Source organism: Rhinolophus hipposideros (genome assembly GCF_964194185.1).
Source record: "Rhinolophus hipposideros genome assembly, chromosome: 23".
In the NCBI taxonomy this organism is placed as follows: domain Eukaryota; kingdom Metazoa; phylum Chordata; class Mammalia; order Chiroptera; family Rhinolophidae; genus Rhinolophus; species Rhinolophus hipposideros.
The window spans coordinates 2,233,872-2,305,062 of NC_138069.1; the positions used below are offsets into that span (position 1 = coordinate 2,233,872).

General features: G+C 52.3%; 2 protein-coding genes across 2 annotated transcripts in view; one reads left to right on the forward strand and one right to left on the reverse strand.

The window, feature by feature from the left end:
- Positions 1 to 2,493: 2,493 nt before the first annotated feature.
- On the reverse strand, positions 2,494 to 41,786 carry WNT3A (Wnt family member 3A; the record flags this gene model as incomplete). The annotated part of the gene is made up of 4 exons (XM_081036060.1): positions 2,494 to 2,973; positions 8,676 to 8,941; positions 27,438 to 27,679; positions 41,716 to 41,786. 4 exons carry the CDS (start codon positions 41,784 to 41,786, stop codon positions 2,494 to 2,496), a joined length of 1,059 nt encoding a protein of 352 aa, XP_080892186.1.
- A 23,875-nt stretch (positions 41,787 to 65,661) lies between these two features.
- The window catches only part of WNT9A (Wnt family member 9A), a 24,419-nt gene continuing 18,889 nt past the window's right edge, over positions 65,662 to 71,191 (forward strand). The window contains exon 1 of the mRNA XM_081036284.1: positions 65,662 to 65,904. Within this exon, the coding sequence (XP_080892410.1) occupies positions 65,810 to 65,904 (95 nt within the window). The 5' untranslated portion in view covers positions 65,662 to 65,809. The remainder of the gene's footprint in view (positions 65,905 to 71,191) is intronic.

Here is a 71,191-nt window from a genome sequence, read left to right on the forward strand (position 1 = left end):
TTCTCCCAGCACAGGGCTTGGTCAGGAGTGGATATGCCTGACTGTCCTGCATCTGCAAATCCCTGTCCAGGAACCCCCCACCCGGTATATGCATACCCCCACCCAGGACCTGCCCACTCCGCTCCTGACTGCACAGCCCTTCCAGAAAATGGCCCACGCAGCATGACTGTGCTGGGTCTGAGCTTTAAGAGGGTGGGGGCTGGGCCTTCTGCTCTTTACTTCCCCATCATGCCCCTCACCCTCCATCCGTCCCAGCCTGTCCAACCCCCTCTCCTTTCTTTTGAGGCTGGATATCAGGGCAGGGCTCAGAGGTGATGGTGGGGGCCGTGCAAGGGCAGAGAGCGGTGCAGGAACCATGCATCCAGCTTGGAGAAGCAGAGGTGTGGCCTTCGGAAAGGTTCTGGACCCCAGCTTTTGCACTCTCTGTTTCCAGAAGCCCCACCCAGAACTGCTCTGCATGGGCCCAGTGAGGGTGAATATGGGCAACTTCCAGACCTCAGCCAGTGAGCCTCTGGTTGGGGGAGTGTGTCTTGCCTCCTGGACAGACTGGGCTCCCAGAGCGCTCTGTGGGAGCTCATACAGGGGCCCCCACACAAGGGACACATCCCCAAATCCAGAGGGCACGGCCCTGTCGCCAGCAGAGGAAGGTCTGTGAGTGAAGCATGCCACGGATGTTTGTGGACGTGCCTGGCGGCCGGCTCAGTGGACATCCTGCTGTACCACTGACTTTGGTGGGGGCTCTGCCCACTGGGGCTGCGATGGTGCCCTGCTCACTACATTGCACAGGCTCTGCAGCAGGCAGGCCTCCTCCCCCTTCTCTGCATCCCCACGGGAGCCTCTGCCTGGGTCTAGTCCCCAGTTCCGGATCTCGGCACCACTGGCTGTGTCCTTCTTTCTTTGGTGTGGCCATCCCTCTTATTTCTTCTGGAATTCTGGTCTCTGGAGGCCCCAGGAATCTCCAAGTGACAAACCAACAGCCTCCTCCCAAGGCCCATGGGTGTCGCCCACACCAGAAGCCACCACCGATCCAACCCCCATTCCTTGCCAACCCACCAAGAAATCCAGCACAATCCATAGCGTTTGGTTGTTTCTGCTTTTTTTTTTTTTTTTTTTTTTTTGGTCTTTTACTTCCCCAGTGTTTGAAACTCACAAGCTATAACTAAAATAATTTCTTTCATAGAAAGAAAAAGAAAAAAACAACAACACATCTGTTTGTCTAGCTCCAGTGTATGGTGGATATAGCAGCATTGGAAATAAAATTAAAACCCAAAATGTAAAATTCAAGGCAGAGGAAGATTGATTCCTGTTGGGTGTGCAGCTCATCCCTGCCTCACTTGTCTCCTTCCCCTGCCTGGAAGGTGGGCCCTTGGGGACTGGGGCTGGAGACATTTCCCAGTGGCAGAGGCTAAACCGGTGTGGGCCCTGGCGGAGGGGTCCAGCGGCCGGTCTTTCCTGGGCCAGGTGGATGAGTCAGAAGGTGAGGACTGAGTGCCAGTGAGACGCTCCATGACCTTGGCCACTGTGGCAGGCCTGGCTGTATGTAGCAGGAGGACCCAGGTTATCTGTCCTAACCATGAGGGCTGGGAGGGAAGACCACCCCTCTGGGGGCTGCCGGTCTAATATCTTCAGCATAAGCATGGCTCCTCCCACCAAAACCTCTCACAACTCCACCCCAAATGAGCCTCCAAGGAAGGATGATGGAGCTGGGGTGGTGCAGGCCAGTGGTCCTGGGCAGACTTGGGGTCTGGGCTGTGGAAGAAGAAGGTGGGGGACGTACGGAGGCCAAGAGGGAGGCAGGGCAGGGCTGGGCCTGGAGGAAAGGAGGCTGTGCCCCTCTCCTGTGGATGGGATGGGTGTAGGTGAGAGACCTAAGGAAGATAGGCGGGAGGGCCCAACAGTGGGACGTTCTGTCAGCCACAAAGTAGAGGGCACAGTTGACCAGGCTGAGAGTGGTCCTGGCCACCAGCAGGATCACTCATTGAGAAGAGTGCCTGGTGTCTGATGCCAGTCCTTGGCAGCCAGGGCGGTGCCAGGTCTCAGGGTCCAGCCTTCTCCCCTCCCACCACCAGGCCCCTGCCTCCCCCAGGCGCAGCTGGTTCCTGGGGCTGTGCAGGACAGTAGGCTTTCTCTGTAGGGTTCCTGGTCCGGAGCGCTGGCAGATGCCAGGCTGGGGGGACCGGGTGCCACAGGCCTCCTGGCACCCAAACCTTTCCAGAACGCCAGACTTGGAGGGCGGTCCCCAGGCGTCAGAGGAAGGGGTTGGGGGACAGGATGCCACCCCACGGGGTCTTGGCGGCTGTTGTGTCAGAAGAACTACTCTACACAGAACGGGGGTGGGCGGAACCTTACAGGTGAGCTCGGTTGGAGGAGGTGACTGAATCCCCAGCTTGGGAGCCCCGCCCCCAGAGAGGCTCCCCTCCCCTCCTGGAGCCGCCGGTCCCCCGGAGCCCGCCCCACCCAGGGAGGAGCGCAGCCCCAGCGCCCGGCGCGCCGCTACTTGCAGGTGTGCACGTCGTAGACGCGCGCGCACTCCTGGCAGCTCACGTAGCAGCACCAGTGGAAGACGCAGTGACACTTCTCCCGGCGCCGCTCCGCGCGCGCGTTGTGGCCGCGGCCGCAGCACAGCAGGTCGCAGCCATCGATGCCCGGCGAGCTCACGTTGCAGGTGCGGTCTCGCGTGCCGAAGGAGCCGGTCTCGGGGTTGGGCTCGCAGAAGTTGGGCGAGGCTTCGTAGTAAACCAGGTCTCGCTCCGTGGGCACCTTGAAGTAGGTGTAGCGTGGCCGCAGCGTCTCCACCCAGCCGCGCGACTCGCGGTGCTTCTCCACGACCATCTCCGAGGCGCTGTCGTACTTGTCCTTGAGGAGGTCGCCGACGGCCCGGAAGTCCGGCTGCGACCACCAGCAGGTCTTCACCTCGCAGCTGCCCGACAGCCCGTGGCACTTGCACTTGAGGTGCATGTGGCTGGCGATGGCCTGCGGGGGCGCGGGCACAGGCGCGTCTGTGCAGGCCCCGCGCCCAGGCTCGCCTGGCGAACCCAGCCCGCCCGCCTGCTCCACAAAGCCCTCTCCATGGGGCCGCAGGGCCATCCCCTTCCGTGTGCCTCCCCTGGTCGACCCGAGATCCCTGGGGGCAGGGTCCGGGAGCCACCCTGCTCTCTTCTCGGCTGGGTCTAAGTCTTCTGTATCTATGACAGAGTGAAGGAAGGCCCGGCTATAATCTGTGATGGTGTAAGTGCAGACGTGCTGGAGGAAGGCGGTCATTCTCACCTGGAGAACCCAAGACTGAGGCCCAGAGGAGGTGTATTTGGATTGGTGTCAAGGCTGAGGGCTACCTGAGTGTGGGTAATGGGGGTGGCTTGGGTTGGGCACCTTCAGGGCCCAGGAATTTGGGTGCTTGGACTGCACGGGAGTGGGAAGAAGAGGAGGGAGGCAGTTCAGGGGACAAAGCTGTGGGGGCCTTGGGGGCCTCAGGGCAGACAGTGGGCAGGGCCTGGTCAAGGATGTATGTGCTTCTCCCTGTGGGCATCAGGGAACCATAGGTTCTCTTCCCTTCTCCTCTTCTCTTTCTTGGGGAAGGGGTGGGGTGGGGTGCGTTAATCAGACCTAAGCCTTCCTTGTATGCTATGGTGGGCACCACTATCAGTAAGGCCCTGCCATGTGGCGGATCCAAACTGAGAAGTGCCAAGAGTGCAAATCACACGCTGGGTCACAGTTAAGGCCCCAGATTTCATATAAGAAGAGGACATACAGTATCTCATGCATGATTTTCTTATTGATTGCATTATTGAAATGACAACATGTTGAATACAGTGGTTTAAATAAATTTTAGTATTAAAATGAGTGTCAGCTGTCTTTAAATGTGGCTACTAGAAAATTTATAATATATACGTGGCTCCCATTACACTCCTAGTGGACGGTGCTGGGCTAAGGCTACAGGTGGGCTCAGCATCCAAACCCTGCCTCTACCCTGTCCCCTTTTCCCTGCTGTTTCTTCACCTCTTCTCGTTTGTATTGGCCCTTTCCTTCAGCATCTGTGAGTTGCCCCCAACACCCAATCCATTTCTGTCTAATCTCTATTCTCTTCTCTTCTGTGGCCAAGCTTTGCCAAAGAGGAGCAGCCACTTCCTACCGCTGCCTCCTCAGCCTCTTGTTGTTTTACTTTATCAAAGATACATACATGCATCTACTTCAAAGAGCCCAATGTTTCCTAAGGCTTGTTAAGAAAAACTGGAGTTCTGTTCCCACTCTCACATAGCACTTTCCTGACCACCCAAGGCAGTGTCGTGTGCCTCTCACCAACCTCTAATAGAATGCTTGGGTGCTGCTCCTTGATTTCTCAGGGTTTGGCATTGTCTATGGACCTCTCACCACCCCACCACTCCGATGCACACTTTCTCAACCCTCTTCCTACCCTAAGAACTAGAGCACATTTCCAGTGAAATCAATATTTAGTGCTGATGGTGTTGGGACTGTTACGTGTCATACTCAGTTGAGCCATGTGATGTTATTTTTTCTTTTCCTTTCCTACAAAACGTTTTGTTGTTGCTTTTTTAATATATGTATCATGGATTCAGTCTCAGGCTCTCCCTTAATTGTCTAAATAACTTCTTCAAGACATTCAAACACACCAAGCGTCCTATCTGTTTCATCTTGGAGACATCTTTTTGAGAGGCCTTCTGGTAAATTTTATGAAATGCGCATGTCTGGAAACAAATCTCTTTTACTTGAAAAGTTGACAAGATGGTTTAGCTGGGTATAAAATTCTTGGCTAAATATTTTCCCCTCACAGAATTCTGAAAGCATTGCTTTCTATTCTGGCATTCATGTTGTTCTTGGAAACTCTGATGCCATTTTGACTCCTGATACGTTGTGTGAACCTGACCTTTTCCTGGGAAGTTTGGAGGGCATGTCTGTGCTGTCTGCTTGATGTGGGTCTTCTTTTCTTGTGTCAGTCACTTCCTGGGCTGTGTGGTCTGAAACCTGTGATCGTCACTCCTGGGACTTTCCTGCCTTATTTCTGTGCTGACTTTCTCCTCTTCATGTTCAGCACTGTCTCTCTTGGACAGAACCTCCATATTTTCCATTCTTTCCTATTTTCCTTCGCTTTGTCTTTTTCCCCTCTATTTTGTGGAATGGTGTCTCAACTATTCCAACCTTTCTGCTGAGAGTTTTGCTTCTACTATTCTATTTTTAATTTCTAAGAGCTCTTCCACCCCATGGCACCCCACCTATTTTCTCCGAATGTTCTCTTAAATTAACATCCTGTTCCAATTTCATGTGTGTTCTCTTATCTCTCTGGGGATAGTGTTTGTTTTTTGGCATTTTCATCTCTCTTTCCAATGTCTCTTTCCCATTCATTAAGTGTGGATCTCGTTTCTTTGGTTTGGTCTTTGTGGTTGCTTGAGGCTTCCTTGGGTGTTGAGTGGTCTTTGGGTGTCCACTTATATTTAAAAGTGGGGCACTAAAAATCTTGTTGGAAGCGCCTGTGCCTGGAGTCAACTTGGATCCTTGCTCCAGAGGGACCTGGCTGCATTGTTTCATTGGAAAACTCCCTGGTCAGTATCTTTAAGTCTTTTCTCTTGGGTTCATTGGATTTCGAGGGGGAGAACCTTCCATTCTGCCTTTAGGATGATCAAGCTTCACTGCAGCATTAGGATATTAGGAAGAGAAATACATGCGTAGATAGACTATTTTCACTTGGATGGCCTTACCCTCAGCTGTGCTGGGGCCTCGCAGTCCAGATACCCGTTTTACACTTTTTAGAGAATAAGCCTGCAAACTTCTGGGAAATGAGGGGTGTTCCCTGGATGCAAGGAGTTGGACAAAAGAGCTGGTATGTTAAAAAGGGCTTTTAAAAATTGACTTTTCAACCCATCTTCCTGTTTTCATATTTATCTCTGCTTCTCAAGATACCTGATATTGGTAATTCCTGGGTTGGTTCTCAGATTTTTCTTCTACTGGCTTAAAACTCAGCTTTCTTGGGTCTACTAAGACACTAAGTATTTGTCTATCTGCTCTTTAGCTTTCAAAGTTTTTTTGCATTGTCACCTCTTCTGTTTTGCATGTTCTCAAGAATCTGTTTGTTTTAAAATTCATTCATTGTCATTTTAGTTGGTGTCTAGGAGGATGCAGAAGGGAAACGCTTGTTTTTGCTTTGTCATCTTTAACTGGAAATCCCCATTCATTCTTCAGTTCTACAGTTTCTATGTAATTCTTTCCTGAATCTATTATATTATTTTTCTAATTTCCAGTTCCCTGCTGAAATGTTCAACCTTGCATTTTAACTTTGTGAATGTAAGTGAGCATATTTTTTTCTGATAATCTGTTTCTAATCATTCCAGTATTTGGAGTCTTGTTTTTGTTGTTTTTGCTGATTACCACTCATTCATTGTGTCCTCAGCTCATGTGACAGGTTACCTTTGCTTTGTGTTTGAAAAGTTATTTGAAGAAACAATTTTCAGCCTAGCTTAAGTTATCTTACTCCAAAGAGGATTTGTATGCTTTTTCCACATGTGTGGGTATACCAGCATTTGGCATCATGTTAATCCATTCTCAAGTCTTGAGATTTTTCTAGCCTGCCTATATGTACAAGGGTTGGTCTACTTCTGGTTTTCCTTTGCTCCTTAGGGTCCCAGCCTAAACTGAGGAGTGATTTCCTAGAGAGACCACCCTTGGTGGGCTCCTTAGCTCTGTAAGGCTGCCAGAAGTGAAGCGCAGCATATGCATTTTCTTCCACATTGGCAAATGACCCCTGGACAAAAGTTACCCCAGATACCAGGCTCAGAGTCCTGCTTTCTCCTAGACTTGGGACTGCTAATTCTTCATTCTATAGTTAGTTATTTGACACTTAAAAATCATTTTAAGGAAGTGTACTATACATACAAAAATGTATATAGGTCATTAGCGAAAATATGACAAAATTTCACCAATCACCAGCTCCTTGGAAACTCCCATCATGCTCTCGTCCAGTTGTCCTCCCCTTTTCAGGGCACCGATTCTGACCACATTTCCTTGATGACTAATCATATTGAACACCTTTCCATATACTTATTGGCTATTTCCATATTTTCTTTTGTGCAGTGGCTTTCCATTTTATGGCCAACTTTTCTATTGGGTTATCTGTCTTTTTCCTATTAATTTGTAGCATTCTTTTTATATTATAGCTTCATATATTTTTAGGAGATATATCATCTCCTCCTGTGTGGGTTGCCATTTCAGGTTCATGGTGATATCTTTTTATGAATAGATGTTCTTAGTACAGTCCACATTATTATATTTTTCTTTGGCCTGTTTTAGAAATCTTTGCCTACCCCAAGGTTACAAAGATGTTCTCCTATGTTTTCTTTTAAACTTTTTTTTTAACTTTCCCATTTAGGTTTGTAATTGATTTTATATATGGTGTGAGGTAGGGGTCAATGTTACTTTTTCCATATTGTTATTCAATTGACTGAGCACCATTTATTGAAAAGCTCATTTCCCCCTCTGCACTGCACTATCTTCCCTGTGATTAATCAGGTAACTGTATACAGGTAAACATTCTATACTTTCAACACAGCACTTTTTATGTTTCATCCTGCATTTGTACTTGTCTTCAACAGGAAGATGAGTTTGAATCGCCTTGTTGCCATTGTTGGAAGTTGAATGTCTCTGTTCACTCTTCAGTCCTCTGCAATCCTCTGGTTCCATTGGACAAAGCCAGCGCCATCTTTGTGTTGCTAAATCTACTGGACACCTCTTGGTCCCTACACACGTCACTTCTCATCAGCAGTCAGTCCTCCATCAGTCCCCAGTGACCTTCTGACCCAGTCCTTTTTAACAGGGCTCAGAAAGCCCTTCACAGTTTGGTCCCTGCCAGCTTCTCCATACCCCAAATTCTCTTTCTTCCTCTGTTCTATATATTCTATCCAGACTAACTGACGTGCAGCCTCACCTCTGGGCAGCCCAGAGGCTCCCCTGGTTTCCCCTACCTAGACAACTGCCACCACTCTGCATGTCCCCACTTACCACCCTTGCCAGCAGAAGTCTTTCTTGAGACTCCAGACTGGGTCTGGACCCTCTGTTTCAGGTCACCATGTTTGTGCATTTCCTCATCACAGAACTTCCCACCCTGTGCTACAGCCGCCTGGCTGTCTCTCACCCTGGATGTGCAGGAGCTCCTGCAAGGCAGGCCTTTATCCCATCCCTCCTTCCTTGTCACCCTAACTCCAAAGATGGACTTGCCATTCTGTGGGAATACGCTGTTCAGGTATATACCCTCCACAAGCAACTGGACAGTGCTTTGTTTCAGACAGCCCTGGGCAGGAGGTGAGCAGACCCCTGGCCTGGCTACCACAGATAGCCCTCCCACAGCCTGCCATCCTGTTCCATACCAGGCTACACTCCTTAAGGGACTAGGGCACACACGCTGCTCAGGAAACTTCTATTTCCTGGACACCCACAGGGGTGTGGTCAGAGGGGCCCACCGAAGCACCCCCAGGACACACAGTGCCTTGGTCAAAGTCCCGCAACAGCCCAGAATGCACAGGGCAGTGGTCAGAGGCCCCCAGCCCCGTGCAACTCCCAGAATGTTCAGGGCTGTGGTCGGAGGGCCCCCAGGTGCACCCATAAGACATGCAGAGCCATGCTTGGAGGGACCCCGGGTACATCCCCCAGGACACGCGGGGCCGCGGACGTACCTGGCGCCCGGCCTCATTGTTGTGACGGTTCATAGCGGAGCGGGCATCTGGCCTGTTCTCCCGGGCGTCCGCAAACTCCCTAGACACCATTCCACCGAACTCAATGTCCTCGCTGCAGCCGCCCCACTTCCAGCCTTCTCCGGGGGAGCTCTGGTGGCGGCTGCTGCACCCACAGATGGCGGCAGAGCCTTCGGCACAAGAGCGCGTCACCGCGAAGGCCACGCCCGCCGCAGCAATGGCATGCACGAAGGCGGACTCGCGGGTAGCTGTGGAGAGAGGCCGGCCATGGGCAAGGGGCGGCCTGGGAAGGCGGGGGGCGGGTTGTGTGGGTCAGGGCTGGGGGGAAAGGGATGTGTGTCCCCAGAGGACCAAAGGAAAAGGGAGAGAGTTCCCTAAAGAAATGCCACAGAGGGCCCAAGAAGAGATGCTGGACGTTAATCGCCAAGGGGAAGCACAGGGACGGCTGTAATCAGATCACAGTGAGTGCTGCAAAGAACCGTGAGCACTGCTGGCTGGAGGGAAATCGGGGCCGCCCCTTGGAAAGCGGTTTGGCAGCTTCTAAAAAACACTGACCGCATGACCTGGCCATCACCTCCCAGGTATTTACCTCGGAGGAAGCCCAGTCCACGCAAAGAACAGCAAGCCAGTGTCACGGCAGCTTTATTTGTAACACCCCCTAACTGGCAGCTTCCAGACGTCCATCAACAGGTGAACGGATAAAAAACTGGCATAAGATAAATAAGCCCTGGGATGTAACGTTCGAGGGGTAACCAGTGAACAATACTGTACTGTGCTTCTGAAAGTTGCTGAGACAGGTCTTAAGTGTTATCACCGCACACACGAAAATAGTAACTGTGTGGTAATGGGTGTTAACTAGACTTATTGTGGTGATCAGTTCACAATATGTGCGCCTACCAAATCATTATGTTGTACTCCTGAAACTAACATAACACACATGTCAATTATGTCTTCATAAAAAAATGGTGGCATTTCTATAAAATGGAATTCTATTTAGCAGTAACCGGAAAAAGAGCACAATGCTTCTCACAATAATGATGCTGACTGATAAAAGGTCACCCCAACAGCCAGGTGCAGTCCTCCTGCCCAGACTTCCTGGTCAGAGCAGAGTGTGGCTCCTGGCCACTGTGCTGCCCCCTGTGCTGATACTCTGCCTGCACTTCTTTCCTTTCCTCTGCCCCAGACTCCAAGCACCCTGAGGCCCATCGCTTCCCAGTGCACAGCTCACCCTGTGCTGGCTCCACACGCTTGGGCCTGGGGATGCTGAGGGCTGCCTCATGCCCGCCAGGTAATGGCCTCCAGGCCCCCATTAACCCAGGAGCTGGTACTGGAGCTGCCTGCGCCCATACATGCAGCCTCCTGCTTTCACACATGAGGAAACTGAGTCAGAGGAAATGGCATTAGTTTTGCAGAAAGGCAGTAGGGGAGGGCTGGATCTTGGGAAGAAGAAACCAGTGAGGCAACAGGATCAGACAGAGGTCTGTGCAGGGTTCCAGGGAGGCCCACCTGGACTTCACTGAGTAGGGGAGGCCTAACCTATCCCTGGTAGACAGAAACCTGGAGCAGCCGGTCTCCAAAGATAGGCAGGAAGCACACATGAGGGAAAGCAGGGGCCAGGGATATTCTGCTGGGCTGTCAGGACCAGAGGAAAGCACAGGGCATGCGGGGGGCAGCCTGGCCTTGCAAAGGCCAGACCCCCAGCCCGGCTTTTCCCGATGGGATGAATGCACCCCTCTGGGTGTGTGCCTTTAGATCCTCTCTGCGTGCAGGCTGGGATGGGGCGTGGGGCTGCCCTGGGCCCTGTGTGAGCTCATTGAATGCACTGCCTTCCTCAGCTCACCATTCCACATGCACATATGGAGCACCTGCTGTGTGCCAAGCCCTGCTGGAGAAACAAATGGATGGCTTCATGGAGTTTAACTGCCGCTAGTAGGAATTTTAAAACAGCTAAAAACTCTCTGGGCTTTGGAGCCCAGTACGCCTGGGGCTGAACCCCGGCTTGGCTCTGATAGCTGGTGTGCCCTTAGGTGTCTCTGCTGCCCTCATGTGGGGTCCTGCACCCCACCTTTCCTGTCTTTCCTCAGGCCTTGAGTTGGCAGGAGGGAGAAGAGAGCAGGAGAGATGTGGGAACAGGACTGACCATGGCCCTATTGTGTACTCCCCGCCTCCCTTCTCCAGCTGCTCCAGGGCAGAGGCCCCCAGGCAGGCCTGGACCCTGCTGGGCTCCCAATGGCATGGGAGAGTAATCAGGGAGTGCTGCTGTCTCCTCATCTCACCCTAATGCCCAAGAGGCTCTTGTCCTGGGTGAGGGATGAGCAGGTAGGCTTCACCCTGAAGAGTGAGCAGGGGTTTTGGGCTGCCCCCAGGTTTGAAACTGAGCATGGGTGTCCCAAGGCTCGTTCATGCACACACTCAGACTCACCCACTCAGTTTCATTCATATCCACACACACCTGCCACTGAAAAACGCACATTTTCTCTGATACTAAGAACATATAGATGGAATGTGTTGGAGGAAGTGCCCCTTGCACCGACCTCTGCTGGCTATCTGGTCCCACCCACAGCAAGCATGCCTGCTTTTGGTGACTCTTTCCGTGAATTTAGTACATTTCCTTATAGCCCTGTGTGGGCCCTGGCCACTCTGCGTCCTGCCCGGGCTTGACCAGAGCGGGCCTGCACTCTCACTGCTTTTGGGAAGCTCTGGGCCACACACCCAGACACAAACCTGCAAGGCCTCCCACTGCCAGCTTGGGAATGCCCCACACTGAAGGCTGCTCTAGCCTCCCACATGGGCGGGGCCCATCCTGCCCGTCTGGGGGAGTCTAGCTCTCAGCATCTCCCATGCTGACCAGAATGGGCTCCAGGTTGGGATCCAAACCCCAGTCTCCAGCTTCCTCCCCCCTCAATATGTGCGTACCACACATACACAGACACATGGACACACACACACACAAACATGCATGCATACATACATGCAAAGAGACACACAGACCCATAGGCACTCACATACAGACACACAAACACACATTTGCACATATATATATATATATATATATATACACACACACAGGCCACTGGAGCAGTGCTTTGTCCAACGCCCATCTAGCCCTGCCTGGCCCCTTCTCAAGTTCTTGATGCTGTTTTCTTGCTTGACCCACAAACAGGCCAACTCCTGTTCACGTGCTGTCCTCCCAGCCCTGTTGGTCATGACCTGGCCTCCAGCCACACACAGCTACTGTCCTTCCCTCAGGTTCTTTCCAGCTGCTCCTCAGCTCACACAGCTCATGTCCCCCTCGCCACTCTTTGAGGCACAGGACAAGACCCTGTGGCCATGCATTCAGGACGTGGTCCTCTCTTGGTCCCAGCAGCCTTTTGGCTCCCAGGCACCGAGGAAGCTCCCTCTTAATACTGCTTGGTCTGGAAGCCCCTAAGGAGGGAACTGTGTCCTGTTCACCTTTTGTTTCCAATCCAGACCCAAGGTGGTCCCACAGATGGTTGCTGGGGAGCAAGGGCTGGTCTGAGGAGAAGGCAAGAGCCTTGGGCTGGGGCAGGGCATCCAGCAGTGTCTGAGCCCACCTGGGCAGCTGGGCCCACCATGGGGCCCAACTCTCTGCCCCTCCCCATTCAGCTTGTCCTTGAAAAGATCCAGGACAGCTCCCCTCACCATGCTCTTTCTCAAATATCAGCCAGGCAGCTGCCTCCCCAGGACTCATGAAGCCCCGCCCTATCTTCCTTACATAATACAACCCATCAGTTCACAGGCTTTGTGCTGGCCCAAGGCACCTGAGTGAATAAACGCCAGCATGCGCTCCACCCTCTTTCCCCTCATGCCCCCCACTTAGCAGAGCTCCCTCACTTATTTGTCTTCTCAAGGTCTCAGGTTGCCTCCTCTGCACTTGCAGGCAGCGCCTCTCAGTACCTGACAGCCTCACCTCTCCAGGGCCTGGCCAGGTGCCTTCTCTTCCACCTGTGCTGCTTGGGTTAGGGGCTGTTGTAGGCTCCTTGGGGACCAGCTTTCCTAGCCGCCCCTCGCACCGCAGCTCTGGGGCGCAGAGCTGAGCCAGTCCTGGTATTCTTGGGACTCTCTGCACAAAGCCTGGTGCCTCTCCCACTGTACCCTTCCACTCTCTGCTTGCTGGGGCCCCCAGTGGACCTTCTCAGGGTTTTCAAGGCCTGAATACCCTCCCCCAGCCTTGTGGAGCCTGCCTTCCAGCCCAGGAGGAGCTTGGTTCTGCTCTGCCTCTGCCCCTCTGCCAGCCCCTCCCCACCACCCTCTCCTCTGGAGATAAGGGGAGAGCAAGCAGGGGCCTTGGCCCTGTCCTCAACAAGAGCTTGGGGATCCCTGCTTATCAACCTCAGGCAAACAGCCCAGGGCTGCCAGACACACTTGAGGGGAAGGGTGTGTCAGGTGGAGGGGGGGTTGAACTCATTCCTGCCCAGTTCTGTCACCAGCTAGCTGTGCAACCCTCCATATGTCTGTCTCTCCCCGCCCCCCCGCCCCGTGAGCCTCAACTTCCTCTTTTGCCAGATGAGGAGGGGGGGGGTCTCCTCAGGTAAAGTTCTGACAGCTGAGGACGACGCCATGGAGCGGCCTTCAATTTGCTCATGGAAAAAAGAAGCCTCTGCTTCATGTTTCAGGAAAACGTGATTAAGTTCGTTCTGGCAAAGAAAAGCCACTTTAAAAGTAAAGATGCAGGCCTGAGCAGTTTTCCGAGACACTGATCCAGCACCAAGGAAAACGGTGACTGTGCTGGAGAAACTTGGCAGGCCCACCTCTCAGGAGGGATGGAGGTGACTGTCAGCCGCAATGGGCCAGACAGAAGCCACACACCTCCGGAGATGGTGCTCTGAGGACACCCCATTGCCTTCAAGGCATTCTCATCAAAGGTGCATAGCCTTCATCCACCATTGGGAGATGACAGACAAACGCAGAGACCCGGCCGGCTCCTGCCAGCCTTAAGGGCATGAACAACAAAAGCCGGGATAGTCCTGGACAGAAAAGGGACATCGGAGGAAAGCCGTGTGAAACCTGGGTAACGTCTGGCGCTCAGTTCATGGGGACAAAACGTAGTTTTCACGGATGCACCTGGGTTTGTGCATCGGCCCTGGGAGAGGCCCGAGAAGGGGTCCAGACTCACGCCTGCAATGTTTCTGTAAGTGGACAACTACTTTCAGAGAAAAAGTTCAAATGCACCCCGAGGCCATGTGGAAGGAAGACTGCCCAGAATTCCTAGGTGGTTTTAGCCTAGGGGTCATGGGCAGGCTTCTGGGGGTTCAGAACCTTCTTGAAACCATGAGTAAGAACAACAACACATGTCTGAAAACTGATGCATTTTTCTGGATAGGGAACCGTTGCCTTGATCAGATTTCACAGGGGTTTGAAACAGGAAGGTCATGACTCACTGGCTGGGGTAGCCTCAGTTTACGAAGAAGGGGTGACAGGGCTCACCTGAGGTCGTGGGTAGGGAGGTTTGGAGCCCAGCAGCCACCCCAGTCACAGCAAAGTTCTTATCCACAGACAGTGCCTTCTGTTTACACAACAGAGTGGCTCCAGATAGGGAGGGGAGCCAGCCTGCCTGGGAAGGAACCTCCTTTACCAGCAAAATGCCTTCTTCCCACTGGGCTGTCAAGGGACGAGGAGACACAGGCTACTGGGGGGTGTTTAAGGACCAATGCTACCGGTTTGCTATGTCTATGGGGTGGAGCCTGGATGAATTTCTTGAGCTACCTCAGGCTTGCTCTGTTCAAAACTCTTACTCCCACACTGCGATCAGGCTGGGAAAAGGCAGAAGAGAGGGAATTGTATGACAAAATCATTCTGTAAGACAAGCATCTTCCATCCAAAAAGCCATCTTCCCAGAGACTTGATGTGTCTCATTAGCAATTATTTATTGAGTTCATGCAAAATACCAATGATCTTCCTTCCACCTGTCTCGCATCCATCCTTCCATCCTTCCACGACCTATCCATTCACTCAATCATCCACCATCGATCCATCCACCATCCATCCATCCACCATCCATCCATCCATCCATCCATCTACCCACCATCCATCCACCCACCATCCATCCATCCATCTATCCACCATCCATCCATCCACCATCCATCCATCCATCTATCCACCATCCATCCATTCACCATCCATCCATCCATCCATCCATCCATCCATCCATCCATCCATCCACCATCCATCCATCCACCATCTATTCATCCATCCATCTACCCACCATCCATCCACCCACCATCCATCCATCCACCATCCATCCATCCATCCATCCATCCACCCACCCACCCATCCATCCACCTACCATCTATCTATCTATTATCTATCTATCTATCTATCTATCTATCTATCTATCTATCTATCATCTGTCATCTATCTATTGATCCACGATACATACCTGGATGGATCTTGAGAGTATAATGCTAAGTGAAATAAATCAGACATACATCCATTCATCTATCCATCCAGGACTTGAGATACTATAATGAGCCATACACTAAACTCAGAACTAGGAACTGAGATGAGTAAGATGCAAGGTGTCCATTTTTAAAAACAAAGGTAAGAAATCTACAAGAAAGTGGATTGCTGTTCCATGTGATTAAATTTCTAGCAACCCAGGCTTTCAAAAGTTGCAAGAGCTACCTATCCCAGTGGTGATTAGGCAGAAGCTGGAAGACCCACCGTTAGATGGAGAGAATGTTCGCACTGGGGAAGAGGAGGGTGAACCAGAGGAATCCTTCCATACCTTTAGTAGGGCACTCTACTGTTGCAAGTCAGGTTATTTGCTCTGGACCGTGCAGAGTCATCTGCTTTTGAGAGCTTATAGCTCATGAAAGAGAGAGTAGGGGGAACAAGGACACACAGTAGGCTTGGCAACATGAGCTTTGGGGCAGGCCTGGGATGGGTGGGTGGAGGGTTGATGGATGGTAGAGATATAATAGATGCATGGTGGGTGGTTAGGTAGATGGACAAATGGTTTAGTGGGTGGTGCATAGAGGCAGATGGGTGGGTGGATGGTTGGACAGGTGGATCAAGGGTGGATGGATGGTGAATGGTGGAAGAATGGTAGGTGATGGATGGTGGTTGTATGGTGGATGGATGGATGGATGGTTGATGATGAATGGGTGGATGGATGCGTGCATACATGGATGGATGGATGGATGGATAGATGATAGGTGGATGATGGATGAATGGGGAGAGTCTGGTGTAGGTGAGGGAGATCTGTGTGGTGAGACCTGGGCATCTGGAGGAGGGCAGGAAGAGATGCCCGGTGTGGCCCATCACAACTGAGGCCAGTGCAGCAGCCCTAGGTGCGAGGAGCCAAGTGTCACCTGTGAGATGGGCTTTGCGGTTACTTCGCCTCCTAGAACTTAAAAGGGATCTTTATTCCCTGTTTCCAGGTTTGGATTTCAGGGGCTTGTCAAGCACCCGAGTTCATTTGGGGACTGAAAGAGGACTGCCAAGTGTTGTTATTTTTTTGTGAGAGGGCAAATCATATAAAAAATGACTATCATAATTTCAGAAAAGGACCTTTTAACATATGAAAGGTTATATTTCTGAAGTTCTGTATGTTGAAGAAAGTTCCAAAAAATCATTCCAAGGGCCTGTCTTTCACATTTCACCATGAAGCTGGTCAGTTGGCAATAATTTATTGAGCACCAACTGTGTTCTAAGTGGAGAAGGCCACAACCTCGTCCCTGAGCTGACCTTCCTGCAGGGAGGTCACTTAGGAGGTCCTTTCAACCAGAGTGATAGCAAAGCACAACCTGGAGTTCGCCTAGCCTTGGGCCAGAATCCTTTATCACTGATGAGGGAACTGGCCCAGACAGGAAGAGGGGCACTCTGCTCAGCCCCAGCGACATACAACGTGCAGAGGCTCAGAGTGGGTTAGCCACTGGCCCCAGGCTGCACAGCAAGGAATGCAGAGCTCAGACAGAAGGTCCCAGGAGAGGCTCCTGCAACCCCAGCAAGGGGTCCTGAGACTCCAACAGGCTGTTTCTATGGCTGAAGCTCGAGGAGAAGGAGACCTCACCTGCACTGCTGGGACCACACCCACTGCCATGGTGGGATAGGGGGACGCCCGCCTGTACTCTCCAGGGAGGGAAAGGCTGTGGGGCACTGACACTAGATGAGAAGGTAGGGACAGCCGGAGCTCTGGGACAAGCCCATTGGCCCAAAGAGACACTGGATTGGCCTTTCTGAGGGACAAATGTCACCCCAGGCAGTGGAGGTTCCTAGAAGGAGACTGGCTCAAACATGACCTCTGAACAGTAAGATGGAGCTCCTAGGACATTCTGTCTGTGGGGTACACCAGATGGGCCCCTCAGAAAGCTCTTCAGGGATATGAGCACCTAGGCCATGCATCACCACAGGCCCACCAGTGAGCTGGGGGCATCTATAGTTGTACCTGGTCCCACGTGATTCCTATGTCTCCCTGGGCTAAGCCTCATGTTCCGATACAGCCTCAGATTTGTGAACTCCCTCCTCTGGATGGTGGCCGGGCCCAGAAGGTGTGTAGGAGGGGCGGAGCTCACTGTGTGTGTGTGTGTATGTGAGGGGGGTGTCTCGGACATACCCCCCTAGCCCTGGGTCCGCATGGTGGGCTGCATGGCTCTGTCTTGGTCAGTATGTGAAGCCAGACCCTTTAGTCACCGGCCTCTGGGGCCTGGCTGTTGTCACCTGGTGCCTGGACAGGGACTCAGCCAAAGGCAAGGCAGGGTATGACCTCCCTGGGAGCTGCAGGACCTGCCTTGTCAAAGTCTCCTCCTCGCTGACCTCCTTCCTCACCTGGGTGCAGCCCCCCAGGCTCCTGGTTTCCATCTGTCCTTTGGGCAGTGCTAAACTTCAGGCCTCATGGGGGCCTCTGTGGATCACTCTACCCCTGCCTGTCCATAGAGAATCACTGGTGGGTCACAGAGACAGACAACTGGGATGTCCTCAACCACAGTGCCCCGCCAGCACACACAGAAGGCCCCGGCCTCCCTCTCCAGGCCTCCCACCCTTCCGGTTGTCATGGGGCCATACAGGGCTCTGCCCACCTGGCAGGTGAGGGGCCGAGGGCACTCCTGGAGCCTTCAGTGGTTGGCACCTCTCCCCTCACCAATGCCCTAAGAGGAGGGAGGGACTATGGCCCTGCTGGAAGAGGGCCGGCCTGTGCCCCCTCCTCCCCAACGCCTACCTTCCCTGGCTCCAGAGTAAGCTAGGCGGCCGGGTGGGGGTGGGGGTGTCACGATGGCATCTGGTAATCCTGCATCCCGACGGAGCCACCTGAGAGCGGAATGCGGCTGGCGCCCCACTGTGGCCACGGCCCCTGACACCGCCCTGTCGGCAGCGCGGCCGGCGTCCTGATTACCTGCTGGGGCTAATGAATCTGGCTTTGTGAGCCACTGTCACGCCGCGTTAGGCCCACAATGGCAGGCGATATTTTATATGAATTTCCCCCTCGTCGGCGATTAGGCCATAGCAAGCTGGTCATAGCAACCGCAAGGTATGCGCGGGGACCACTGTTCACACGCCGAACACGGCCCTTGGGCGTGTGAATCCAGCAGCATTTTCACTTCTCTCTGTGCTTAATCTTGTCGTCCTGGCGGGCACATTGTGCTCGGAGCCAGCCCAGCGGGGTGTCGCCTGGCTTCTCTGGCGCCTTCACCTCCTCCCACTGGGGAGAGTTAATGATATACGGGGAGAACCCCCCCACACACACACCAAACACTTTTCCATGGGGGTCAGGGGTCGCAACCTGTACTGGGTACACCGGTTTCCCCAATGGCCTCCTCTCCAACCTCTCCTGAGCCCTGTGCTCAGCCTTCACCTGTACCCGGCCCTCCCACAGAGGCGGCAGACCACCCCATGGATCTTCGCCCAAAAGGGGTTCTGCCAGGAAGAGGACAGGCTCTGCTATCCCCCTCCTGCTCCTCCCCAGCCCAGCCTCCCAAGGAGAACAGGAAAGATTCAGGGGGCTTGTGCCAGGGCCAGCCAAGGGCACAGGCAGGGGGCTAAGAGCTCGGGGACAGGCACCTGCCTGCTGAGAACTTGACTGACCCCGCAGACCTTGCCTGAGGAGCTCATGGGTCCTAGGGAACTGATCAGGAATCTGACAAGACAGGCTTCTGGCCCTGCCTGCACGCAGGACACCGAGCGCATGGATGAACAGAGCACAGTGCCCAGGGTCACGGGACGATGCAGCTGGGGGCTGCTCCTCACCCCGGACAACTCACCCCTAAAGGACCCTTCCGTTGTTCTCAGGGGAAATGCCCCACCCCCTGGGAGCTCAGCTTCCCTCAAAGCCACGTGGCACACACGCCTGGACCCTGGGCCAACCACGTTCAGCTGTGCTCCCCAGGGGCATAACCTGGCTGTCCCTCCTTCAGGGTGTCTGCTGAGGACCTGCCTTCTGTGCTCCCTGGCCTCCCTACCCCTTCACTTTGTGAGGTCAAGACAGGGTGTTGTCCAGCTCTGGGGAAGGCAGGCCCTCCAGGTACCTAGGGGCCTGCCCGGGGCAGGGAACAGATAAGCAACAATCCTGCATCAGCCTCCATGCACTCAAAATTCTTCAAATGCTTTCTGCCCTATGATGCAGGTTAAGTGGCCCTGCTGCCTTCGAAGCAGGAGGGGGGCACTTGTTCCAAGCTGGGGCTCACTTCTGGCCCCCAATTCCACCTTCCGAGCCAGCAGATTCTGGGGGTTCAGCCCCAGGCCAGGCAGGTGGCAAAAAGAGTGCATGTGTGCACGTGCACTGCAAGTAGGAGCTGTGAGCACATGTTCTTCCCGTCCTATCTTCACACACACCACACACACGCGTGCTCACACTCACACACGCTGCCACATACATGCATACATGCCCACACAGGGCTGGGTCCCTCTCCTCAGTTGGCCCGGTGGACGGTGTCAAGCTCGGCCGCCTCAGCAGGAGTGGCCAGGCACCCTGTAGAGCCCGTCACAAAGCCTGGGTGACCTCTGACATGATTAGGGTTGCCCTGAACCTAATCCAATCAGATTGATTAAAGTGAGCACAGCCAGGGGCAGGTGGGGGCCTCCACCATGGCCTCCTGAAGCTGGCTTCTCTCTGGGGCACCTGGCGGGCTCCTTCCTCCTGGCCTTTAGGCCACAATGATGGGGCCATTTCTCAGCCCCATGGTGGACAAGGGGCGGAGGGGGCTTCCTCTGTCCCATTTAGACCAAGTGGTGAGGGGTAGAGGCTGAAGCAATGGTCATCCAATAGAAAAGGGAGGAAGTGGGATATGTGATGAAAGGGAAGAGGGGAGGGACAGGCTGGACAGGGGAGCCAGAAAGAACAAGGGACAGAGACAGGAGCGCAGAGGTGGGGGGAGCGGATGTGGGGGAATAGGCATGGGGGAGACTGGACGTGGGGAGAGTGTACATGGGGGAGAGTGGAGGTGAGTGCACAGGGCGCTGCGTGACTGAGGCCACGCCAGTGTCCTGGAGGCCTGCTGGCATCCTGACTTCCCAGGAGAAGCTTTGGAGGAAGTTAGGGTGTGCAAAGCCGGTGGCTGGTCTGCTCCTCAGGCTGTGCCAGCCCTTACTGATGTCACATGGTCTAAGCCATCCCCAGAAGTCCTGGTCCAGCCCTCATCTTGCCTTAGTTTCCTCACTTGTAACATGGCTCTGGCTCGTCTTATGGGTGTGAGGATTCAATCTGCTGCTTGGTGTAAAACACTGAGCACTCTGCTGGGAAGCACCGCATACATGTTGTAAAGAAAGAGAAAACCCTTTGAGACCAGCTCAGGTGCCACTGTCCATGAGAAGTCCACTCACACGGGGACACCCAGATCTATACCTCTTCTTTCAGTCATCTGCTGAGCACCTACTGTGCATCAGCACGCCTTACTAAGCACCTACTATGTGTGACACACACCTCTGAGCTGTTCCATGCACCTGCTATGGGTGGGGGAAGCACAGCAGACCCCTGAGCACCCGCATGGCCTGGCTCTTTTCTGGGAAAGGGATGGCGTTAGGGGGGTGTGGGTGGAGCCAAGACACACGGAGCCACCTCAGGTAGGACCCATGGGCTGAGAGCTGAAGGATAAGAAGGAGCTGGACAGGATGAGGACTGTAATGCCCGGGACACAAAGACTGCCCATGGCCCAGACTGTGGGGAGCAGTGAGGTGGGTACAGGGGTAGGCAGTTCTGGGTGGGCAGGGAAGGTCTGTGATGGTGCATTTGAAGTACGTCATGGGAGGGATGAGCCTTGGGAGAAGGCATGGCACTGCGGCCCCCCACAGAAGGAAGTGGACCTGGCCAGGGGCAGACCTCAGGGCTTTGTCGACCCTGCTGACTGAGATGCGTGTGGGTCTGAGTGTAGCTGGAGTATTGGAACCAAGGAAGATGGGGCCTGATATATGAACATGTGAGGAAAGAATGGAGCCGATGTCCAGTGAGGATGATGCTGTGGCTTTCCCCAGGGCTCTCCAGGCAAGTCTGCATGTCCCTGGGTTGCATGGAAATGGGCCAGGGCTCTCAGATGGCGTGGGTAGTTCCAAGGCACCCTCGCTATGCTCCTGCCTCCCCTGCCAGGGCCACTCTCTCCCACTCTGCCCATGAGGAGAGTCTTGGTCTCCTGGCAAGCATCTGACCTAGTGTTGGCTATAACAATTGGGCCACAAGTCCCATGTGAATCAAATGTTTCAAACTCCTCATTCTCCACAGAATGAAAGAGAACCCAACTGAGTCACTAGCTGATAGATTTTTAAAACTTTTTGATGATAGATTGCTATGCGATTTTTGGCACATGCAACTCAGAAAAAAATGCAGACTCAAAAGACATATTATATCAAAACTCTCCCATGTTACCTATTCATGTGAGTGGAATCCTCACATGGAGACATGTACAATAAGCTAACATACCAGTGGTGAAGCACTGAAAGATATTCCTCTAAGATCAGGGGGAAATCAGGGTGCCCACTCTGCCCATTGCTCTCCAACATTGTTCTGGAGGCTCTGGCTAGGGCAACTGAGCAAGAAAAAGAAATAAAGAGCCTCCAGACTGAGAGGAAAAGGGAAAACAGTCTCTATTAGTAAATGACAGACCCAAACTTATAATTTTAAGAAATGCCCCCCAAAATCTATCAGAACTGATAAAACTTCTACAAGGTTATAGAGTATGAGATCAATAAAAACCAACTGGGTTTCTTTACACCAGCAATGAACAATCCAAACATGAGATTAAGAAAACAATTCCCAGGGCAGCCCGTTGGCTCAGTTGGCTAGAGTGCAGTGCTCATAACACCCAGGTCGCCAGTTCGATTCCCACATGGGCCAGTGAGCTGCACACTCCACAACTAGATTGAAGGACAACGACTCGGAGCTGATGGGTCCTGGAAAAACACACTGTTCCCCAATATTCCCTAATTAAAAAAAAAAGATCCCAGCTTTTTGCGGAAACTTACCAGCTGATACTACAATTCATATGGGAAGCTAAATGGCCCCAAACAGCCACAACAAGCCTGGAAAAGCAGAACAAAGCTGGAGGACTCACACTTCCCGATTTCAAAACTTACCATGGTAATTAAAATGGCATGGCATGGGCATCAGTAGGCTAGACATGTGGACAAATGAAATAGAACAGAGTCCAGAAATAAATCCACATTTCCCTCCCCGGCTTCCAGGTGGGGTCCAATCCCATGCGAGACAGCTTTCCTCTACCACCGAATGGCAGCATTCCCAGGTAGAACAGGCTTTTGCCTTCTTCCCCAAATCCACTTCCCAATCCTTCTCACCTAGGGGAGTAGAAACCCTAAGCACCTTTATCTGGGCTCTGGAGCCTGGAAGCCAGATGGCACCAGGCCCTGTCTGGGGCCCCCTGGCCGTGGTGCAAATATGAAACATGCCTCCCTGCCCCAAAACACCAAGGTTCAGCATGGGACCCTCATAGGCAACAACTGCACCATATGCATGCTTGCTCATATAAGCACACACACATGCTCGTGCACACACATGCCCACATAGCTATACACTACACAATGTATGCATGCACACTTACACACACATGCACATACAGGCGCCTGCACATACCACACACGTATATGCACATACTAAGCATATACTGGCACATAAACATCACACACGTACAGACACAATACACATGCACACATTGCACACATGCTCAAACAAGGCACATCCATGCACACCCATGCAATACGCACAAATGCATGCACACATTCACCACGCACCCATACATGTACAGCTACATACGCACACACACATGCACATGCATACACACACGCAGATCCACACAAATGTCTTCACACGCCTGATGTACCACATTGCCCTATGGACCTAACTTCTCCCATGCACAGCAGTGGCCATCCCCGTGGGGAGCTGCTGTGTAATTACCCTAACCAGTAGCTCAGAAGTTGGCTGAGTAGCAGTTATTCTCCCATTTTGTAGATGGAGATGCTGACGCTCAAGGCAGTGAGCTGACTTGCTGGTCGAGGTCACATGTATGACCATCCCTGCTCCAGAGAGCATGGGCCCACCTGAGGAGGATGGTCATGACCACCTGACATCGCGGAGTCTTGGGCCCTTGAACAAACACTGTCAGACCCCACCAGCCCTCAATGCCACACTCAGCTGCACTCTCAGGATCCCTCTTCAGCTGGCCCCTGGCCCACACATGCCAGCAGCCCAGGGCCTGGGGCATGTTCCTCCCAGTGATCTCTTGTTCTCCTCCCTTCCTTCCTCTGCATTCTGGAGGCTACTGCACCAGTGTACATCCCATCCTTTATGCTCATCTCCCAAGGCAACCTTCACATGACATCAAACAGTAGGGTTTGTGTCCCCTACCATAGAACCTTTGAAACTGCCTCAACCAACAAATGTAGCACTTCACAGCTGCTGAGATTAGGTCTCAGAAGGCAATACGGTGTGACATCAGCAAAATGGCAGAGTAGAGAGTGCCAAGGGCCTGTTCCTCTGGAGATACATGGAAAAAAACAAGCAAAAACTGTCAGAATCAACATCGTCAGAACCCTGAAAAGGAGCCCAAGGTTTTCAGCAATCAAATAAATGTTGAGTTAAGGAAAGGTGACTCTGACAAGGTAGGAGAGTTTGGGGTATTTTTACTTGGCCCACCAACTTCTCTGGCACAGTGATGTCTTGAGATGGCAGTCTTTATTGTTCCCATGTGGGTAGAATGTTCTGGAAGGAAAGTAGTGGACATTGTTCCCAAAGAATTTGTCTGTTTTAAGCTTTCACCTCCAGCTGATCTCCAGGTTCAGTGCTGACAGAAAGCCAAACTGAAGCAGAGTGTGAGCAGACTAGGTAACATGGAAGGAGTGCACAGCACACAGCCAATCTGCAAAGACCAAAAGGGTATTTTTTTCCTTTTTTTTTACTCCAGGATATTAAGAAAATTTCTGCCAAACCACTAGCTGACCACAAGATAAAGAAACAGATACTTCAGAGACCACATATGACAAAGAATATAGTCATTAAAAATAGTTTTAAAAACTCACTAAACAAACAAGCAACCACAACTCACAGCAAGCACAACAAACCGCAAGGAGGGGGAAAGTATCTGATTTCCTGAGTTACCATATTATAATGTTCAAAATGTATAGATTTCAATCAAAATTATGAGGCATGCAAAGAAATAAGATAATCTAGATGAAATGGAAAAATTCCTAGAAAAACACAACCTATTAAAACTGACTCAAGACGAAATAGAAAATCTGAATAGGTCTTTAGCAAATCCAGAGGTTGAATCAGTAATTTAAAACCTCCCAACAAAATTGGTGAATTGTATCTACCATTTAAAGAAGAATCAACACCAATAATTCTCAAACTCTTCCAAAAAATAAGAGGGACATTTCCCAACACATTCTATGAGCTCAGCATTACTCTGCTACCAAAAACCAGACAAAGACAAGAAAAGAAACTACAGGCCAATATCATTTATAAATACTGATGCAGAAATCCTCAACAAAATCCTTGCAAACCAAATCTTCCAGCAGATTTAAAAGGATTGTACGTCATGGCCAAGGTGGATTTACCTCAAGAATGCAAGTGTGGTTCACTGTAGGAACATCAACCAACATTAACACACCACATTAAGAGAATGAAGGCAATACCACACGATCATTTTAATTGATGAAGAAAAAGCATTTGATATGATCCAACACCCTTTCATGATAAAAACACTCAACAGACTAGGAACAGAAGGGAATTTCCTAAACATGATAAAGGGCATAAATGACAAACCCACATAATACTCAATGGTGAATGACTGAAAGTTTTCCCCCTATGATCAGGAAGAAGACAAGAATGCCAACTCTCACCACTTTTATTCAACAGAGTACTGGAAGTGCTAGCCAGAACAATTAGTCAAGAAAAAGAAATAAAAGGCAAATAAATTGGAAAGGAAGAATAAAACATGTCTCTATTCATAGATGACACGATCTCATATATAGAAAATTCTAAAAAATCCACACACACACACACACACACACACACACACAGACACACACACACACAAACCTCTCAGAACTAATGAATAAATTAAGCAAAGTTGCAGGATATAGGATCGAAAATCAGTTGTATTTCTATATATCAGCAATGAACAATCTGAAATGGAAAAAAAAATTCCATTTACAATAGTATCAAATAAGATAATATACTTAGGAATGCATTAACCAAGGATGTACAAGGCTTGTTCACTGACAACTACAATATACTGCTGAAAAAATTTAAGGAAGAACTAAATAAATGAAAGACACCCTATGATCATGGATTGGAATACTCAATATTGTTAAGATGGCATACTCCCCAAAGTTATCTACAGATTGAATGAAATCCCTATCAAAATCCCAACAGCCTTTTTTGCAGAAGTGGAAAATCTAATCCTAAAGTCCACACGGAATTGGAAGGGACCCCAGATATTCAAAACAATCTTGTAAAAGAAAAACAAAGTTGGAGAACTTACACTTCCCGACTTTAAAATATACTACAAAGCTACAATGATCCACATGGTGTGGTATTGGTAGAAGGATGGACATATAGACCAATGGAGTGGAATTGAGAGTTCAGAAATAAATCCACACACCTGTAGCCAATTGATTTTTGACAAGGGTGTCGAGACCACTCAATGAGGAAAAAATTGTTCAACAGATGGTGATGGAATAACTGGGTTTCCACACACAAAAGAATGAAGTTGGATCCCAACCTCACACTATATGCAAAAATTAACAATATAGCTCAAAGATTAAATGTAAGAGACAAAATTATGCAACTCTTAGAAGTAAACATAGGTGTAAATTTTTGTAACCTTAGTCAATGCTTACTTTGATATGACACCTAAATAGATAAATTGGACTTCATCAAAATATAAAACTTTAATGCATCAAGGACACTGTCACAAAAGTGAAAAGACAACCTACAAAATAGGAAAAAAATATTTGCAAATCATATATCTGATTGTCTAGTGTCCAGAATATATGAAAAACTCTAACGACTCAACAGCAAAAAGACAATCCAATTAAAAACTGGGCAAAGAACTTGAATAGACATTTTTCCAAAGAATATATACAGATATCTAACACCCCCTAAAAAGATGCTCAACATCATTAGCCATCAGGGAATTGCAAATAAAAACTACAGTGACATATCATTTTGCATCTACTGGGATGGCTAAAGAAAACAGATAGAGAATAACATGTGCTGACGAGGATGTGGAAAAAACTGGAACTCTCGTGCATTGCTGGTGGGAATATAAAAGGTTCAGCTGCTGTGGAAAACAGTTTGGTGGTTTCTCAAAAATTTAAACGTAGAATTATCCTGAGACCAAACAATTCTACTCATCTACCTGAAGACAGGTATTCAAATAGATACTTGTACAAAAATGTTCATAACAGCACTATTTACAATGGCCAAAAGTGGAAATAACTCTAACTTCCGTCAGTGATAAATGGATAACAAAATGTGGTCTATCCATACAGTGGAATATTATTCAGCCATTAAAAGGAGTGAAATGCTGGAACATGCTACAGTGTGGATGAATCTTGGAAACATTCTGCTAAGTGAAAAGAGTCTTCTCCACCTCCTTCTCTCCCCACTTGCCCAGGGGCCCAGCTACTATGTCGTAAGGGAGCCCAGGCCATGTGCAGAGGCTACTTGCAGGTACTGCCGCTGACAGCAGTGTCAACTGCCACATGGGTGAGAATGGGACCAGCTGAGGGGCAGGGACCAAGCCTGCCAGTGGGTGCTGCACTCTGATCAGTTGGGATGTACGACACATCATCATTGTTTAAACCATGACGTTTTGTGAAAATTTGCTCTTCACCAAAAGTTAACCAACATCCATCCCTCCTCATCTTCCTTCCTTCCCCAAGTAACCCCTGGCTTCAGGGCCCTAGATAGCTTTTGCCTCTTGTGCCTCTTGGCCCCAACCCTCTTTCTTTGTGTGTGTGTGTGTGTGTGTGTGTGTGTACGCGTGTGTGTTTACATTTCCTCTCCAAGACCGCCTGCAGTGTTCCCGTGGGGACTATGCAATTTCCTTTTGGGAAGGGAAGCAGGAGGAATATGCATGATCCTATGTCCTTCCCAAACCCCAGGAGCCCTCTCAGAGCTAGTACCCATGGGAAGGACCCACATCAGAGATGCTAACGTCATGAGGTCTGTGCAGCATTGCCCACCTGCCCAGGGACAGGTGAGACAACAGGGCAGAGTGGGGCAGCTGGCTTGGGCCTGCTGCAGCCACAGGCTGCCATCTCCACCGGTAGGCGTACCTTTGTCCAGCACGGGGCCGAAGATGGCCAGGCTGTTGTTGATGGTGGTGCAGTTCCACCGTCGACCACGGAACTGGTGCTGGCACTCTTGGATGCTGATCCTGACGCCCTCCGCCACGCTAGGCATGATCTCCACGTAGTTTCGGCAGAAGCGCAGCTGCTTGGGTACAAGGCCCGGGATGCTGGCGCAGAGAATGGGCTGCATGCCCAGGGATGAGTACTGGGGTCCGATGGCCAGGGACCTGGGGGAGGAGGGCAAGGCCTGCTTAGTGGGAGAGCTGCCCTGCCAGCCTGTGAAACAGAAGTAGGAGCTGGGCCTGCTCTCAGAGGGAGCACACGGGTCCCTTTCCTTTGGGGCACTTGTGTATTCCAGGGCAAGATGTGCTTCCACCCTGGAGATTTAGCGCAAAACACCAAGATATGCCTGCTGAGTGTTGGAAAGTAAATCAAAGAAGGACAGTGGCCTCCTGCTGCCCAGAGTAGGGGTTGATGAGCTGGGGCTGAAGCTGGACGGGCGTAGCAGTGGCTAAATCACCCAGGACACACCTGCTGTGCCAGTCCAACAGAAACAAAAACACATGCAGCCTGGAAGCACCCACGTGTGCAGCTGACATGTGGGTAATGTAGAAGCGGACAGAGGAGCGGCTGCAGAGAGGCCTGCCATGTGGGTGACCTGGGTTCCTCTGAGACCAAAGCTGGCCACATGGTGGATAGGGACAGAAACCAGGGTGGCGGTTCCCTCATGCACACGGGGTGGGAGGTGGGGGCGGGTTATAGGCTGACCGAAGGTGGCACACAGAATGTTTCTCAGGCTGCAGAACAGTTCCCACTCACCTTAGGTGTCTAAGGATTTAAATTAAGTAAAATGACATAAAAAGAGAGAAATTTTGGTTTCTCAGTCACACCAGCCACATGTGGCCCGAGGCTACCATGGTATTGGGTGAAATATGGGACACTTCAGTCCCTGTGGAAGGTTCCACAGGACCTCTGTGGGCTAGGGAGACCGAGGTGCTCTGTGTTTGATGGGGGTGTTGATTCCACGTGTTTGTGTGTCAAACTGATTGAATTATGTCCGTTTTACTGTACATAATTGCACCTCAATTTCAAAAACCACAAGGTCCTCTTGGCAGGAGGAGCAAGAAAGAGCTTCTTCCATCTGGCAGGTGATGCACGGTCCTGCCGCCCTGGACACACCCACCTCCACAGTGGGTGTCCCATCGTCCTGTGTCCTCTGGACGCACCCACCTCCACAGTGGGTGTCCCATCGTCCTGTGTCCTGTGGACGCACGCACCTCCACAGTGGGTGTCCCATCGTCCTGTGTCCTCTGGACGCACGCACCTCCACAGTGGGTGTCCCATCGTCCTGTGTCCTGTGGACGCACGCACCTCCACAGTGGGTGTCCCATCGTCCTGTGTCCTCTGGACGCACGCACCTCCACAGTGGGTGTCCCATCGTCCTGTGTCCTCTGGACGCACCCACCTCCACAGTGGGTGTCCCATCGTCCTGTGTCCTGTGGACGCACGCACCTCCACAGTGGGTGTCCCATCGTCCTGTGTCCTCTGGACGCACGCACCTCCACAGTGGGTGTCCCATCGTCCTGTGTCCTCTGGACGCACGCACCTCCACAGTGGGTGTCCCATTGTCCTGTGTCCTCTGGACGCATGCACCTCCACAGTGGGTGTCCCATCGTCCTGTGTCCTGTGGACGCACGCACCTCCACAGTGGGTGTCCCATCATCCTGTGTCCTGTGGACGCACGCACCTCCACAGTGGGTGCCCCATCGTCCTGCTGCCTTTGTATGTATCCATCTCCATAGTGGTGCTCTGCAGTCCTGCTGCCCATGGATTTCTTGCTGCCATGGTGTGTCCATCTCTGCAATGGTTGGTGGTTCTTGTAGGCAGAGCTCTGCCTGATTGCTCTGCATCTCAGCACCTGCCCTGCATGGACAGCTCTGAGTGGGGACCACAGGGACTGTCTTTACCACCTCTCAGGGACCCCTTGTACCAATCTGGTGCTTGGCTTCCAGATGGACGAGCATGGGCCAAGTGGATGGATGGCAGGATGAGCTGAGGTCAGCTGCCTCTGCCCTCAGTGGTGAGGCCTCCAGGCTGAGAAGTTGGGCCTGGCCTGGTGCCACAGCACAGGGTGGGGGGAGAACACAGGAGGTAGTGGGGCAGTGGGGAGAGACTGGCCTTCGCTAAGCTGTACGCCCTCTGCCACTCTTGGCCACTTGGACACAGAGAACCATAAAGAGAGATCAAAATGCCTGCACCCTGGTTCTCCTTCAGAACCTCACCACCTCCACCTCCGGTCCAGCCCAATCCAGCAGGTTTTGAAGCCACCCACTAGATTGCCTTGTTCTGGCCCCAGGGACTGACATGTGTGTTGTATGTGGACAGCTATGCCTGCCCAGGATGAGGTCACCGTCTGTTTCCTCAGTGACCCTGATTGTCCTCGTTCTGACTCTGTCCTGCAAGAGCCCCCATCAGGTGCTGGAGGCTCTGCACCAAGGGCTAGGGACCTGGAACCACAGCACCAAGGTGGGGAGACATCCTCTATCGTGAGTGGAGGGATGCAGGGGCAGAGGCCCTGGGAACCTCGTAGCTGGCAGATGGCCCGCCAGGAAGCGGAGTTGGGGGGAGAAGCAACTGTGGCTCCAGCTCCTTTTCAGTTCCCACAGTGCCTCCCATGGGGAAGCCTACCTCTCACCAGAAACAAAATTCACTCCAGAGTTGGTTTCTCTTCACTGGTTGAACATGCTTGTTGACTTGGAGACTCGGACAAAAAAAGAGGATTTCGTCTCTCTGCCTTCATGTTTCAAGGTGCTGGCCACCTGCCAGATGTAAGGCCAAGACGCACTCTTGAGTGTGTGTGGGGGGGTACAGGAGGGATGAGGTGTCCACCCCAGAACCTCACAGCCCTCACAGAGAGCACAGAGCCTGTGCCATCTAAGCCCTGCCCTGCCTCCTTCACGCCCCAGGCCACTGCTCTAGGGAAATCAGAGCAGGACTCCCAAGTTCACAGCTTCTGCCTAGTTCATCCCTGGGGTGCTGAGTCAGCTCCCATCCGCCTCCTCTCAGCCCTCCTCGGGGCAGGCCCAGGCTCGTCACTTCCCTGAGTGAGGCCAGGGTGCTGGCGGCCACCAGCCCAGATGCCGCTCCAGCTGTTCCACCCTCCACCAAGCCTGACTGGATCTTTCTACCACTCCTTTAGTTCTTTGAATTGCTTCCAGAAAGGTTTTTCTGTCCAAGAGCCAGGTGGCCAAGAGGGCCTGAGCAATGCAGACCCTACCAGAGGAGAGCCAAGAGCTGGGGAGCTCCCTTCTCATGAGGGTGGGGCTGGTGATGAGCGGGGGAGGGGCAGAGAAGAGCCAAAGGGGCTTATCGGGCCACCACATTTTGGCTGGGCTTGGAAGAATAAATTGGGTCATCAAAAAAAATCATATAAAAAATCCAAACATGTTCACTAACCTTATGTGATGATCATTTAGCAATTTCTCCATGTACCAAATTCATTACATTGTACATCTGAACCTCACACAATGTCATGTGTCACCTATATTTCAATAAAGCACCCACAGTGCACACTGGAAAAACACCCACATTGCATAAGCACTGCCCCCCACACCCAAGACCCAGATTTCTAACCTAGGAGAGGGTAGCAATCCCCAGTCAATCAATACTTGGAAAACTATGGTCTGTAACTCCCTCCTCCCCCAGCCTTCCAGGAGGAGCAGGGTCTCTAGGCTGGGGTTGAGGGCCGGACGGTAGGGTAGGGAGCAGCTTCCACCTGCAGCAGCGGCTGCGAGGAGCTCAGTCTCCTGGGACGACCATGTACCAGCCTGTCTGAGGGTCGCCCAAGGACTGGAGGTAGTACCAAGTAGGACAGGTTCATAAGGACGTCCACGGAGACTGGTGAAGTCAGCCACATGTAGCTGGTGGCACTGCACAGGGTGGGCTCTCTGACAAATGTGCCAGTTAGGCAAGATGTGAGCTGAGGGGAGTGGGCACGGCATGGGGACAGGTGGACGGAACTCTCTCTGAACCAAGAGGAGAAGAAACACAAGGAGACAGCAGACTGACGTACACTTACGGCCACAGCACAAGCTTGGGACAGCTGTGAAGGTGCCTCTTTACTGAGCCAACACCTGGGCTGAGAGCATGAGGGCGGTTTGTAATCTCTGCTCCGACTGTCATCTGAGATGAAAGTATCTGCTTTCTCCTGGTGACAGAAACCGTTAATGCTGCTGCAGTTTGCTGCCTTGTTCACAAGTGAAGGCGAGCCCGACTGCAGTCAGTGGTGGGTGCAGAGAGATGTTACCTCCTCACAGGGGCTGGCACGGAGGCTGCTCGGAGTGTCTGCGGGCGGCCGCATGCTGTGGGGGGCAGTGCGTGGGGCCCCCACCTCACCTCCCACCAAGCCCAAACTCTGATATGGCCACCAGAGTTGCCACCCTGCTGCCCAGACTGTGACGAATGGCAGATCGCCTTGATATCAGCAGGACCTGTGGTGGATGGCAGACGTCAGTCAGGGGCCCCACCCCCAGTTCTTCTAACCACATGTGTGCTTTCACAGCACAGCCTCCAGCTGGGAGTGAAGTCAGAGCCCCGCCGGAGCTGTTTCGGCTCCGTGATGGAGGGGCCACATCCCCAGACCAGAAAGTGGCCTCTAGGAGCTGAGAACCACTGGACCCACAGCTGCAAGTACGTGGGCCACCACAAGGCCCTGAGTCTGACAGCTGGGTGAGGTTGGGAGCATGTTGTTCTCCACACTGGTCAACACTTTGATTTTAGCCTCACAAGAGCAAGGAAGCCAGACAAGCCACCCAGACCCTGACCTGGAGAGTGTGCGCTGGTGAATGGGCGCTGTGGAAGCATGGAGCCTGGTCGCTTGTTACGTGGTGCAGACTGGCGTACTCCTGCTTCCCGCCCTGCTAACGTGGTGCTTCTCTCTCAGACCCGAAGGGACAGGCCATCATGGGCTGACAGGCCTACCATGTGCAGCTCAAAGCTTTGAGCCACTGCTGCCTTCATGGGCCAGTCACCAAGACCTTTAGACAGCTCTTCCCACTCCCCCTACCCCGGGCCTGCACCCCCAATATCACCTCTGTCACATACTGGTGCCTCTCTCTCTTTCTCTCTCTCGGATGGTTATTTTTTCCTTCTTTATCCCTGGTTTTGCTCAGGCCTTTGCCTGCTGTTAACCACTGCCCAACCCCTTATCTGTTCCACTTGCCCTGTCACTGTCAACTGTGTGGCCTTGGGCTCAGCCCAGCCCACTATTTGTCTCCTTTCAACCCACAAAACCTGGAGTGGTGGCACCGAGGGACCTCCGGAACCAGGAAATCATGGCTTAGAGGAAGACACCAACCAACAGACAGCCGCTTTTTCTCTGTGTCCTCACAGAACAGACAGAGAGTGAGTTCCTGTCACTTCCTCATCATAAGGACACTGGTCCCACTCTGGGGGTCTGTCGTCAGGACCTCTAATCACCTCCCAAAGCCCCACTTTCTAACACAGTCCCATTAGGGGTCAGAGCTTCAAAATATGAATTTGAGGGACATGGACACAAATTACATGATGAGTAAGATATACATCAAATCAATAAACAAAGCCCAGCAACCACCACTAACCCCATACATCTCATTCCCATCATGGAACCGTCATCAAGAGGGGACTGGTGTGGTGGCCACAGCCTGTCCGGCAAACTTCGCCTACAGCTGAGAGACCCTTTGTGCTTCGGTTTCCCAGCTGGCATGCCAGATGGCTGGGTGAGAGCTGGGTTCTCCCTGGGGTGGCTCTGCGCTTGGCAGCGTGTACACCACGGGATTTGTCAGAAACTTGAGTTCCTGGGGGCCCTGGACATGCTGAGTCAGAAACACACACTGGGAACGGGGTTCCGATTCTGGGTCACTGAAGCTGCATCTGGCTCTGAGTCCTGGGGCTGCAAAGCCTTCCTCTTGGCAAGGAGAACCCCAAGGAGTCTTCCAGAGCCTTCCATGCTGCCTTTGAGAATGCGGGTTCAGTTAGATCTGGAGAGGCGGCATCTGATTCAGGTCAGGAGCATGACTGGGTATGAACCCCGGCCCCCAAGGCCTAGTCTTTCTCCACAGGAGGGCCATGAACTTCCCTCCACCCTAGCATCCTGGCAATGAGCAATGAGCAGAGGTGTCAACAGGCGGAGGGAGCTCCAGGAGTGAACATTCCAGAAGCAGTATGGCAGGAAGGAAGATGGAGATGTCCAGCTGAGTGCTGACAGCCTGCTCCTCCGCTTGGAGGAGACAGGCCGGGGTCTCTATGCAGCGCTGCCAAGAGGTTTTCAGAGAGGGTCACAGCGTGGGCCTGGCCTCATCAACCCTCCAAGTCTGCACTGAGCTCTTGTCTCGGGTCTAGGCATCACGTTAATATTCCAACCTTCCCTTCGCCCCTCACACGCAGCACAGGTGTGCAAACGGGTCCAGACAAGGACGGGAGGGGCCTGACTCACATGATAGGTGGTGGTATCCAGGTGAATGCTGGTGGTGGCACCCAAATCTGTCACCCCTTTTAACCCAGGTCTCAGTGAGGTCCTGACCCCGCCTCAGGGACACCATGCATGCCGTCCTGCTCACAGCCATCGTCACTGCAGGACACTCCAGTCGGTAGCCACCTCGGGGGTTAGTCAGCCCTGCCTTGATGGCTCCCAGGATTGTGGTCCTGGGGGCTGGGAAGCACAGGGGCATGAGGCCAAGAGGCTGCATGATTCATGCGGGAATGGTGCCTGCACTTCCCTTCCTGCTGCCAGCCCTCAGTGTAGGATGGCATCCCAGCAGGCACTCTTATCTCCAACTTCAGCCACCACCCAGAAGAGGGGCTAGAATTTTAACTGCCCAGCTGGACATCATACCCCAATGTCCCCACAGGCCTCTCAAAATCAGAATGTCCCACACTGAATGCTCCCTCGGGTGTGGCATTCCTTCCCCCCACCCAGAGCCCTGAGCCTTTATCTGGGGTCCCAGCTCAGAGGAGACCTTCCCTGCAGAGCTGTCCACATCGCACAAGGGGCCAACAGTCAGATCACAACACGTCCACACCACGGGCTCGAGTATCTGCTAGCACCATTACTGAGAAGGCCCCAGAGGTGCGGAAAATGCTTACTGCACACAAACTGCTTTGTGCAGTCTGTTACCACGAAAAACGTGTGAGTGAAATGAAAAGAACTCACAATATTAAGTCAGAGAAATGACAGACTTGTCTGTTTTTGGTGTGGGGGAGGGGCATCACCTCCAGCCCAGAACATACCATGTGCAAAGTGGCCCCTAGGCTGGGTTCCAGCCTGTGGCTGGAGCCACGTGAACCACGCCTGCCGCATGCACCCGTGGTTTTCCTCCCCCCTCCCTCCTTCACTCCTGATGAGGACAACGCTGCTGAAAGTCCGGGCGCCTCGCCAGATGGCCTTGCTTAGGATAGAAGCAGCACTGGCTGTGACACGCAGGGGAGCAGACCGCCTGGAACCCAGCCTGGCGGATGGACTTCACCACGTGGATTTGACCATAATTTGGCTGACGGGCCAAGGCACTGAAGAAGCTCTGGGCAGAGGATGGATTCCCAGTTAGCGAGGCCGGCCCTGTGCACTGTCCGGGCTGGTTTGGATGGGTGGCAGGCTCTCAGGTTTCTTGAATACTGATTTGTTTTTATTTTGCAGCAAAATTCAACAAATATGGGCTGGGCCTGGAGGGCAAGACATGGACACCAGCTCTGCCGTCATTCACTGGTTTAACTGTTTCTGTCTTTCTACTCCTGGGCCTCAGTTTCCCTGTCTATCCCAGGAGGCAGTGGGCCACATTCTATCCGAGGGTCCCAGAGGGAGGTGACCAGCGGGGAGGTGGGTCAATTGCACCTTGGCAGCCTGGGGCACATTCTACCCCACGTCATCAGCCCACCTCTTCCGGGAAGCACCCTGTGCCCCAGCCCTGCTGGCTACCGTCTCTTTGTGCCAAAGCTTGCCACTTCCTGACACATGTCCTCCCATGTCTGGACCGTGAGGTGCCTCTCTTAGAGGGCAAGGCCATGTCTTCTCTTGTCCTTTGAGGGCACAGAGTGGGCACAGAGCTCTGCCCAGGCCCCGGGGGAACAAAGAGGTCCAATGGGGCCTCTGCTGCCTACCCTGCAGGGTCTCTGCCACAGTGGGTCCTGCTTTGTCTTGGGACTCTCTCTCGGTGACACACGAAGCCTCCAGAGCACCTGTCCCATTGGGATCTCTGTCTTCTACCATCAGGGCCTCTTCACGGGCAGAACAAGGACCCTGTCCTGACACCTGAGTTGGTGTGTGTGGGCTGGTCGCCTTGCAAGTGGATCATTGCCCAGCTTGACGGGCAGGTTCTGTCCCTCTGGGTGGAGCTGTCCAGGAGACTCCCCACAGGTGCTGACCTGCCCCAAGACCCTCCAGGTTCTGCCCACCTAGGGGACCCGAGGAAGGGTCGTGTGTCTCCTCTTCCTCTTGCTCTCTTGCACCTGAATGACCCCTCCCTGGGAGATAGAACACTTACCCAGGCAGGGCCTGTGGGTCCCAGGACCCACCCTTCCCTGCCCAGCCGCATGGCCCTGCCTGCAGCCCTCCCAGCACCCCCCACCCCACTGGGCCAGCCGGGATTACTGACACATACTTTGAGCAAGTCTCAGCAGGCGGGCAGAGGCTCCCATGCCCGCGGCCAAGCATTTGCCCGCTTCCCTGGGCGGCAGCGGCACGTTTCGTCGGGGAAGGAATGTAGAAGCGCCAAAGCGTGAAACACCTCCAGGGTGTCACCTGGGGAGGCCAGGCGGGAGACTGAGGCAGCTCTGCCTGGTGCATCATGGGCACCCAGCTCCAGAGCCGGGAACTCAACAAGGGGGCTGTAAAAACATTCAGCTGTGTTCTCATGTCCCCCACTGCTTAGGCCACTTCATATGCCTTCTGTTTTTTATAGGAAAGATTCCATTGGTTCATTCGTTCATTCATTCATTTGTTCATTCAACAAAATCTTACCAGCAACTTCAGGGAATGAAGGGCCAAAAAGGGAAGAAGAATGGATCCCCTCATGGGATTTCACAGCTAGTGATGTATGGACTGGCCTGTGACAATTCCATGAGAGGACGGACGGGTTGAACTGGGAGCAGGCAGCCCGGCCAGGGTCTTGTTCCCCATGACCTGCGACCTGCTGAGCTCTGTGCCCAGCCCAGCACGGGTGCACCAGGCAGGGTTGTGGTTGCTGTCTATGCCAGGCGTCTCCCCAGGCCCACCGAGTATAGTGCCTGTCTGACACCAACCGTTGAGCAAACACCCCGACGTGCTGACTGTGCCTGGGGGAGTTCAGGGGACTTACTGGGAGGACTGTGAGCTGCAGAGGTGACCATGGGGGGAGTGCTCGTGAACCCCAGATGTCCGTGGGCCCCCATGGCAGCCGGCTGTCTCTTCCTTAGCCTGTGTTTCCACCCCTCCAGGGAAGGGCAGCCCACCACCTTGCAAGCACCAGTGCTCCTCTGAGATCAGGGAGCCTGCTCTACCCTGAGCCAAAATCCACCTCCAGGCTGCCAACAGCCTCTGACTACCTCTCAGACCCAGCACATCAGTGGGGGCTCCTGTCACTTCTCAGTCCTCCAACTGCACTCTCTTAAAGGGGGCAAATACAAGGTCTTGAATTTACTTCATAAATCCCAGTGCAGTGCTGGGTCACAAAGCAAAGGGGCGGTGGTTCCAGGGCCGGCTGCTGGCTGTGGGGACTTTGGGCTAGAGGCAGACATAGGTGCTTTTCACACTCGCTAGAGAGCAACCTACATTTGAGGTTTTTCTTGTTTTGTTTAGTTTTGAATTTCCAATCCATTATAAAACATATAAAAATGCTGCAGTGCTGGCACTGCCGGGATTTCCCCACACACGTATTTTCAATTTCTGTTCTTATTTCTTCCTGGACAACTGTGGATGGGCTCTGCCCTATGGACCACACTCTACATGTAACTGATACTTGCACGGACAGGTGTCACATCCCGGCCCTGTTTTCTGTCCTGGGCCACACCTGCAGGATGGTGGCAGGGCCACTCCGGGACCAGGCGCTTCCAGTCCTGCAGGCTGGAGACTTGCATGGGGGACCCACTGTGGAGAGTGCGATTTACAACCCCTCTGAGACTGCACCTTCTCCGGTATGCAGACCTCCTGTCCCTTCCGCTCCCCCCACAAAGTATTCTAGCAGGTTTATGCACATAAAACAGAAAATCACTTTATGAAAATTGATAACAAGCCCAGCAAAATGGAGGACAGCCGCTGGGAGAAGCTGCTGCTCCAAGCCCCACACAGAGGCCGGAGTGTTCAGGTGGCCAAGCCAAAGGGGCGGAGGTGACAGTGAGACACGGTGGGCTGCCAAGGGGTCAAGGCGAGGGAGGGTGACTTGGTGGCTGAAACCAGGGTTCTGGCCATAGAGATTTTGACCTGTGGCCATCTGGCACTGCCCCTCGGCAAAAGAATGTCCGTTGGTGGTTCTGTGGGAGAACGCTGTTCCCAGTACCCTGAGATCCTACAACACTGGGTGGGGGGTCAGTAGGTATTTGGATCTCTCTAGTTGTAAAGGCTAGCTACCACCATCACCAGCCTCAGGCGGGCAGAGAGAGACACAGAAAGACAGAGACAGAGAGAGAAAGGGACAGTCAGGAACACAGAGAGAGACAGAAAGAAACAAAGACACACATAGAGACAGACAGAGAGACAGGGACAGAGATATGCTAGCTACTGCCATCACCAGGCCCATAGTGGCAGAGAGAGAAAGACAGACAGACAGAGACACAGGACAGAGGGAGAAAGAATTGGAGAGAGGCAGGGGCAGAGCTACCCTGGGGCAGGGCTACCCTGGGGAAGGCACACAGAGATGTAGCTGCCTGTCTGAGAAGCCTCAGAGCCTTGCTCAGCCCTCCTCCTCCTCCTCCTTGCCCAAATTGAGGCTGTGGGTCCGGGCAGCGCCTCCAGAACTCTCTTTCCCCTGCCTCGGAACTCAACAAACATTCACCCCACAAACAGTGAGGCCCACTGAGGGAGACCTGTGTCCTCCTCCCTTCCCCCACTTCCCCAGGACCGAGAAGACCTTGTGTGCCAGGAGCCTGTGTGGCCCGCATGAGGGAGGGCCATCATAGAGGTGGTTCCTTCTGGAAAGGGGGCAGGTGATGGTCTTCCTTAGGGGCAGGAAGGAAAGGGAGGGCTGGGCACGTGCTCTTAGCTGGTGTCTGCATGCCCAGGAGTGCATGTGTGTGGGGGGCTGGGCAGGGTCTGGGGAGGAGGGTGAGGAGGTTGGGAGAGGAGGGAGAGGCAGGGAGCACATCCTAGCCGCTGAGTTAGCCCAGGGGGGGAGAAATCTGGCCTCAGCTTCACAACGCACTGCTCTACCAGCTGGAGTGACATCTGCTCCAAGGCACAGCCTCTGTGCTAGGGAGCCTGTGGCCAGCAGGGACTGGTGAGGGGCCAGGAAGCTAGAAGGCAGTCCTGACTGGGAAAGGGGGGCCAGGTTCTCCATGCAGGTGAAGGCAGGGTAGTAACTCTGGGCAGTGTGAAAGCAGGTTAGGCCACGGGTGGGGTGCGGTTGGGGGTGGGTACAAGATGCCATCAGCCCAGACATGGGAAGTGGGAGGAAGGTGCCCAAAGCACAGCAAGGGATGCCGTGCCCACGGAAGGGGGGCTGCTCTCCAGGGGTCTGTGCTCCCCAGGGCCCCTTTACTCTGATGCCTGTCCTGTGTTCACAGGAGCCCTCTGCTCAACTCTGATTTCATAGGAATGCAGCCTGGTGAGGAGTGTGAAGGGAAGCACTGGCCATGGGGTCAGGTGCCCAGGCCCCATCCCTTCTCTGGGTCCCCACTTTCCTCTGTCACACAGGAATACATGCTCCTGGAGGTCTCCACAGCTCTTAAGATGATCTCTACTTTTGGACCTCAGGTATCGGTATTGTGGGTGAAGGACACCCCTAGACGGTACTGGGGAGATGGTGGCCCTTCAAATTACCACAGGGCCAGCACCAACTCCTCCTCTCTGGCTACCCTCCCACCAAGAGCCACATCAACTTCAAAAGCCTAATTACTCCTGATTTGGGCTGTTTCCTCAGGTGAGGAAGTCCCCAGTCACTTTCACTTTCATATGTGAGGTGCTGGGGTGAGGGGGGTGGAAAGGGATGGGGCAGTGGGGAGGGAGGATGAAACAGAACAGCCAATTAGGGAGGCTGAGCATGAAGGTGAGAAGTTATGAAGGGAGGGTCCATCAGATCCTGTGGGGGGGGCAGGAGAAAGGAGGAGCCACCTGTGAAAGCTGTGCCAGGTGGGGCGTGAAGATAGAGGCCTTCCCTGCTATTAAACCCTGTGTCTTTCTCTGAGCCCTCCTGTCTGTTCTGCCTGTGTACCCTGTGGGGAGATGGCTTCCCTCCTTGTCTAGCGGGCCTGGGGACAGAGAGGGTGCAGAAGGGGGAATCTCTGGTTCCCAAGGAGCCCTGAGGTTGTATCCAGACACTTCTCAGGAAACTGAATCACTGAGTGTGCGAGCAAAGTGGGGTTCCATGGCACCCCTACCTTCTGGGACCCTAGACACTTGCTTGGAGGAGACCCAGAGTTGGAGAGAAGCCTCCCCACACACTTGGGTGGGTGCTGAGCGGCTGTGCAGTTAGAGAACCCCTCCTCTCACCTGGAGAAGGCGGGATCAGGGTCCACTCAGACGAAACACATACGGCCCAGGTGAAAAGAGTGGCACATGTGTACTGTAGGGAGCAAGGCCAGGGACCTTGTGGGCCAACAGGACAAAGCCCTCACTGCGTGGGGTCGCCAGGAGGCTGGTGACAGAGCTCTTCTTTATGGGAGGAGCACGGGGGCGAAGGCGCTTCCTCCTGCGCCCAGGAATGCGGCGGCGGTTCTAATTAGAAGCCTGCCCGGGAGCTGGCGGCCGTGGGGCCCTCTGGACGCGCTCCCCGGCTCCCCCGCGTCCGGCTGGGCTGGCGTCAGTGTCCCTGCGTCCGAAGCACGCCCGCCGCAGCCGGCCCTCGGAGGGCGACGGCGGCTACAGGTGCCTCGCGGGTGCTGGGCGCACGGGGATCCCCGAAGCTTGTCCTGGCCTCGGTGTAGCCTCTCCCAGGCCTCAGGACCCGCCCGGGCCCCCTCCCGTCCCGCCCAGCCGGGCTGCGCCTGGACCCGCGTCCGCACCCCGGGCGCCCCCACTCCTGAACCATCTCGAGGAGAAAAATTATTATCGGATTAGATGTACTTCGGCTCGCTGGTTCTCCCCCTTCCCCTCGGCGTAATTATTATAATTCCAGGCAAGCCGTCGGAGAGGATTCCTGGGAGTGTGCGCGCGCGCGCGCGTGTGGGGAGGCTTCTCTCCAACTGTGGGTCTCCTCCAGCGGCGCGCCCCGGCCCCTCGGCGCCCGCTTTCACCACAGTGGGGCTGGGGGGACCCTGACCCGTGGGGGCTCTGCCTAATCAGATGCCCCGAGCGAGAGTAACTCTGCATCTCCTGCCCCCATATGCACAGTAGACTCTCGGGACCCTTCCCCCGGTTTGTCGGCGCTTCCATCGCCAGGTTTAGGCCGGTCTCACGGGAATGTGCCGTGTGTGGGGCGGAGGACAGAGCGCCCCAGCCCTCTCAGAGGTGGGTTCCGGGGCCTCTCATTCAGGAAACCCCAAACTTGATGCCCTCTCCCTTTGTACCTCTCAGCAGCCCCTCCTTGTCATTGAGGTCCAGGCAGAAGCTCTCCGCGTGGGCTCCTCGGGACACCCTCGCCGGGACAGCGGCGGGAGGCGCGGAGGGCCGAGCGCTGGCCCCAGTGAGCCCGCCGCTCCCGGCCGGTCCCCGCTGTCTTTACGTAACTGCGCTGCCCCGAGCTGTTCGGTCTTGTCTCACGACTTTGTTTTAAGGTGTGTGTGAGTGTGTGTGTGTGTGTGTGGTGTGCGTAAGGCACCGTGCTGAAGGAAAGCCTCTGGCGAATCTCCCTTTCCCAGCTGCCCTCCCGGCTTCTCTTGGATCCCGGCTGCCCAGACGTTCGTGCCATCGGTTCAGACCCTCTTCCCGCCTCGCCCCAGTCCACTGCTCGCCCCGTCCGGCGCGTGGGACCCCCATGAGTACGAGGACCAATGCCTCCGGAAGCTCCGCCACCGAGGCCCAGCCCCGGCCCGAACAGGTCGCAAGTGGCCACCAAGAGAACAGCCCGCCCGAAGCCCGCGGAGTCGGAGGTGCAGGGCGCGGGCTCCCGGCCACCGCGGGACCTGCCCGAGGGGACGGCGGCGAACGCGGGGACGCCTCACTCACCACCAGATCGGGTAGCTGCCCAGTGCCTGCTTCAGGCCGTAGAGGAATAAGAAGTACCCGAGCGGGGCCATCGCCGGGCGGGAGAGCGCGGGCACCGCGCGGGCCAGGCCCTGGGAGCTGGCGGGCGGCGGCGCTAGGCCCTCCTGCGGCCTCGGGGTGCGCGGGGTGCGCGGGTGTGCGCCGGGGCGCGGACTCCGAGGGCGGCGCTGCGCCAGGTGGGCCGGCGACCGGGCGGCGGGCCGGGGCCCGGGGCGGCGCGGGACGGCGGGGGCGGGGCACCGCCGCAGGGGGCGCCCGCCGGGGCCGGGGCCGGGGCCGGGGCCGGGGCCGGGGCGGGGCGGGCGGGGCCGGGGGCGGGCGGAGCTCTGGCCCCTCCCGCGACCGCGGCGTGTGCGGGGTGCGCTGTCGGTTAGCCGGGACCTCCCAGCGGCTGTCCGGACTCTGCTGGCGTGGTCGACAGGCATCCCCTCCGAGCCCCCGGGCTGCACCTTGCGTTTGAAGCCCCGCGCACCCTGTGCTCCTGGTGGGAGGCGCTGCCCGCACTCGCTCCTGCTTCTGCTCTGTCCCTTTCCTCATGGTGGCCTGGCTGCCGCTTTTGTCCGTCTTCTTGCCGAGGGCTTGAGGTGGGGTTCGTTGCTCCGAAGCCGGCCCTTGGAGCCGCGCCTTGCTGGCCCGCAGGGATCCTGGCTGCCTGCGCTGCTCGACCGACGGAGATCAGCGGGGCTGGGGAAGGCCTGCCTCGGGGACAGCAGCTGGGTGGGCGTCCAGGGTGCAGAGGCATGTCTGACAGTTAGGATTGGGAAACGGGTGGTGACGCTGCCGCTGTCTCCCCGCACCACAGCAGGGAAGAGGACGCTCAATCCCCCAGTGTCGCAGGGAGATGGCACAGCACAGAGCTGCACCTTAGCTCTGGTACCTCAAACCACCAGGGCTGCCAGGGCTGCCAGCCTCTTCACTCAGGAGGGATTTCTGACCACTTCGGTAAGCCTTATGGTTCAGCTAATGCGGGGACGGAAGACCAGAGAGGGAAAGTGACTTATCCAAGATCACAGGGAGTGGCTCCCCAGCTCCAGCTCGCTGTCCACAGTGAGGCTCTGTCTGCAGATTCATCTGTAGCCCGGGGATACACAGGGTCTTTCGATCTGGGAGGGCAGACCCTCCACTTTGCCCTAGCCCCACATGGTAATAACAGGTGAGAGGCCTTTCCCCTCTCAGCATCCACGGGAGAGACTGGTCAGTCTCAAAGACGCTGTGAGAAGAGTGGAGCAGGACTTCGTGTCATCGTTTGGGGACTGGGAGGAGCAGAGCTGTGGCTGGAAATCCTAAGTCCCAGCTCTTCCATGATGTCTCTTCATGTGACCACTGTTCTCCACAGCCCCTGAGCTGTGCCGCAATGCAGTGTGGCCTGTTAAGTGTGGGGGCCCCATGGAGAGTGCAGGGGGGGGCCTGGCATTCCTCCAGGTTTAGCACTGGATGGAGAGGCAGGCCTTACCTCACAGCACACTGCTGCATCGTCTGCAAAGGGAGTCCGGGGGCCTGTGGACGCTGGTCCCAAGGATCCCTTGGTGACTGCGCCTTCACGAAGACTGGGCCCTCTGCCTCCGAGTGCAGGGTCCTCTTTCCTGTCGTGGAGCAGGGCCATTGTGTTTTAGGGAAAGCTCTCTTTCCTTCACTGGCCTTGGGATCCAGTTATGTCTACGCATGCCCACCCCTTCACCCCTCCTCTGAGTCACTGCACGCCCCCCACCCGCAGAGGGAAGGAGGGACAGATTCTGGAATGAGGTGGGTGGGCGGGCAGGAGCTGGCTCGTCCTCCTCTGGACTTCCCCTGTCTCTAAGAGAAAACCCCACCAAATTATCACGTTACAGGGGGCCTGGGCTGTGGGCATGGGGTGGGGGCTGCACAGCAGCGGCAGGCTCCTGCCCCTGCCTCCCAGCTGCACTGCCCTGCACTGCCCGCCTGGGATTAGAGCTGTGATGGGGGAGCCCCCAGAGGCTGCCGGGCCAGCACACAGATGGGTAGCTGTTCTGCTGGGTCAGGAGCATGTGGGTCTTGACTTCTCAGCTGTCCTACCTGCCACTCACCTTCCAGGCCCTTGTCGGCTCCCCCTGCTGCTTGCTTCTCCTTCCTTAGCCTTGTCCTCTGCCGTGCTAGATGGTGGGGAGGGAAGAGAGTGAAAGGTGAGCCCGTCCACTCCCAGATGTGGGCTCCCTTTTGTGGAGAGTTCCCCTGAAGACAAGCGTCATAGCACGCCTCCCAGAGAGCTGCAGCCTGGGCTTGCTCTTCCTTCACCCCATTTTCTGTCTCCCGAAAGCCCAGGAAGGGGAGGCCACCTGAGGGCTGATGTGGAGAAGGAGACAGGTGCAGGGGAGGGAGTTTTCCACTGCAATTGGATGGTGAGATTTCTTCCTGCTCCCTGACTTTCAGCTGGAAATTCTGCACGCTAACTGGAGGAGAGAGTCCCTGCGCCCCATGCCATGTCAACTTGTGCCCCTGCTGGCGTGTCCCAGATCACTGCAGTGAGGCTCCCTTCCTTACCCCTGGAGCTGAGATCCTTCCTGGCAGCGCCCTCTGCTGTCACACGGAGGGAGTTCCTCTGACCCACCCAGGGGCTCAGGTCTGATTCCACAACATTCCGGGTTTATGGATGATCCTGAAGATCTTTTTTTACTCCACTATGGACTGCCAGAGTCGCCCGGGGGCCACTTTCTTTCTAGAATAGGCCCCGAGGGGAAAGAAGATTTCGTCCAAGGGACTCTGGGGGGCCCCTGCTGCGGGGGTGGGGTAGGCAATGGAGGTGAGGTCCTGATGTGGAGGAAGACCAGATGCAGGGCAGTTTCCCTTCTGAGGTAGTGAGTTCCCCTGTCTGCGGTGGCCTTTGAATCCTGCCTGACAGGTACCAGGGAGAATTTTGTAATGGTCCTTCCCGTACCGAGGAGGGGAAAGCCAAGCTTTCAGACACTATCTGCTTAATCATTCTCTTCTTTCTTTCCCGAAAGAAGTTGGGGAGTCGGGACGGGATCTGGACAGCCAGGGGCTGGAGGCAGGGAGCCCATCGCTATGCCCTCAGAGGGGCCAGGAGCAGACAGGATGGGGGTCTCAGATCAGAAGCAGAGGCATTCTTTCTGCCCCTTCTGGAAGCTTCCCTCACCCGTTGTGTGTGTGTGTGTGTGTGTGTGTCTCACTCCAGGCACCTGCTCTTCAGAGGTAGGGTCCTTGCACTCAGAGGCAGAGGGCCCAGACTTTCTGTTGATGCTATCATCTTTCCAGAGCGCCCCAGGCCAAAAGAAATACCTGACAGTTTCGTTTAGCAAGTAATTAGGTCTAAACAACGTAATAATTAGTAGCTCTTTGAAAAAAAATTCACGTAAGTTCAAAGAAAAGATTACAATTTTTATTTCATTCTTACATAACTTTAGTTGCTTACCATTGGGAAGCTGTGCTTGTGGCCAGTGAGGACACTTCCCTTTCTGTTCCCCATGGATTTTCACTGGTACTTGCTTTTTATCACAACATCAGCTAGAAAGCCAGCTTCACAAAGATATGATAACTTCCAAAGGAATGCGGCCCATCCCAGCTGAAATGGAGCTACCTGGAGCCAGGAGGTGTTTTTCCTGCAGATGACGATATTGCTGTGACTCCCTGGAGTATGCAGTGTCCTGGGAAGCTGCTGCAGTGTCCCAGGGTGCCTTGGCACACAGTTTGGAAACCATGGCTCTCACATGAGCAGCTGGCAGTGGCCACCAGATGCATGGTCCGTCTCAGCTTCTCCGCCTTCCCAGCTCTCCCCTAACCTCAGACACAGCTCTCGGTGCGTCCTGCTACCCATCTAGTCTGCCTGTATGTCCTTGGCCTTCCCGTTTGTCCACATCCTTTCTTCTTAGTTTGTGGGTATGTATGTGTTCTCCTCTCCAGCCCAGAGCCCTGGCCAAATTTTCGGCTCTCCAGAAGTTTCTCCTTTTAAAGGAAAGCTGTCAAATCAGATGACTTCACCAAGCCCTTTGAGACTGTGACAACAGCACGTGCTCTGGGTCTCAGGCTCTGTCCAGTGCTGTGGGTCCCGGTCTCACCCAGAGCCCTTGGAAGGGTCTGTATCCATGTTCCAGGTGGGCAAGGAGGCTCCTGACGTCCGCAGAGGGAAGTGAAGCAGGATAGGGTCTCGATGTCTGTGACTTATGTGTTTCCCACGAGAGTCAGGCCCTCTAAAATCTGAATACTAGAAGTAGGATTCAAGAGTTCTGAGGCCCATGTGGTGGACGACTCTGTACCTAGAAAAAAGCCAGGGCCCTGATGGAGCGGCAGGGGTGAAGGAGGGTGCACTTGTCTTCCTGAGCTGCTCCGTAGATGGAGGGTGAGGTGCTCTCTATCCCTGAGAACCACCCATCTGTCTCAAGATATCATCCCATATCGGGTATCCCTCTCCTTGTCACCACTTCTAACTCCCCCTGAAAAAGGCATTTTGATTTTGATAGGAGGCTCTGACTAGACCCCATGAAAGCGACTGGAACCTTACATCAGTTTCTCCATGTATGAGAAAGTGGGTTCAGGGCAAGTGGCAGAGTGAGGGACAAATGGGTGAGACCTCTGTCTCTGGACCCCACCCCCCAGGATTCCTGCCCGCCTTTCAGGATGTCAACTCAGGGTCCCAACACACATAGCCTTTGCCTCTGGATGTCATGTGGGAGGCTGTCACTCATGACTTCTGGAGCAAATGCCCCCAGAACCAGACTCCTGTGAGAGTCCCAGGTTCGCTGCCCTAGCCCATGTGGCTTTCTGTCAGCACAACCTCCCATCCCCCACTGCAGGAAGTGCAGCCATCAGACCTCGGCATCTATGATTCTCAAAGCAGGTTTGAGTGGGTCTTAGAAGCATAAGAAAACAGAATTTGGGGATAAAATTCAACATCGTGGAGTTCCAGAATGCTAGACTCTCATCACAGTGGTTAGGACTGTAGATTAGCTGTCTGGAGTCTTGGCTTCCTAGGAACATGGAATCCTGGTTCCGAGGCCCTGCCCACTTATGACATTACCCAGTCTTTCTGTGTAATGTGCTGTTTTGCTGTGAAAGCCACATGGGGCCATTTGAGTTTGGTAGTTGCCTGCATTCCACTTCTGGGCCAACACCGCCACCACGTGGAAATGCTGAGTGACATGGTGGCATGGAAGGACTCCTGGGGTTACATTGAGGTCTCTCACCTGTAACAGTGCCCACCTGGGCTCAGCTGTGGATAGAGGGAGCCTCAGCCTTCCTGTGGCCCCTCCTCTTGGTAACGGGATGACCACAGTCCCGGTGGGTCTGTGTTAGGTTTGGTAGATGATCCACTGGATCCTGAGACCACTCGAGACACGCTTTTACCATCCTCAGGGCATGAGTCAGAGCTGAGGCCCAGAAGGGCCCAGAGTGAGATTCATGGGGCCAGCATTCAGAGGGTTAGGGTTAGAGTCTGGGTTGCTCCCAGGCAGCGTCCCTCTGCCATCTTGTCACCCAGGCTTACAGTCTGACTCCCCTCCCCTTTGGGGCACCACACCCCCAGTGTCACCACTAGAGCCTCCCTCAGCAATGGTGGGGGACACATGTGTCCATCAGCCTCCACCTCCCCAGGTTGAGGGAGGCTGTGGTGTTGCTTCCCCACACCAATAAGTTGGGCTCTGTGGGCCAGGAGGTGTGGAACATGATCCTGGGAGGGTGTGATCAGGGCAGGGCAGAGGCCTGAGGCTGTCCAGGTCTCCACTGGCCATTCCCTTCCCCTTTTTCTGTTCTCTGGCTCCAGTGATATTTGACGATGTGTTTCCTTTGAGGCCATCAGCCCCTTGGTGGGCCATGTCCTTTCCTACATGCTTGCAGGGCCTCCCCATCTCCCCACACCTCCACAGCTCAGCCTGGCATACTGCCAGCAACTTCTTTCACTTCCTTTGATAATTCCAGTGCATCTCTTTCCTTTTGTTTCAGTAGGTTCCCTCTCCTCTCATGTCAACCAGGGAAATTGAGGCCATCAGCTTCCCATTTATAATCTACTGTGGGGCCTCCATCTCTCCTGCCTCACAGGATGAAATTTCTACTAGCCCAGTCGGTTCAAAAGATTCAGCAAAGCATATGTTCCCATTCTCTCCAGGTTCAGTGACCATCCATCTCTCTTCTAAATCTTCCACCTGCCCCTAGACCAGCTTCTTCCTGTTAGTCAGAAAGCTAGATGCTATTTCAAATGGTATTTTTTCTTTCAATTTCCATTTCCATCATTTGTTGCTGGTATGTAGAAATACCACTGATTTTAGTACATTGATCTTGTAGTCTTCTCAAACTCACTTGTTTGTTCTAGTAGTACTTTTTCATAGATTCTACAGCATTTTTCTCACACAAGTGTGTCATCTGTGACTAAAGACAGTTTTACCTCTTCCTTTCAAAGCTGGATAACTTTCATTTGTTTTTCTTTCCTTATTGCTTTGGTTAGAAACTCCACGACAATGCTGAATGAAAATGATGAGAGTGGACATCTTTGTTTCATTCTTGATATTGGGGAACAGGCATATAGTGTTCTATTTAAGCATGATGTTTGTGATAGGTTTCACATAAATGTCTTTTATCAGGTTGAGGAAGTTCCATGATATTTCTAGTCTGCTGAGAGTTTTTATCCAAATTTCAGAATTTTTCAAGTGATTTTTCTGTATCTATTGAGACAATTATTTGGTTTTTATTTTTTAGTCAATTAGTGTACTTAATTATATTAAGTGATGTTCAAATAGCAAACCAATCTTGCATTCCTGGGATAAATCCCACTTAGTTATAATGTATTGTCCTCTTTATACATTGTTGAATTGGATATGATAAAACTTAGTTAAGAATTTTTGCATCTATTTTCATGGGGGATATTGGACAGGTATTTTCTTTTCTTATAATGTCTTTGATTTTCGCATCACATTAATTCTGGCCTCATGGACTACTCAAGTGTTCCCAACTCTTTAATTTTTTAGAAGAGTTTGTGAAGAATTGTTATTTCTTTCCTGAAATAATTCACAAATGAAGCCATCTGGGCCTAAAGTTTTCTTAGGAAGAAAAATTTCTAAAGGAATGTTTGTAATTACACATTCAATTTGTTTAATAGTTGTAGAGCTATTTTAGTTATTTACTCCTTATTGAATGACCTTTGGTATTTATGTCTTTCAAGGAATTTGCTCATTTCATAAAAGTTGTTGAGTTTATTGGCATGTAGATGTTAATAATATTCCATTTTATTTTTAGTGTCTGTAGAATCTGTACCGATATCACCTTTCAAATTCTTGATATTATTAATTTATTCTCTCTCTTTCTTGATTAGTCTGGCTAGTGCGATATTTGCAAAGATCCCATAGCTTGAGCCTGTTCTTGATCTCATCCTGAGTTCCTGTGGATTTTGGACTTGCTTAGCCTCCACAAACTCATAAGGCAACTCCTCATAATAAATTTGTGTCCTAAATTCAGGGACTCCAATTACAAGTATATTATGCTGCTTGAAGTTTGCCCCCACCTCACTGTTCACTGTTCATATTTTCAGTCTTTTATTCTATGTTGTGTCTTCAAGTTCACTGACCTTCTGCCATGTCTAATCTGCCATCAATCTCATCCAGTGTGTGTGTCATCTCAAATATTGTAGACTTAATCTTTAGAAGTGTGCTTACCTTAATATATTCCTTGTCCCTACACACTTGCTCAGTCTTTTCTTTAACTTCTTGAACATGTGAACATCTTGAACCACATGTTGAACATCCCTACCAACACTGTGTTGCTGTGCCTGTCTACTAATTTTATCATCTGTGTCTATTTCTATTGCTTGATTGATTTTCCTTCACACTATAGGTCGTATTTGTCTGTTTACTTGCATGACTGGTAATTTTCGATTGAATGCCAGACATTGTAAACTTTGCTGAATACTTTTGTATTCTTATAAACATTCTTCAGCTTTATTCTGGAATATAGTTAAGTTACTTGAAAACAGTTTGGTTCTTCTGAGGCTTTCTTTTATGCTTCATTTGGCAGAACCTGAGCAGCATTTAGTCTAGGGCTATTATGTACATGTACAATCTATTATTATGTACATGTTGATCCATATCTCTATGTTTGTTCCCTGTTCATGCAGCCTATGGTAAGTCTGCCAACTTTGTCTTTCTTAAACCGTCTGGGCTATTTTAAGCCCTGTCCTGTTTCATATAAATTTTAGCATCTATTTGTCCATTTTCCCAAAAAAAGCCTATTGAAAATTCATTTGTGAATTTAATTTTTTAAATAAACATACAGCAAAATTAACTTTTAAAATGTACGGTTCCATGAATTTTAACATATGGGTTTAACACATGGTGAAATCACCACCATAGTCAGGATCCATAATAGTTTCGTCACCCAAAACACTCTCTCACGCTCTGCTTTTGTGATCACACTCTCCCCTCCCAAGACCCTGGTGACCACTGCTCTGTTCTCTATCTCTATAATGTTATCATTTTGAGAATGTCACATGAAAGGACTTGTATGGTATGTAACTCTTGAGATCGGTTTCTTTCACTCAGCATAATATCTTTCAGCTTGATCCATATTACTAAATTTATCAATAGCTCATTCACTTTTTTGCCGAAGAGTATTTCACCATATGGGGACACAATGCTTGGTTTTCCTGTTCTCTTGTTGAAGGACATTGCGTCCTTCTGGTGTTTGGTGATCATGAATAGAGCTGCTGAAAACATTAATGTACACTCTTTTGTGTGAACAAAAGTTTTATTTCTCCTAGGAATCAATATCCAGGAGTAGGATTACTGGGTCACATGTAGGTGTATATTTAACTTTATAAGGAGCCACCAAACTGTTTTCAGAGTGGCCACACTATTCTGCATCCCCACCAGCAACACAGAAGTTCCAGTTGCTTCACATTCTTGTTAGCACTTTGCATTTCATTGTCAGACTTTTTGTTTCAGCTGCTTTAACAGATGTGTAGTGACAGCTCATTGCAGTTTTTACGCTAACATTGGTGAGCACCTTTTCATGGACCAATGTGCCATCTTTGTATTCTCTTTGGTGATGTGTCTGCTCAGGTCTCTTAAACATTAAAAAAAAAACAAAAAAAATTTTTTTTTAAATAACCATGGATCCACAAAAAATAGTGCATAAGGTTTTGTGTGCCCTTCACTCACTTTCCCTCCATGGTTACATTTTACATACTTATATCACAATATCGAAAGCAGGGAGTCTGCATTGGTCCACTGTATGTATGGTGTTCTTTGTTTCGTCTACCGCTCATCACATGTAGATTCCTGGAACCACTGCCGCAATCAGGCACCACTAATCTGTTCCATCTTTATAATTTTGTCATTTCAGGAAGGTTCTACACATAGACTAATGCAGCACCTGACCTGTTGAGACTGGCTATTTCACCAGCATAATGCCCTGAGGTCCATTTAAGTTGCTATGTGTGTCAATAGTTATTTCTTATTGGTAAGCATTACATTGAATGTGTGTACTAAAGTTTGTCTAACCATTCACCTGCTGAAGGATATTTTGGTTGTTTGCAGTTTTGGGCTATTGCAAATAAGGTAGACTATTTACAATGAATGTAATGATTGATATGTTGTGGCTTATGTCTACCATGTTATCTTCTGTCTTCTGTTCATTCCCTCTGCTTCTGCTTTCTTTTTCTGGAATTCCCTTTTGGTGTACCTAGTACACTTTTGAGTGGATCTCTTTGTTTCACTTTTCACTGGTGCTTTAAGTATATAACATCCCAGTCTGCTGATATGGACATTTTACCAGTTGGAGTGCAGTGTGGAAACCTCAAATTGCTCATTTACAATAGAATCATCCTAAACATTTCCCATTCATATTTTGAGCACTATACCAAACAATGTTGTAAATTTTGCTTAAACCATCAAACACAATTTGGAAAACTCAAGAGGAGGAGAAAATTCTATTGTATCTACCCATAGTTTTACTTTTTCTTGTTTCTTTTTTTTTTTTTTATTTTTTATTTTATTTTCTTCAGAATTGTTGGGTCATATGGTAGTTCTGTTTTTTTTTTTTTTTTTTTTTTTTTTTTTTTTTTAATTGGGGAAGGGGAACAGGACTTTATTCGGGAACAGAGTGTACTTCCAGGAGTTTTTTCCAAGTCAAGTTGTTGTCCTTTCAGTCTTAGTAGTGGAGGGCGCAGCTCAGCTCCAGGTCCAGTTGCCGTTTCTAGTTGTAGGGGGCGCAGCCCACCATCCCCTGCAGAAGTCGAACCAGCAACCTTGTGGCTGAGAGGACACGCTCCAACCAACTGAGCCATCCGGGAGCTCAGCGGCAGCTCAACTCAGGGTGCCGTGTTCAATTTTAGTTGAGGAATTGAACTGGCAACCTTGTGGTTGAGAGCCCACTGGCCCATGTGGGAATCGAACCGGCAGCCTTCGGAGTTAGGAGCACGGAGCTCCAACCGCCTGAGCCACCGGGCCGGCCCTTTTTCTTGTTTCTTAATGTTCCATGATTTTTCCTTTCTGTTCCATGACTTCCTTCAACCATCCTTTCACGTTATCTCCATTTTTTCCTTTCTCTGAGAATGTCTTTATTTCCTCTTCGGTATTGGAGGATTTTGTTGCTAAATATAGAATTCTGGGTTGACAGTTGTTTTTCTTCAGCACTTGAAAAATGTCGTTCCAGTTCCTTCTGGCATCCATGGTTTTTGATGTGAAATTGGTTAAATTTCTAATTGTTTTTCTCTTAGTGGGAAATTGTCACTTTTCTCCTGCTGCTTTCAAGATTTTTTCTTTGTGTTGGTGTTCAGAGTTTGACTGTGATGTGTCTTGAAGTGCCTTCTTTGGGTTGATCTTGCTTGGGGTTAGCTCAGCTCCTCAAATCTGTAAATTTATGTATTTTACAAACTTTGAGAAATTTTTAGCCATTATTTCTTCCAGCACTTTCTCACCTGGCCCTCTTTCTCCTCTCTTTCCAGGATCCCAAATGACAAATGATCTTTGGTTATATAGTCCCCCAACTCCCCTGGGCTCAGCTCATTTTTTTCAGTCTATTTTCTCTGTTGTTCAGACTGGGTAAGTTTTATTATTTTGTCTTCAAGTTCACTGATTGTTTTCTCCATCCTCTCTGTTCTGCTCCCAAGTCCATCCATTAGTTTCTTTCAGTCACATTTTTCAGTTCTAAAATTTCCACTTGGTTCTTTTTTATATTTTTTATTTCTTGGCTAAGAATTTCTTTCTTTTTTATTTCAAGTACATTTGTAATTGCTTGTTGAAGCATTTTAATGATGGTTTCTTTAAATTCTTTGTTGGGTAAGTTCAGCGTCTGTCTCATCTTGGTGTCAGTATTTGTCTCTGTCACGCAGGTGAGGGTTTCCTGGTTCTTGGAAGCATGTGTGCAGGGTATTACATTGCGTCTGTTTTAGCAGGCCTCCTCTGACACCAGCCCACGGAGGGGGAAGTGCTACCTCACTGCAGCCAGTCAGGGGATTTGGCCTCTGCCCACACCGCAGGGAAAGGTGGGGGCTCTTAACCTCTGGACACTGATATCCTTCTCAGTTTCCCATTGGGGACCTTTTCTCACACCACCCATGTGAGTGGAAAAGGGCTCGCTGTTACATCTAGGTAAGGAGTTTGAGGCTCTCGCCTTGACAGCAGGGTGTGGCAAGCCCGTTTCTCCCACTGTGTCTTGCAGGGGTTGTTTAATTACTGTCTAAAATGTCTTGTCTGGTTAGGGGCCCTTTCTTGGTCCTTTAGCTGGAGAGAGGCAGATTGTCTTGAGGCTTCTTTGGTTTGCACCCTTGTTATCTCTGTGCTTCTGGGTTCTCCAGTGTCCAGGCTGGGATCTTTGGGCAGAAGGAACAAAGGATTCTCACGGCTGCATCTTTCCTCAGATTCCCAGGCCCTGGCAGCCTGACTTCTCTCCACCTCTCAAGTCTTCTTGTTTCACTTGGTTCTTTTGGAACCGATTTCCTGTTCAGGTTTTGTGTTATCTCTTTAAGGGATGTGTCATGCTCTTTCTACTTCAGATGGCGCAGGAAGCTGGGGCTTGCTTGCAGACACAGCAGAGTCGTCAGGCCTGGACTGGACCATCTGTCCTACCCTGTACCCCCAATCCTGCATGGGCCCCAATTTCATCTCCACTCCCTTCCTCCCTGGACTAGGGACACCCTGACAGCCTCATTTCACCTTCATCACCTCTGTAAAGATCCGTCTGCAAATACAGCCAGGCTCCAACATATGAATTGGGGGAGCACAATTTAGCCCAAAGCAGCCTCCCTGGACTCTGGCTGTCTCCTCAATCGGGGGTGGGGGTCTGCTGGACTCCACCTGTACTACAGTCAGGGAACCCAGGCTCACCTTTCCTCCCTTTGGGATCACTGCCCTGCACTGCCTGCTGTCCAACATCTGAAAACCATTTCATAAACTTTATGTATTTTCTCAGTTGTTTGCGAGGGATGGTAAATCTGGTCCCTGTTACTTAATCTTGGCTGGAGCAGAAGTCTCCCCAGTCTCCCCATGCAGTTAGCCTGCCCCCGCCCCGCCTTTCCACCTCATGCTCCCATAAGCCATGCTTGTCCCAGGGCTGTGCCTGGAGAACCCGCCCTCCTTTTGGCTGCAGCTTCTCCGCTCAGCCAAATCAGTGACCTCCTGCCCATCTGTTTTCTTTCTTTCAAAAATTTGTTGTAATCTCTCATCAGTTTCTCCAGGTCATTTTGTTCCATGGGTCTTGTACCTTTTTATTCATTTATTATCATTTTAGTGAGGTCTCGGCAGGAAAAAGAAATCAATATATGGGCTCAACATGCATCTTTAATCGGAAAATTTCTCGTGTCTTTAGATAGCTAAATTTTCCTGGAAACATTATTTGAAAATAGATCTCCTCTGGGCGACATTTACAATGCTTGTAATTTTGTACTATTACGAATAATGCTTTGATCATTATCCTTATCCTCAATGCTTGTGCTTTTCTGTTACTTTTCTAGCGTAAATGCTTAGAGACTGGGTCGAAGTTTTGATGGGGTTAGTGAGTTCTATTGCCATATGGCAGACAAAAAAAACGTGCATTTTACCCTGCCCCCTTAGCGTTTTCTTCCTATGCTAATGAAGGGCTTTCTCATCCTGAAATCAACAGAAACTTCTGTATTTTATTTTCATTATTTATTTATTTTTTAAAGATTTTATTGGGGAAGGGGAACAGGATTTTATTGGGGAACAGTTTGTACTTCCAGGACTTTTATTTTTCAAGTCAAGTTGTTGTCCTTTCACTCTTAGTTGTGGAGGGCGCAGCTCAGCTCCAGGTCCAGTTGCCCTTGCTAGTTGCAGGAGGTGCTGCCCACCATCCCTCGCGGGACTCGTGGAGTTGAATGGGCAACCTTGTGGTTGAGAGCCCCCTGGCCCATGTGGGAATCGAACCGGCAGCCTTCAAAGTTAGGAGCATAGAGCTCTAACCGTCTGAGCCATTGGGCCGGCCCCTATTTTCATTATCTTAAAGTCCCTTTAATCCCTCTGAAAATTGTTTATGGCAAAGCCAGGGGTGTGTGACTTTTTCAAATACTTTTGTCATTCTCTTTGAACTGGTTTTCAATCAGCATGTCCCTGCTGCACATTTACACCGCTTTCTGCCTTACACTGGGCACAGGCCTGGACCCAGCACTTGGGAGAGACACAGACAGGAATGGGACTCGCTTCTGGGGCTGGTTCAGGAGGATGGCTGTTGTGTCCTGCCAGTCCTGCTGTGACACTAGCAGCAGTCCTCATTGACATGAGAACAGCACTTGACCTGCCACTCAGCTAACACAGCTCAGGAAACTTCGCACCAGTGGTCAGGTTTGAGCAGGGACACAGACTGCTTGGAGAGGTGTCACGTTTGTGGTAGAGACCTGACCTCGTGCAGGTTTGAGGCAGGGCACACAGTCTCCCAGAAGCCGTCTGTTTAGAAGTCTATGCAGGCAAGGGGAACCAGATGTGGATGGGGTATCTTTGCAAGTGTGCTGCGGCCCTCTTTACTGCAGTCAGCACACCATGGCCGGCTGGAGGCTTCAGCAGGAGTTGGGGGGGTGCTTCACCCACTGCAAGGGGCCACACAGCCTGGTGCCCACCCCTCTGGGGTCCAGGCTGCTGAGTCTGCAGGAGTTAGTCATGGGAAAAGCAGGTCTGCCCTGGGAGGCAGGGATTTGTATTTCAGCTCCCAAAGGCAACTGCTCAGCATCCCTGTCCTTCGGCTGCTGGTGTCCGGACCCCTGATGTGCTTACAGCTACCCTCCTTCCCCAGCCGCAGATGAGCCTGCTAACATTGGGGTTTCTCCTGTCAGTGTCAATCCTGGGGAATATGCTGACCACCTGGGGAGGCTCAGCATGGCCTGCATGTCCACATCTCCTCTCAGGAACAGGAGCAGGTGCACCTGACTGAACATGGTGACCTCAGGGTCAGAGCTTCACAGGCCGAAGGGGAGAGTGAAGAGCCTGGATTCAGGATCTGTGCCCCCAGGCCCACCAGGAAGCATGTAGCCACCAGACTCCAGCCATGGGGAGGAGGTTTCAGGGGCGGGCATCAGCCTAGCTCCTAAGTGAGAATAGCGCCCCTTCCATCTGCACTCCAGGTGGGAACAGCCTGTCAGTCTGAGCACTGCACACTTTCTCTGCCAGCCCTGTGGCGAGCATTGGTCAGCGCCCACTGATCAGGGGCATATCCTGAGGGGCATTGTGCCTATCAGCTGTGGATAAACCAAGGAAGAAGAGGCCATTCAGAACTCTGGTTTGGAGTAGGTTATACATATGAAATCCTTCCTCAAATCAGGTGTCAATGTCAAATTAGAGGATAGAATATTTCTGCTTTGATTAAAAAATACTAATTTGAAAAATGTATTTTTTGTTTTGTTTTGTTTTCCTTGAGACTCTTTGACCCATGGGTTATTGAGAAGTGTGTTGTTTAGTTTCCAAGTGTTTGTAGAATTTCCAGGTGCCTTCCTGACCTTGATTTCTAGTGTAATTCCACTGTGGTCAGAGAACACATGCTGGTGATTTCATTACTTTTACATCTGTTGAGGTTTATTTCATGCCCTGAAGTTTGGTCTATGTTCCATGGCCATTTGAAAAGAAGGCATATTCTGCTGCTGTTGGGTGGATATCAGTCAGACCTTTTAGGTTGTTGAATTCCTCAATATCCTTGTTGTTTTTCTGTCTAGTAGTTCTGTCCCTTGCCAACCAAGGGTACTGACATCCCTAACAATTGTGGGTATGTCTACATCTCCTTTCATCTCTATGTTTTTGTTTTATGGATGTTGTTTGGTGTGCACACATTTGTAAATTACAATTAAAATACAACATATCAAATATGTAGGATGCAGCTAAAGCAGTGCTGAGAGGGAAATTTATAACCCTGACTGCTCACATTAGACAAGAGGACAGTTTTTGAGTCAACATTCTAAGTTCCTGCCTCAAAAAACTAGAAAAAGAGGAGCAAAATAAAACCAAAGCAAGAAGGAAGTAAATAATAAGAGCAGAAATCAATGAAACTGAAAAAAAATAGAGAAATCAGTGAAACAAAAACCTGCCTCTTCAAAAAAATCAATGATGTTTATAAATCTTTAGTAAGACTAAAGAAAATACAAAGAGAGAAGACATAAGTAACCAATATCAGGATGAAATAGGGGGACATCACTACAGACCCGAGGACATTATAACAATAATAAGGTAATGCTATGAACAACTTTTTGCTCATAAATTCAACAACTTAGAAGAAATGGACTAATTCTTCACAAATTAGAGTACCAAAACTCAACCAAGATGAAATAACCTGAATAGTCCAATAATCATTTTTAAAATTGATGTAAATAAGAAGCTCGCTAAAAAGCAAATCTCGTTCATTGCAGCTTTGTTTACAGTGGCCAAGACATGGAAACAACCAAAATGTCCTTCGATAGATGAATGGATAAAGAAGTTGTGGTATATATACACAATGGAATACTATTTGGCGGTAAGAAAAGATGATATAGGAACTTTTGTGACAACATGGATGGATCTTGAGAGTATAATGCTAAGTGAAATAAGTCAGACAGAAAAAGCAGAGAACCCTATGATTTCACTGATATGTGGTATATAAACCAAAAACAACAAAAGAACAAGACAAACAAATAAGAAACAAAAACTCATAGACACAGACAATAGTTTAGTGGTTACCAGAGGGTAAGGGGGGTGGGGGTGGGAGATGAGGGTAAGGGGGATCAAATATATGGTGATGGAAGGAGAACTGACTCTGGGTGGTGAACACACAGTGGGATTTATAGATGATGTAATACAGAATTGTACCTGAAATCTATGTAATTTTACTAACAAATGCCACCCCAATAAATCAAAAACAAAACAAAACAAAACAAAAACACACAGTAGCTCAAAGTGCAACCAGAAAAAAAAGAAAATCTCCATAAATACATAGAGACCTCTACCAAACATTAAAAGATGAAATAACACCAATTTTATATAATTTCTTCTAGGAAATAGAGATGGGGATAGATTGCAACTCATTTTAGGAAGCTAGTATTGCCCTGCCTAACACCAAACAAGGCAGATAGTGAAAAGAAAAAAACTACAGACTAATAACCTTAATGAACATAGAAGCAAAAATCCACAGGAAAGTATTAGCAAATTGACTCTGACAATGCATAAAAAGAACTGTATACCATGACCAAGTGGGGTTCATTCTAGGTATGTATGTCTGGGTCAACATTTGAAGTCAATCAATTTAATCCATCACATCAACAAGCTAAAGAAGAAAAACCATAGGATTGTATTAATTGATACAGAAAAAGCATTTGAAAAAATCCAACAACCATCCATGACAAAACTCTCAGCAAATAAGAATAGAGGGGAAATACCTCTACTAACCTACAGCTCATTTCGTATTTTCCCCCAAGAGTGAGAACAAGGCATGGGTGTCTGCTCTCTCCACTTCTATTCAACATTGTGCTAGAAGTCTAGTCAGTGTAATAAAACAGGAAAAGGAATAAAAGACATACAGAATAGGAAAGGAAGACATAAAATGGTTCCTATTGGCATCTGACATGATTATGTATGTAGGAAATCCCAATGAATCTAAAAAAACCAAAACCAAAAACAAAAAAGCCCCCAATCTTTCTAGAACTAAGTGAGTTCTTTAGGTTGCAGGACACTAGAACACACAAAAATGAACCACATTTTTACACACTCACAGTGAGCAGGTGGGAATTGGGGTGTAACACAGAACACTAATTATAATCACTCCAAAGAAAATGAGAGCATTACAAACTGAACACAATTTGTGTAAAATCTGCATGCTGAGATTACAAATGCTGATACAAAAAATCAAATAAAGAGACGCATTTGGTGTTTATGGATTGGAAGACTCAATTCTCCCCACATTGGTCTACAGGTCTAACATGATTCCTATCACAATCTCAGCAAGGCTTCTTGTACGCACAGACAAGTTTATTCTCAAGTTTATGTGGAAAGTCACAGGCCCTGGAATAGCTAAACAGTCTTGAAAAAGAAGAAAGTGGAAGAATCTCCCTACCGAAATGCCCATCGGTAGATGACTGGATTAAGAAGCTGTGGTACATTTATACAATGGAGTATTACGCAGCCATAAAGAAGAAAGAAATCTTACCATTTGCAACAACATGGATGGACCTAGGGAACATTATGTTAAGTGAAATAAGTCAGATAGAGAAAGACAAATACCATATGATCTCACTTATATGCAGAATCTAAAGAAAAGAATAAGTGAATGAACTAATCAGAAACAGTTTTGGAGACAGAGAGGAAAAACTGAGGGTTGCCAGATGGGCGGGGGGGTGGGGATAAGGGGGAAGATGAGGGGATTAGAAAACAGTCGGTAACCATAAGATGGCCACGGGTTTTGAAAATTAATTTGGGGAACGTAATCAATAATGTAAAGATTTTGTAGGGTACCCGATGGGCACGTTCCCCATTTGGGAGACCACCTCAGGGATGATGTAGATGCCTGATCACTGCACTGTACACCTGAAGCTGAACAATAATGAATGCCAACTATAATTATATATATGTGTGTGTATATATGTATGTATATACTTACAAGAAGTGGAGTACAGCCTTAGGCATAGAGACAGTGGAAATGTAATGGCTCGGTACGATGTCAGAGGAATGGTGGATGGGGGACGGGGGTTGACACAGTGTGAGGGATATAAAAGATAAACGTCTAAGTATTACTTTGTCTTGTGCACCTGAAACTAATAAAAAAAAAAAAAGGAATCTCCCTACCTGACATTAAGGCTGCTCTATACCTACAGAAATCCAGACAGCGTGGTATCCAGAGGACAGACACACACAGTGATGAACAGAAAACAGAGACCCACAAACAGCCCCACACGGATATGCACAACTGAACAGACGTGCAAGAACAACTTGGTCGAGGAAGGAGCCATTTCAACAAACGGAGCTGAAACGGACGTCCACAGGGGAAGAAACCTCGACCTAAACCTCACACCTTATGTGGAAATTAATTCAAAATGGATCAGGGACTTAACTCGAAAATGTAAAACTACAAAACTTTTATTTAAAAATAGGAGAAAAAATTCAGAATCTTGGGCTAGGTGAAGAGTTTGGACAAAACACCAAAAGCATGACTGTAAAAGGAAATATTGATAAACCTCATCAAAATTAAAGAGTATTGCTCTGCAAAAGCCCATATAAAGGGGGTGACAAGAAAAGTCACAGACTGGGAGGAAATATTTTCTCTGGTATCTGACAAAAGAATCATACCCTCAATATATAAAGAACTTTCAAAACTCAATATAAAAAAAACAGTTCAAGTAGAAAATGAGCAAAAGATGAACAATTTCACCAAAGAGGAGATGGCAAATAAAAACAATTAATATTCAACATCACTAGACATCAGGGAAATGCAAATTAAAACCACAGTGAGATACCACACTCTGCCCTATCAAAATGGCTAATGAAAACAACGAGAACCCCAAGTACTGGCAAGGATGTGAGAAACAGCTGGTGGGAATGAATGGCCAGCCCCCTTTGGAAAAGTTTGGCAGTTTCTTACAAAACTAAACATGCAACCACCACATGACCCAGGCATTGCCCTCCTGGGCGTTAATCCCAGAGAAACAAAACCTATGTTCACACAAAACCTGTACACAAATGCTTAGAGCAGTTTTGTTTGCAGCAGCTCTAACTGGACGCAGTCCAGATGTCTTTCAATGGGTGAGTAAACAGACTGTGGGACATCCATACAGTGCATTCCTATGCAGCAATAAACAGGAACCTGGGTGAATCTCCAGGGGAATATGCTCAGTGCAAAAGCCAATGCCAGGAGGTTACAGACTGTATGATTCCACATATAGAGCACTCTTGAATACACAAATGACAGGTAGAGAACAGATTCGTGAGTGCCATGTGGTGGGGGGAGCAGCATGAAGGATCCTGTGGTGGTGGACACATGAACCTCCAAGTGAGACAAAAGTGCACAGCACACACACACACACACACACACACACACAGTGCATGAAGCAAAGTCAATGGCTTTGTCAATGTCAGTTTTCTGGAATATTGTCCCAGAATTTTGCAAGATGCTCCAACTTGCAAAGTTGGAAGACTGCTCCAACTTGCAAAGGGGAAGTTGGGCGAAGAGTACAAGGGTCCTCTTATTTTTTACAACTGCATACGAACCTAGTTCTCTTAAGACAATGTTTTTAAATTTTTGAAACATTTAAAAAAATGATTATACATCCAAATCTCCCACATGCATCTTACAGAGGACAAGGTGGTGTAAACACATGGTGTCCCACCATGAAGAAGAAGCTCCACGTCTTCCCCCAGATAAGTTCTGTGCTGGGCGCTGCTCAGAGGGTGTGTGTGTGCTGGCCAGGATGCTGGGCCAGGACGCTGGACGAGGATGCTGGGCTGGCTGCTGGCCAGGACGCTGGACCAGGATGCTGGCCAGGACGCTGGATGAGGATGCTGCACTGGCTGCTGGGCCCTTCCCTCGCTGACCTGCAGGGGGCAGCCTGGCCATGCAAGGAGAGGGCCGTGGTGAAGGCCCTGCTGGGCGCAGCTTCCCCGTCCCAGCTGTGTGAGCACCAGTGTTTTCTTCCCCCGCCCCTCCCACACACACACATGCACACACGCACGCGCGTTCCACAGCCCATGAGCTCATTCTGCCCACGACTGGCAGGCTGGGTGGGATCATTTCTCCTTGAGCTCTTTGTCCAGCTCAGTTTCAAATGACTCATGAGTGGCTTTTGCTGTCTCCCCCAGGGAGACCCCCTGCCTGGCCCCATAAACCTTCCCAATTAGGCAATGTTTCCTGATAAGCGGTGCTCACCCTCTCTCCCAGACCACCCGAGAGAACTGCTCCCCATCCCGGGCAGCAGCTGGGCAACATGGCTTCTCCAGTCAGCTGGGTCTCCTCTCCTGTCTCCTCCTTCCTCCTTCTCTCTCCTCTCTGTCACTGGTCCCAGGGAGGAGGGGACTAAGAAGGTCTATGAATGGGCAGTTGAGACCTCACCACCGCATCTAAATGGGGCCTTAAAGATGGCAAGTTGGCCTGACCTCATCCAGCCTGGGGTCATGGTGGACATCCTGAGTTTGCAGAAGTTTGTTGTTCGGTGAGGCCTTGGCAGCTCCCTCTGCATGGCAGGGTGCCCCCTTCCCTGCGTAGCCATGCTTAGGACCCCTTGCTGTGCCAACCCTGGCGGTTCATAGGGCCAGGGTCTCATGAAGCTGGACATCTGCAAAAGTGCCGGGTTCACTGAACATTCATGACCTGCTCCTGGACTGGGCTCTGCTTCAGAACACACACCCATCACCTGCACCCACGCAGCCCTTTTGGGGCTATGCCTATTGTCCCCTGGAGAGTACTGCTGTTCAAACCCTTGTTAGGAAACGGTGTGGGGCGGAGACAAACCCGGCCTAACCTGGACCTCTCCTCATTCTCCTCACTTTGCACAGGGCAGCTGCAGTCCAGGGACAAGTGAGAGCTTGTCCTGCCCCTGACTCCAGATGTCCTCTCCTGGCTAGCTAGCCTGTACCACGCAGGCCATGGAGGATGAAGGAAGCCCCAAGCTCAGCTTCTCCAACACAGGGCCACGTTGCCATCAGCCAGAGCTGATAAGAGAACTGGGTAAGAGAGGTCTGCCCCTCCAGCTGTACCCAAGGCCAGCAAGATTATTGATAAGGTGACTTAGCTGAGAAAGCAGGAGGCCAGGCTCAGGCATTTGCCCCCCTAGTTTTCCCAGTGCCCTTTGGCAGTTCTCTGGGTCTCAGTTTACCATCCAGGTCAACTAAGCAGGTACTGGTCTGTCAATGGCTGTTCACATGAATTCACTTTCCTTCTCCAGTCTGGGCAAACATGGAGCAGCTGGATTGATGTGGGACAGTCATGGGAGGTGTTACAGGTGACCAGAGTTAGCACAGGTGGACTGGGCCAGGTGTGAGGGAGGCAGGAGCTGCAGGCAAAGAGGTGGGAACACCCAGGAACCCTCTGGAGAGGGCTGGGCTCCACAGGTGCCTTCAAGGCCACCTTGGCCCTCCCTGCAATTTAGGAAGACACCCCCCTCCCGTCCCGCCTGTGGCAGAGTCTAGTGGCCATAGAGGAGACAGGAATGCAGGCAGTGGCAGGGTAAGGCAGCTAGGTCTGACAGGGACTCAAGGCCTGGCTGCCTCACCCTGCCTGGAAGGGGAGCCCTGTGTCCCAGGTCCAGCTGGGGTGGGGGCAGCTGATGGTACAACCTCCATCTGCTGCTGTCTCCCCAGGAGCAGGGGGCAGGGGTTGGGGCGGGCCCTCCCAGAACTCAGGTGTATCTCCAACATCCCAACATGACCTGCACTGGCACTGCTCCCCCACCCCCAAATGTGGCCCAGCAAAGCCTGGTCCTTCTATAGGCCTTGTTCCCATTCCCCACACTGAAGGGGCCTCTCAGAATCCCCATCCTGCTGATATCTGGGGCTTCAAACAGGATGCAGTGGGACTGCTCAGGGCTGGCTGGGCTGACAGCACGTGGCAGCCTTCCCCTTCCGGAGTCCACACAACGCACTCGTATTCCCAACTTCCTTGTGCCAGCTGGGTCTCAGGCTGGGGCGTCAGGTGGCTGCCTCCTTCTCCAGACTCACTGGGCTGCCAACAAGAACCCTCTGCTCCCCGAGGAAGAGAGCTCTATAATGCCTGCAGTGCCTTCCAGACACACATTTACAATCTCACACTTCCTTTTTCTTGGATGCAATCTCAGTGCCTTTAAACATGTCATCACTCTGCGCCCCCCACTCCATGTCTCACCCTTCTCGGGTGTGGGGGCCAAGCCTTCAGGTGGAGGCACTGGGGACTGCGCCCATTGTGGTCGGGTGGGCAGGGTGCCCCGGGCCTGCAGACTTGATGCTCTCTCTCTGCCGTGCCAGCCCTGTTGGTAAAGTGACCAAGTGGGCAAGGGAGAGCCCCCTCCCATAGTAGGGTCCCCCAAGTGGGGAATGATATGAAGCTTTCACACCCACGAAGAGGCAGAGCCATAGCAGGGCTTCCACAACATGACATCCTAACTGAGAAAAAACCAGAGCTCCCTGGAGGTGGATGGTTCTCAGATGGGGAAACTGAGGCCCAGGGAGAAAGAGATTTGTGCAGGCCCCGGTTTCTCCCTGCTCACCCCTGTCCCAGCTCCCTGGGAGGACCAGGTATGCTCACCTGAATAGCTTTCCCAGAGAGGCAGGAGATGAATGGTGTCCTGCTCCAGGGCCATTGAAGGGCTGCACTTTCCGTCCCCCGGCTTTGTCTCTGAGCGCTGTCCAGAGGCAGGTCACTGAGTGGTAGGTTCTCAGAGCCCAGGCCAGAAAGCAGCTCCTCCATGTTCAGACACTGACAGGGAGCTGCACTCTGCCCTGCTGGCACAGTCTCCAGGCCCCTCACAGAAGGCCTAGCCTGCCCACAGGGCCTTCGGTGTCATCTGAAGGCCGCCAACATTGTGTGGGCATCTCGCCCAGCCTAGCCGGACTCAGAGCCATGCTCTCCTCCCTTGCATATCTGCTGACAGGGAGAAATCCTGGTCCATGGGGCTTGTAAAGTTTCTCCCTGGTGACATACCCCATCCCATATCAGCTAATTTGTGTATTTGTTTTAACTTGGGTTTTGGGGTCTCTGACATTGCTTTGCTTCAGAAGTGGCTCCGACTCCTCTCTTTTGTGCCTCTACCCACTCCAGGCCTCCTCATTCCCTGGAGCCCCCTTTCTACAGTCTCTGCTTAGAGGCTCCAAGAAGGGAATCATCAGAGAATCAGTGCTAGCTGTGACCTCAGCCTCTAGCTCATCTCTTTTGATTTAAGAATGGGGACACAGAGGTCCCAAAAGCTGGACCGCCTCTGCCTGGTCCTGAGCTGGCCAGGAGGCCTCATTCCCAGGCCAGCAGAACAGGGAACAGCACCCCTGCCCCCCAACCCCAACCCTCGCTTCCTGAGCGGCCAGGCTACGCCAAGGGCGCGGGTATCACCTGCAATCCCGGTTCCCTTTCCTCCAAACCCCCCGGGGAACAGACGCGCGCGCGATCCATCTCGGGCTGACACCGGGTCCCCAGCGGCACCACTCCCGGGCGTCCGGGCTTCGAACTCCGTCCCGGGCCCACTCCGACCCACTCCGCCACCGCCACAGCCCCCACCCCAGCTCCCCTCTCAGCTCCCGCCTCAGCTCCCCCGACGCTCCCACCCACCGCTCCTACACCGCCGGCCGCCCTGCGACTTCCCCCGCCATCTCATCCCGGGCCGCCCATGCTCCGCCCCGGCCCCGCCCTCACGGCCAGCCGGGGCGCGTCCCCTCCCCCGGCCCGCTGCGCGCTCCCGCCCCTCCCACCGGTCCCCGAGGTTCCACCGCCTCTCGCGCGCTTCCCCTCCCCACGCGCCGGACGCGCCCCGAGGCCCGCGGGGCCGGGCGGCGGCGCGGCGGGCGTGCTGGCTCGGGTTTCGGCCCGCCCCCGGCGCCGGCGTGACCCCTCCCCGGGCGAGGCGGGCCGGGCCCAGCTGGCGGCCCCGCCCCCGGCCTGGCGCTCCGGGCGCTATAAGAGGGCGGTGGCCGCGGGGCGCCCTGCGCGGGGCCAGGAGCGCGATGGTCAGCCGCCGAGGCGCGGCAAGATGCTGGATGGGCCCCTGCTGGCGCGCTGGCTGGCCGCGGCCTTCGCGCTGACGCTGCTGCTCGCTGCGCTGCGCCCCTCGGCCGCCTACTTCGGGTAGGTGCCTGGTGGCCCGGCGGGCGGGCGGGCCCGGGACTAAGCGGCGCGGGGGCGGGGGAGACCAGGTACGCGGGCCGGTTGCGTGGGGCAGGGCTGGCTGGGACCGCAGGGTTGCCTGGATCTGTTTGTTTGCGGTGCGCGCGCCGCTCGGTCCGTGAGCACTGGGAGAGGGCCCCGCGTACCCGACGGGCTGGCGTGGGACTGCGGTCCTGCGTGACTCCGGAGTCGTCGCTGCTGCCGAGACCGCAGCCGAGCGCTGGGCTTCCTGGAGCTCGGGGACCAAGCTCTGGTCCTGTGTCCCTTAGGCCGCCGAATTCTTGCCAAACGGCTGGAGCCTCCCGGCTCCTGCCCACCCCCCCTTGCAGTTTCCCCCTCCTTTCTCTTCTCGAGAAGTTAATTTAACAACAACAAAAAAATACGTACAAAATCCAGATGTTCCTTTCACTGAGCCCCAAAGGAAAAAAAAAAAAAAACCAACTTCAAGTTGGAGGAATTTATTTTTCTTGCGCTTTGCTTCTGACGTTCGCTCGGGCCCCGGCCCGCGAGAGCGCGTCTGTGGGACCCGTAGCCGCCGGGAGCGCAGGGCCCGGTGGGGCCGTGAATGCCGCCGCCTGGCTCCTCGGGGTCGCTGCCCGGCGCGCTTCCACGCGGCAGCAATGTGCGTGGTTTTGGCGTGTCCCTCTCCGCCGTCCCTTCCTGCCCTTCCTTGCCCCTTGCTCCTAGATCGGGGATATCCAGCCCAGCGACCTCTGGGGACCCTCGCTTCGCTACGCAAATGGGCACAGTGAGGTTCGTGGTGGCACCGTGCAGGCAGCCCTCCTGCTCTCCCCAGCCTCCCCACTTCTTACCCGGCGCCGACCCTGGAGCCGCGGCCCACTCACGCTCCGGCCCCTGTCCTGGCCGTCCTGCGGCCGTGCCGGGGCCGCCGCCCTCTGCCGTCACCTGTTCCTTAGCCCCTGGCCCCCGCGCCGGCGGGCGGCGGCCTGGCCGGCAGAGGGCCCTGTTGGTCCAGAAATGTGGCACCGCCAGGGCGGGGAGAGGCCGACTGGGCGAGGAGCCCTGCAGGTGTATCCTGTTCTCAAAGAAAATAAAATATTTTCATGGGAAACTTTCCCTTTGTGTTTTTCTTCCCCCTCCCCTTGTCTTTCTGTTCCTTTCTCCTGGGTTGTCTTCCAGGGTCAGCTCCGTGTCTCCTTCCCTGGAGCTCCCACCCCGCAGCCCTCTCCTGGCTGCCTGTGGGTCTGGCCCTCCTGGGGCCCAGGCTGTGTGGGGGCTGGCACGCCCCTGTACGCCATCTGTGCAGCCTTCACCTCGCCCTCACGGGCAGAGGGAGGGTCAGAGGATGGCCGACTGGCCGCAGGTCCACGGCTGAGTCACAGCAGCCTGTCAGCCAGCTGTGCCTTCTTGCTGCTCAGGCCCAGCCTCAGGTCTGTTCCCCAGGCTCCAGACACACCCTAGGCTTGTCTGCATGTGCCGCACCCGCTGTGCTCTGCTGTGCCGGGATTCTCTGCTGCTGCCACCCCACTCTTCCCCAGGGCAGATCAGATCCAGGGGAAGCTGGTGTCCTGGTTCCCAGCTGTGCCCCCCCACCCCCCAGCATCCGTCTTTGCTCTCCCTGCACTGTACCTCTGGGGACACCTTTGAGCAGTTAGTGTCAGTGTTTTAGCTCCTTTAGGGAAGAAGTCCCTGTGGGCACATGGCATGTGGGGAAATCTTGGCACCCCTGTGGCTCTTCTAGCCAGCCCTCTTGTCCTGCTTTGGCCCCAAAGGCCCCATCAAATGAGGCTCTTAGGAGGCAGATGTGCTGCCCTGGGGACAGTTGGCTCTGCTGGGGGCACAGACACCCCTGGCACCAGGCAAGAGAGTCAGGACTCTGCTTCGTGGATGCAGGCCCCCCCGGGGCGGGAGGATCCCGGTGCCAGCTGGACAGGCAGAGGACGGAGGACTGTGTGCTAGAGGGGTCCATTCTCAGCATGCACCTCACTACAGTGTCAGGCACTGGAGTTCATTCCCTAGGTTGGGCCAGGCCTGTGAAGAGAGGAGGTGACAGGCTCAGCACTATGCTGCTGTGTATAGAGGCCTGCCTCTTTGGTCCACCGTGACCACTGGGCCGGTTCTGGGGTCCTTTCTCTTGGCCCAGCAAAGGGGCAGGAGCCAGAAGAAGAGGGAGGAAGAGATGGCTCAAGGCAGGCAGGGCCAGGCTGGAGCCAGGGGGCCTCTCTGTGTGGTGGGCAGGGCAGAGGGAGCAGGAGGAAGGACCTGATCCAGGCCCTCTTCTCCCTTCCCCCTCTCTGAAATCTCTGCCTGGCACGGAGGCTCGCAGGCAGGGCAGCTCCAGTTACAGCCCAGAAACCAGGAGAGGCTGGCCTGGGGGAGGGTCACGTGGGCGGCAGGAGCCCTCCCTGCCCCCTCCCTGAGGCTGCAACCCAACCCTCCAGCCAGAGCCCTGCTCCTGCTGCCCTCCTCTGGCCTCTGGCCATTAGGCAGGACCCTCTAGGCGGCCCACGGGCTCTCCTCTCTTCCCGTGATTAGCAGGTGGCCTTTCCATCTGGTTCTCCTGGGGCTGTGGAGATGCCTGTGCTGGGGGGTGGCGGGGGCTAGACGGCTTGGCCCAGTGCCCTCTTGGAAGGAGGGGGAGGCTGGCTCCCAGCAGGAGGGCTGCCTAAGGTCTCTTGGCGCGTTGGGGATGCAGACTTAGGACTTGGGTGGGCTGAAAGCTTTGGCCTGCCTTGGCTGGTGGGGCTCGCGAGCGCCTGGACCCTCTCGGCATCATCCTTAGGTGTGTTCTGAAACCTGCTCAGGAAGGGACATTCCAGACCCCGGGGAAAAGGCCCTGGTGCTCCCTGAGCATGGAGCTGGGGCCGGGTCTGGGCTTGTTGGGAACCTTGCCTGGCACCTGGGCTCCTTGCCGCCCTTTTCTTAGAGATCCCTGTGTGCCAGCCCCCAGCGGAGGCCCACACTGAGGCCACTACACCTGCATATCGGGGCTGGCCCAGGCGAACAGAGACCCGAGACTCCCAATGTGGTTATTCTTCAAAAGAAGTAGGAAGGGGCATTACGAGTCCTGACACTCTTTCGTGGTACTGGCTCCAGCACCCTACCTTCTTTAGGAAGCACTTATAGACTAGCTTAGGGGAGTGGGGACTTGCCGTGAGGTCTATAAGCTGGTCTTGCCTCTCCAGGCCAGGCAGCCTGAGGCCTGCCTGGAGGAGGCAGCACCTGACATGGCACTGAGGGCTCACCCACCCAGGGCAGACATCAGCATGTGAGGGGTGCTCAGAGATGGTCTGAAAGGCAGCCAAGGCACTCTGGATCACTGTGAATGGGGGGGGGGGCAAGTGGGCTTTAGGGCTGAGGCTCTTTGTTATTGAAATATAATTCACATCCTGTAAATTCACCCTGTTAAAGCATACAGTTCAGTGGTTTCTTAGTACATCCACAAGGTTGTGCAGCCAGCAGCACTATCTAGTTCCAGAATATTTTCATCATCCCAGAAACCTCATGTCCCATCCCCCTCCCACAGCCCCTGGCAACCACTAATCTACTTTCTGTTTTCTGGATTTGCCTGTTCTGGATGTGACATAGAAACACAATCATACGATATGTGGTCTTTTGTGTCTGGCTTGTCTCACCTAGCATAACATTTTCAGTACTCATCCGTGCTGTAACTTAAATCAGTGCTTCGTCCCTTTTTGTGACTGAATGCTGTTCGGTGGGATGGACATAATGCAGGTTTTCTCATCCTTTTATCAGTTGATATTTTGATTGTTCCTACCACTTCGCTATTGTGAGTAATGCTGCTGTGAACGTTTGTATACAATTTTTTGTGGACGTGTGTTTTCAATTCTTCTGGGTATACACCAAAAGTGGAATTGCTGGGTCACGTGATAATTCTGTTTAATATTTTGAGAAATCACCAAACTGTTTTCCACAGTGGCTGTCCCATCTTACAGTCTCACCTGCAGTGCATAGATAGGGCTCCAGTTTCCCCACAACCTTGTCAACACTTGTTATTCTCTGGTTTTATAATTTTTGATTTTTTTAAAATTTTTTTATTCCAGCCATTCTGTTGGGTGTGAGTGCTTTCTCTCTGTGGTTTTTGTTTGCAAGTCCCTGGGTGAATGGTGAAGTGACACCTTTTCATAGGCTTATTGAACATCTGTATGTCTTCTTTGGAGAAATATCTTTTCTGTTCCTTTGCCCAGTTTTTGGTTTTCTCTTTTTGTTGTTGAGTTGTAAGAGCTTTATATATTTTGAATCTTTCTTGTACCGAGGAGAGCCTGGTTTCATGATCTGTGAGTCAGCATGCTGTTGTCCCTGCACAGGGACTCGGCCTGACTTTGTGGGGAGTCGGGGTGCAGGTGGTCATTCATTTACTAGAGCCTGGTATGGGAGCCTGGAGGGGGACCTGGCTGAGGGGTCTGCTGTCATGGGCGGCATGGATGTGGTGTCAGGCAGCTGATGTTTCTCTGTGTTCCCAGCCTGGGGCCCAGCTGGGGGGCTCATATGGCCATATGCCTGCTGGCTGCTTGGAGGTGGGGTGTTCAGCTGGTCCTTGGAAAGGAGAGAGAGGGCAGTTTCCTGGGGTTGGAGGAGTGAACCTGGTATAGAATGATGAGTCTGTGTGATGGGCCTATGAGGGGACAAGGGGTAAGATGGGGTGCTGCTGAGAGAATGGGACAGTCAACAGGGCACAGGGGCCTGTCTGGGGGACAGGGGGCTCAGGCTCACCTATGGGTGACCAGGGAAGGGCTGGTGGTGAGGGAGGGGTCCTCAGTGACTTCCTGCCCTGGGACCAGGGGTGATGGTGCCTGCAGCTGAGCAGGTAAGAGTTTGGGCGACAGGCGGATGCTGTCCACAGAGACCTACCTCCGGACAGCCGTGCTGGATCCAGCATTGAGGGGAGGACCACAGAAAGCAGAGTGTACCCCAGGGGGTTGGGAGGGGGTGGTCCTGCACCAGGAGCTGAGGGGCAGGAGGCCCAGGCAAGGGGCCTTATGGTTGTGTCTAGGGCAGTTGAGGGGCTACAGGGAGACCATTGAGCCCCTGAAATGTGGTCTGTGAGTGAGACCTCTGAGCAGCAAGCAAGGAGGGTGAAAGGCCGGGGCCATGGGCTTGGGGGTGGTGTCAGTCAGGTCAAGGAAGGATGGAGGGTGGTTTATGGAAGGGCCTGGCTTCCAGCCTGAAAAGGAGGGGGCATTCTGCCAGTGCTTGTGGCTCAGGACTCCCGAGACCAACAGAGGGACTAAGGTGACTTGGCCTCCCAACCTGTGGGTCAGGGTCA